Source organism: Peromyscus maniculatus, chromosome 21, assembly GCF_049852395.1.
Source record: "Peromyscus maniculatus bairdii isolate BWxNUB_F1_BW_parent chromosome 21, HU_Pman_BW_mat_3.1, whole genome shotgun sequence".
Taxonomy (NCBI): domain Eukaryota; kingdom Metazoa; phylum Chordata; class Mammalia; order Rodentia; family Cricetidae; genus Peromyscus; species Peromyscus maniculatus.
Window position 1 is genome coordinate 11246353 of NC_134872.1, and position 70132 is coordinate 11316484.

Here is a 70132-nt window from a genome sequence, read left to right on the forward strand (position 1 = left end):
TCTGGCTTACTGTGTTGACTGAGAAACCTATTATTGGGGTACAGAAACCTATCATCTTGGTGCTGAGCCCAGGTAGAACTGAGTCTTCCCCACTAGTCTCCCAGGCACATGAGAGGGCATTCTTCTTTTCATCCCCACCCCCTCCGCCAGACCAAATCGACTCTTGGACTTGGGTAAGTCACCCATTTCCAAGCAAAACGCCTGTAGAGGTCTGGGACCTGAGTCTCTGACCCAGAGGGTTCCTGCCAAGCTGTCGCAGCACCAGGCAACCTGGCCTGTTTCTGGAGCAGAGACAGCCTCTGTCCATGGAGTCCTTTGTACAGGAGACATTCTCCACAAAGGCAGCTCCACACACACCATCCTCAGCCCTAGGCTATAGTACTGGATGCATTTCTTTTTTTGTTTGTTTGTTTTTTCAAGACAGGGTTTCTCTGTGTAGTTTTGGAGCCTGTCCTGGATCTCACTCTGTAGTCCAGGCTGGCCTCGAACTCACAGAGATCCGCCTGCCTCTGCCTCCCGAGTGCTGGGATTAAAGGCATGCACCACCACCGCCCAGCTGAATGCATTTCTATAACCTTCAGTCTCTGGAAAAAGACTTGTAAACGGGTAGCCGCAGGTCCAAGCCTGATTCTCAGTCACCCATGGGGTGTCATTGCCAAATTTATCCAAATTGGGGCTCTCTGACAGCATATGTCCAAAACACCTGATTTCCTTGTGTTCTAGGTCCTGGCCTCAATATGCTCTTGATAACCAGTCAATATGGCCTCCAAAGGGAACTCCTGACTTTAACATCCCTCATGGTTTTGAAATTTTCTGCCGGCGTATGGACAAATGGTCTGAGCTCTTGTACATCCAGGGTTTGGGTGCTCTGCTCTCCGATTCCTCCCTCTGTACCCTAGGCTTTGTTGGCTAGGGTTCTGGCGCTTCCAGGTACCCCCGACTCCCCCACCCGCACCCTCACCCCCATTTATCTGGGGACTGGGACCCTGAACTAGGTCACAGTTCATCTCTGTCCCTCCCCCTCCCTTCTCTGTTAGTCCATCTACCTGCCTCTCACGTCTTGCTCCAAGATGGCCTTTCACTTGGACTCTCCCTGTCCTCCCCCCCCCCCCCATAAACCTCGTGCCCTAACTCTGCTGTCCCTGCTGCAGCTGAGCATACCTCTGGAACGTCCAGCTCAGACTATACATGGGAGACAGGAACTCCGGAAACCAGCCTTTGCTGAAGCAGTTGTTGGAGATCAAAGCACACTTTCCCTCCCCTGATGGCTATGACTCAGGGCAGGCAGGGTTGAGACAACAGTGTACCATCAGTTCCAATATGCCAGGCACTATAAAAGTGTTGCATTGCCAGGCGGTGGTGGCGCACGCCTTTAATCCCAGCACTTGGGAGGCAGAGGCAGGCAGGTCTGTTGTAGGTCTTTCCCACCTAACCTCTTTTGCCTAGCTATTGGCCATTCGGCTCTTTATTAAACCAATCAGGTGCCTTAGGCACCTTAGCTTGCTCAAATATCCTGAAACACAGAGCTCTGAGTTTGAGGCCAGCCTGGTTATAGAGTGAGTTCCAGGACAGCCAGGACTACACAGAGAAACTCTATCCACCCCACCCCACCCCCAAAAAAAAACAAAAAGAAAGAGAGAGAGAGAGAGAGAGAGAGAGAGAGAGAGAGAGAAAGGAAGGAAGGAAGGAAGGAAGGAAGGAAGGAAGGAAGGAAGGAAGGAAGGAAGGAAGGAAGGAAGGAAAAGAAGGTTGCATCCTACAAACAGTAATGCAACTGTAGTGGTATTTGCTCCACCCATGACCTTGGACTATATGTCCTGAAGGTGGCGGTTTCTTCTAGAGAGAAAAGAGAGGTTGCTCAGTGGTTAAGAACACTGACTGATGTTCCAGAGGAACCGAGTTCAATTTCCAGGTCATCTGGAGTCCAGTCACGCCAGGACAATAGATGATAGATAGATAGATAGATAGATAGATAGATAGATAGATAGATAGATAGGAACCACAAGACCCCTCTCCTCTCCTTTTAAGAAGTCATGTAGGAAGGCAAGAAGCACCGCCTCCATATAGACCAAGGCCATGGGCGGAGCAAATACCACTATGGTTGCATTACTGTTTACAGGATACAAGAATTGAACTGTGTGGTCTGTAGCTGAGGGCATCTATGGCCAAGTTATCAGAGTGCAACTGATACCAGCATCTAAGTAGGCTACGGTACGAAACAGCAGCATTGTGACCAATTCACACACACTGAAACCTACTGTTGTGAAAAGTGGACAACCGATAAAAGGAGACACTCCTGCGAGTAGTGTTCAAAGCCTGTTCTCAAGCTATCAAGCTATTGGGGAAATGGAGAGATGGCTCAGCAGTTAACCGAACACACTGTTTTTCCAAAGGACCTGAGTTTGGTTCTCAGCACCCATGTCAGACAGCTCACGATTGCGTGTTACCCCAACTCCAGGAGATCTGGCACCCTCTTCTGGCCCCCAGGAATACTGCAGTCACTCATGCTTATTCACACACAGATAAACACATATACACACTAAACACACACACACACACACACACACACACACACACACACACACACACACACACATTGGCCTAAGGAGGCCCCTTGGGCATTAACGGAACCTTAGCATGACTTTCATTACTTGAGAATAGTAGCTTGCCTAGCATAGGGCATCCCAGCCTGCCTTCATACAGCAGACCCAGACAGCCCATAGTAAGTTGAGGTTGCACACACACACACACACACACACACACACACACACACACACACACTCACACACACACCTGGCCACACCCCTCCAAGGAAACAGCTGAAAGCAAAGAACACTAGCCAGAGAAGATGAAGAACTGGGAAATCAGTAGTAGCATCACTGAATAGTAGGAGGGTCATGGCTGAGGGACTTTACAAGGGAAATCACAGGTCTCTGGGGAAATCATAGGACTCTGGGATCACAGAGAAAGAGAGGAACACAAAGTTGAAGCACTGTGGATCAGTGCAAGTATGCGCCCATCTAACAGGAGCTTCAGAGAAAGGAAACAGAACAAGGAGGCAGGACACAACTGAAGACACGTCTCTAGACTAAAGGAATATGTGCAAATGGAACACGTCCTTGAGTACCAAACAGCCAGAGGAGAAGGCTGACACTGAGGTATGCGGTGTAAGCATGGATTTCAACGGTTCCTTTATGTGAAGAACACCCTGCGGCCTCCTGCTGGACATGGTGGTGCACACCAGTGATCCTAGCACTTGGGTGGAGCCAGGAAGATCATGAGTTTGAAGGTCAGCCTGAACTATAGAGAGTCCGTATCTCAAACTAAATTAAAGAAAAAAATTGTTAGCTGGGTGGTGGTGGCGCACACCTTTAATCCCAGCACTCGGGAGGCAGAGCCAGGCGGATCTCTATGAGTTTGAGGCCAGCCTGGGCTACAGAGTGAGTTCCAGGAAAGGCACCAAAGCTACACAGAGAAATCCTATCTCGAAAAACAAAACAAACAAAAAATTGTTTTTCTTTATAGCCTTGGCTGTCCTGGAGCTTGCTCTGTGGACCAGGCTGGCCTCAAACTCATAGAATTCTGTCTGCCTTTACCTTCTGAGTACTGAGATTTAAGGGGTGTGCCACCACTGCCCAAGTAAATAAAATAAAATTTTAAATTTAAATGAAAAATTTCTTAAAGATACCAGGTAGCTACCAAAAAGGAGACATGAAAGGAAGGAAACTCAGGAAAGGAAAGATGTGGCCTTGTCTTCCCCACAATGATGGACCTGGAACCAAGAACCCAAACCAACCCTTCCTTGCTTAAGTTGCCTTCATCAGGGTACTTTGCCATGGCAACATGAAAGGGAACTCGGACAATCCTGGAGGAACAAGAGCTGTAACTTCGGAAAGAGCTGTGTGCACGCAGTCTTCACAGCCCCAAGACCGGCCCAGGTAGTCCAGCTGCAATTTGGGCAAAGCTTGTGTGTCCTGCTTCCCACTAACCTAAAACAGAAAGATCTGGGCAGAGACACCATGTAGAGATGCTGTGCAATGTTGCACAGATCCTCAATGGTCTTAAAATAGAAACCTGGAGCCAGGTATCAGGGTGAAAGTTGAAAGATCAGAGAAGCAGAGCAGGCCACCTCTTAACTCACCAACTCCTCAGCCTGCAAGCGCCTGAAAGAGCCCAGTTCCTGTCTCCTCCCACCTTATATTCCTTTCCCTGCCCAGCCATATCACTTCCTGTCTCAACCTTCCTAATGCTGGGGTTAAAGGTGTGTGATCCCAAGTGCTGGAGTTAAATGTGTGTGCCACCACTGCCTGGCTGTTTCTCTTTTAGACTGGATTAATCTCCTGTAGCCCAGTGTGGTCTTGAACTCACAGAGATCCAGACAGATCTCTGCCTCTGCCTCACGAGTGCTAGGATTAAAGGCATATGCCACCACTGCCTGACCTCTATGGCTAACTCTGTGGCTCTGTCCTCTGATCTTCAGGCAAGCTTTACTTCTTAGATTACAAGCAATATATCACCACAGTGCAAGAACTCCTCTTAGTGGATGTGTTCTTGTTCACAGCATCCAGAACTCAAGTTTATATGGAAAATCACATGATCCAGTCCAGGAAATAGATCCACGAGAAATAAACCCACAGAAGAGGGTGTGGACTTGACCAGACAGACTGGAAAGTAGCTATGATTAATATGTCCAGGAAGTGAATTTGGAGACAGAAACTTTACACAGAGAAGTGGAACATATTTCAGAATCCAGTTGAAAATCCAAAGCAGATATTAAACTTGAATTCACTGGATGAGCTTAAGAAGAAGTTAAATCCAGTGGAAGGGATAACTAGTGAACAGGAAGATCTGGCAGCAGGAAATCTTCAGACAGCAGCAGGAAGATCGGAACATAGTGAGAGGCCTGTGACGTGAGCCCATGGCACAGGTCTAATTTTGGTGAAATAAGCCCCTGGGGTCGAGGAAATAATGTGCAAGAAGTAGTATTTGGCTGGGTGGTGGCCCACACCTTTAATCCCAGCACTCGGGAGGCAGAGGCAGGTGGATCTCTGAGTTTGAGGCCAGCCTGTTCTGAAGAGCAAGTTCCAGGACAGCCGGGATTACACAGAGAAAGCCTGTCTCAAAAAGCCAAAACAACAACAACAATAACAACAAAAGTAATATTTGAAGGCAAAACACAAGAGGATTTTTCAATACTGACCAAAGACAAACCACGATTGCAGAGAGAGAGCATCCATCCAATAGGAGAGCCTCCTCCCGTCACCCACCCAACAGCTCTTTTTAGAAGAGTAAAGCCAAAGACATTCCAGTTGTCATTTACCTGGCAATGGCCCAACAGCTTAGGTGTCCACTGTTCATAAAGCAAGGCGGGACTGTGCATCCAGAGGAAATAGAGGACTTCCACCCAAGTTTTCAACACAAATGATGGAGCGTAACATCTCAGAGTGCGAAGAAACTGCCCACAGAGAAGCTTCTACCAGTGAAAGCACTGTACACAGTTGGGTGGAGCTGCTTCCGGAAGGTACAAGAATTCACCGTCATGAGTGTATGTTAAAGGAAATTGTGATGACGGGATTTGTTCAGCAGGGGGAGCCTAGGAGTACAGGAAGGAGCCCGCACCAGAGGGTACTTTTGAAGGGACGTGACAATGACATACACAAGAGTGGCCATGTCAGGAGTCCTAAACAAAAGCAGAATTCAAGTCGGCACAAGACCTACCTACCTGAAGCAGGGGGGCGATTGAGGTTCCTGTGGCGTGGGAAGCGGTGAAGGGTAGGGCAGATAAGTTCCTGGTCGTTTTCAGAAATCCAAATACTCAAAGGGCTCAGCGAAAGGGTCATCGAAAGTGATGGCCAAAAGTGTTTGCCCCACAAACTTGACAGCCTGAGACTGATCCCTGGAACCCATGATGAAAGGACAGAACTGACTCCTAAAAGTTGCCTTGTGATCACCATGGCGTATGAACACCTGTACACATCACACACATAACACACACACACACACACACACACACACACACACACACACACACACTCCATTAACAATGTACTGCGGAAAGCACAAATGGAGCTCATGACTGAGAAAATCAGGCAAGACCTGTGTGTTGGGTCGGCTGCAAAAAATCTGGAGTCATCACTCTTACCCAGAAGGGCAAGTTTTTGTGAGGTATTTCCGGGCCTAAATAGATAGCAAGTAAAACTTATGTTTAATGCTTTACATCTGGTGCACACTGTAAAAAAAAAAAAAATGCAGTCACTGAGATTGACATCCCAGATAATCACATGCAGTGGGCAGAAGAATTGGGAGTGGGAGAGGCATGGAGGCAAGCCACAGCCCTGGCCTGGCTCAAGATGTAAACCCAGATCTAGATATTGGACAGGTGCTAACAGAATGATAGGCGTTTAAATACATAAAATATTTGTTATGAATGTGCTTTGCTGTGTCGATATTTAGTTTCAATGAAAAAGAGTTTGGCAAAGAAAAAAAAATGTAGGATCAGCTCAAGAAAATTAGCAACAGCTTTCAAACCACTAGGGATATAACAATGGTACAAACAAACTCAACCCATTTAACTGGTTTGTAGAAATTATGTAAGGGAGTTCCGGAAGTCACAGCATGAGGTGTTTCCACAGCGGTGACATGAACTGCAGCTCCCCAGCCTTCATGTGCTCATGGTGTGAAGTGGTTACTATCCATGCTGTTTACAGACATGGGCAAGATGATGTAAACCCCGGGTGGTCCTACCCAGACCCTACAGAGTGAGAGAACACTGCCCTCCTTCCAAGAGGAAGCCACCAATGACTTGCAGAGCCAGGGCTGTCTATATCACCACAAAGTTGGGATGGGCAGGGTGTCGGCCAGCTGGAACCCAAACACAGGCCGGACGTAAGCAGACCAAAACAAGAAAAGAAAAGGGAAGAGGGGTTTTCTATGAAAGAAAGCTAGAAGACTTGACAAGATAAAGTATTCGCAGATCGTCGCTCAAGGGCAGATGTGGACTGATGCCGGCAATGCAGCCCTGGGAGCTGAGCACGCCATGCAGATACCACCTAGATACCACCTATATGTTGCACCCCTGCATACACCATCATGGGGCACTCACTGGAAAAACTGGACAGGGCAGTGCCAGGGAGGACCATGGCTGGTAGGGAGGCCCTTGGGAAGGGCACAGCCCTCACCCATCATGGCTCTCTGGCCAAAGGGAGCGCCAGCAGACCTAGACTTCAACTATAGGGCAATGTAACCCTCACCACCCAAACCCATGAGCATAGCACAGTATCCTCTACTTTCACGACTTCCGACACACTTAAAAACTCAGGTCAAACTCAGCAGTGTCGTGACATGCAGATCCGACATTCAGGCCGCCTCTACCCAAACTTGGGAGGGCTACTGGTTCTGCTCGGTGCTCCAACCCCAAGTCCGGTTTCATCCAGAAAGAGTGTTTACTGGATTTGTGACGTTCTTTGAGGAAGCGAGGTCTGTGCAGATCTCCTGATGGGTGGATGAAAAGCTTCAGAGCCCCAACTATCCTGTCTTTATCATCAGTGCTCTCTGTTCAGCCCTAACAGCTTGGTGACTATTATGGAAAACTTTTGGAAGTGCTGACTTAGAATTCCTCTGGCTTCTACCAGCCCTAAAGGCTAAGAATGGCATTGATCGTATTTGAGAGGCTGAGGTTACTCAGACAATCCCTTCAATCCATGGTCCTGGGCCATGGTCACACATATTTGACTCAGAATAAACCATCCCTTACTCTGCTGGGAGCATTAACAGATGCACAGCTGTGGCCATCTCTCACCCAGTCAGACGTGGTGCATAAAAAAGCAACCAAGACAAGCCCCACATCAGTGCTGTTTGCTTAAGTCACATTCTCTGGGTCAGATGCCTGGGTCAGGTGGTAACTTTCTGAGGTACTTCAAAGGAAGCAGATGCTGGGACAAGGCCTCAGAGGTCGTCTTTGGGGTGGAGAGTCTCTCAGGGTTGCAGTGTATGGAGCAGGGAGGGGAGGCAGAGAATATAGAGATGCCAAGAACAGCTGAGAACCTGAGCTAGCATGCTCAGAGACCCAATGGCTTCTCCGGAGGAAGCCAGGACAGAGTGCTGGGTGGGTCATACTGGCAAGACTGGTCATTTCCGGTTGTGGGTCTTACCCAGGGTGCACAGTTGGCCGGTGCTAAGCCGCCCATTGCTGATTCTCTCCTCTGGCTGCCCGGCTCCCCGTCTCTGTCCACTTTCATTATGTCCTCTCTAGCTGTGGATGACACTGGTGTCTGTGGAAGACCTTTCCCAGAACACAGAGGTGGAGCAAGATGCTGTGGATATCGCTCTATATAAATAAAACACTGATGGCCAGTGACCAGACAGGAAGTACAGGCGGGACAAGGAGAGAGGAGAATTGGGGAAACAGGAAGAAGGAGGGAGAGACACTGCAGCCACCGCCAGGACAAGCAACATGTTAAGATGCCGGTAAGCCACCAGCCACATGGCAAGGTATAGATTTATAGAAATGGGTTAATTTAAGATATAAGAACAGTTAGCAAGAAGCCTGTCACGGCCATACAGTTTATAAGTATTATAAGCGTCTGAGTGATTATTTTATACGTGGATTGTGGGACTGCGGGGCTTGGTGGAACCTGGAGAGAAGCCCTCCAGCAACAGCAAGAGACGACAGCAGCCCTGGATCCAGGCTGTCTGAGCCTCGGCTGTGGGCCTCCCCTGCCTCCCTGCTTCCACTTGAGCTCCAAAGGTGGGTGACTCAAAGCTAAGGCTGGCTCTCCTACAAAGTGGAAGACTGCAGCTCTTTGAGTACCACTTGTGGGTCTGAGGGGGGTTTAGAGGTGACAGGTGAGGTTCTGATACATAGTCAGCTGACAGCATCATGGCATTGATGCACCCGCCCCCACCCCAGCAGCATGCTCCCCTCTGTCTACAAAGGAAATCGCAGAGTAAACCTTTCTTCAATATTTTTCCACAAGTGAATCTAAAAGCCCAAGTTGAGGATGTCCTTGGACCTAAAACAGTTCCCAAGTAGCTCCCATGGAACACTTAAAGATCCAACCCATCTAGTATCTTTGCCAACTGGACCCCCAGGACTCCCATTGGCTTTCCCACACTCCCCTAGAATTTCCTAGCCTGTCAGCATTTATGGTGGAAACTTGCCCAGAGTAACCTACAAAGGCCTGTGATTCGAGGCCAAGGCTGGGTGAGTGGGCTCCCACCTGCTCAGGACCTGTCCTCACTTCTTGTGGTCTGCAGCCCGGAGCAGGGTGCTGTTTGCAGGTCGACACTTGGGAGTGTCCAAGGTATACCTGTCCCAGGGCCTGTGTCTCCTGGAACCAGCAGTCCAGGCGCAGGCCTCCAGAGGGCAGACTATCACTGCAGCGTGAACCCTGAGCAAACCGACTGTTGACTGCCTTCTTTTGGCCGCAGCTTTCAGGATCATTATGTTCTGGTTCCTGGCCTTTCAGGCCAGTGTCCCTTACCCTAGTGTTAACCTGAAAGCAAGGGAGTCAGTTTCCATCCTCAGCCCCATGTGTCTCTTTTTCCTCCGCTACAATGGACAACAGGTTCAAGCAGCCAGTGTGAGCTCTGGGACTGAGGACCCTGGAAGCCAACAGCCTGTCACGGGCAGACACAGTGACACCCACACATCTTATCTATGCTACATCGCCAGCCCCTCTATTTCAGACTCCCGGGCTGAAGAAGCCAGTGCTACATGCCAGGGGAGGGTGCCCAGGGGCCAGTGTCAGTTGGCAGTCATTCAGAGCAACTTCTTCTGACTTCTTTGTACCAAGACAAAAGCAGAAGACTGAGCATGGTGGGGTGGGACTGGACAGGGTGACAATGAGGACCTTTCTACACTGAGGGCAGGGAGTGCTGGCCACTCCGGGACTGGCCTACTCAGCCCCTGTGGGGCACGGTACCCAGTTCACAGGACAAGCCCAGCAGCTCGACGTAACTGGAAAGCTCACAGCCCCAGCCCACCCTTAAGACAAAACACAGAGGAGAATTCAAAGCCGTATCCAACCATTTTATTGGAAAGTGGTTAAAAAGTAAGGCACTGGGTGTCACGGTCTGGGGCGGAGGTCTGTGGCTGCTCCTCGTGCTGCTCAGAGTTGGGCACAGACCAGGCAGTCCCGTGAGCACTTGCTGCATTTCTACCCCGGAGAATTAAATACTCTGCATTTAGCAGCTGGTCACTCTAACATCAGCTCAGCAACCTAAAAGGTATGATTTACACATGCTACATATTAATACAAAGTTCATCAGGGCCTGTGAGGAGGATTCCTTATCAACAGGCAGTAGGAAGGCAAATCTCAGTGGCTGCTACAATACTTAAGAAATGTTTGACAATGCTTTCAGTGACATCAAATGCCTAACAAGGCAGAAAAACGGTAAGACTCCAGAGTGGTGAAGGTCATTCCCTTCGTTTATAAAAATTGGAGGGGAGAAATGGTAATCCCTGGACAGACTAACAGAGTTGAAAGGGTTCCCGAGCTGCTAGGTGAGGTGTCCAGGCATGAGGGAGCCTGTAGTAAGGCTACCTCATCTGCTGGCGGTATTCCCAGGGGGATTGGCTCTCCTCCTTACCCTGCCATCAAGCTCGTGACACTAAGTGACAAGCTTGGATTTCCGGAATCATGGGGACCCTCGTGTGCCGTGACAAGCTGTGTCAGGCACAGGGAGCCGACCATGGCTGGAAGCAGGGTGGGAAGTGAGGTGGGTGGGTGTGTCTGCTCAGGCAGTTTTCCGGGTAGGCAGTACAGGGTGGGGTCCTCCTAGCTTCCCCGATGGGCTGGCCAGTGGACAAGCTGTTCATCCTTCATGATGCACACAGGACCAACTGGGCAGCCTGACAGGTAGAGGGGAGATGTCCAAGAGCTGCACAAAAGCCCTTCTGAGGACACGTGACCCCAAGCATCACCACAGCTGGAGAAGCCTGAGGCAGAAGACTTAGCAATCACAGGAGAATCAAACTGAATTCACAACTCAGAATTCCCATGAGGGAAAAGATTCTCAGTCTATTAAAGACAATTGAAGAACGCCATCCAAGAAAAGGCCTGGACTTTTCACGAAAGATTTTGGTAAGACTGTTTCCTGAGGGACTAAAGACTTCGGGTGACTTTATACACGCCTGTGTTACTAGATATAGCTGGATACCAGATTGGGGGGACAATGACATGTCATAGAAACAGGCTTGCCGTCACAACACAGCCTTGGGAAAGCAGGGATGGTGGGTCAATTCTTGTCATAACAAAGTAAATATGACTTCATTTGTTACAATGTTACTCTTGCATCAAGGCCACTCAGGGCCAGTCAGCGCCTCAGGCTGCCGGCTTTTGTACTGTGGGGACCGAGTACATTTCCTCCCCCAAAAAAGGTCGTCACCAAGATTAACGTCTCAGGTGATTACATACAGAGATAGAGGGAACAAGAGCAGGATTGTCCTCTCAAGGCCACTCTGGTGCCTGTGCTGAAGCTGGAGGGATGGATGACCCGGGTCATGGGTGGTTGTAGTGGTAAGGTCTCCGTAGGCTATGCTCAGGAGGGCACTCCCAGGAAACTCTGGGACTGCAAGATCTGCTGCAAGTATACGTCAGCTGCTTTAGAACTTCTCATATGGGTTTTGTTCTTTAAACAGACCTGAGGGAGGAAAAAAAAAATTAACTTGCAACTTCACCCACTCAACTGAAACAAAACTCACAAAAGCAATATATGGCCTTGGGTGTTCTGGCTTATACCCATAATCCTAGAACTGGACTGCTGTGAGTTTGAGGCCAGCCTGGGTTACAGAATAAGGAACTGTCTCAAAGAGAAAAATAAACCAAACCAAAAGGCTGGGCTTGCACACCTTTAATCCCAGCACTCAGGACGCAGAGACAGTGAGTTAGAGGCCAGTCTGTTCTACCAGTGGAGAACAGGCCGATCAGAGTTACATAGTGAGACCTTGTCTCAAAAACTCCAAACCAAACAAAGAAAAAGACAAAACAAAACAAAACTGCTCACCACACTCCTGCAAAAACAACCAGCGGCAAAACCAGTATTCTGCCAAGTTTTACATCAAGATTTAACCACAGTTAATTCTAAGCAGGCTCCCACATCTCTTGTGTAGACCAGGCTGGCCTCTAACTCTTAAGACATCCACTTGCTTCTCTTTGCATGCTGGGATGGAGGGGATGTGCTACCATGCCTGGCTCTTCCATTTGTGGATTTTTTTTTTTTTTTTTTTTTTTGGTTTTATTTCAAGACAGGGTTTCTCTGTGTCACTTTGGAGCCTGTCCTGGAACTCGCTCAGGCTAGCCAGGCTGGCTTCGGAACTCACAGAGATCCTCCTGCCTCTGCCTCTCAGGTGCTGGGATTAAAGGCGTGCGCCACCACCGCCCGGCCCTTTTGTGGATTCTTAAACTGCCGGCAGTATCAGGAGACGGTATAAGGACCCAGCTGGAGGGTGTAGGTCCTCAAAGAGTCTTCCTTATTCCGGCTGCTGTCTCCCCAAACTCCTTCACAGCTGTCATGCTCTGCCTCACCACAGGACACAGCAACGGACCCTGGACAGAAACCTGTGACCCTGAGAGCCAAAACACAGCCTTCCTCCCTAAAGATGTTTAACATTTTGTCAACACTGGAAAGCTAACACACACAGTGATATAAGAATGTTCCCAGTGGATAAGATCCTGAAGCATCACAAATATGCTGTCTCCTTATATAAAAAAATGACCTCCAAATTGCATTTCTTTTTCTTTCTTTTTTTTTTTTTTTCCGAGACAGGGTTTCTCTGTGTAGCTTTGTGCCTTTCCTGGAACTCACTCTGTACCCGGGTAGGCCTCGAACTCACAGATATTAGGAGTTGGTGAGATGGGGTTCAGCAGGTAAAATCCTTGCCACCAAGCCTGACGACCCCAGAACCCACATGGCATCCCCTTGACCTCCTCCGTATGTGCACAATAGCACATTTATGCATGCGTGCACACACATATAAATAAATGAAATAATTTTAATGCATATTTTTGGGTAAGACTTTAAAATTTTCTTCACAGATTTCTCCCATTAAGATAATGATTTAAGGGGCTGGAGAGATGGCTCAGTGGTTAAGAGCACTGACTGCTCTTCCAGAGGTCCTGAGTTCGATCCCAGCAACCACATGGCTCACAACCTTCTGTAATAAAATCTGGTGCCCTCTTCTGGCCTGCAGATATACATGCAGACAGAACGCTGTATACATAATAATAAATAAATCTAAAAAAAAAAAAAAAAAAAAAAAAGATAGTGATTTAAGCTGGGCTTTGGTGGCACACACCTTTAATCCCAGCACTCAGGAGGCAGAGGCAGGTGGATCTCTGTGAGTAGACCAGCCTGGTCTACTCAGTGAGATCCAGGATAGCCAGAGCTATGCAGAGAAACCCTGTCTTGAACCCCCCAACCCTGCCAAAAAAATTATATTGGTTCAAGGCCAAAAATGTGGGTTTACAGTTGGAGCCTTCACGCAGCCCAAGGCCCCTTGTCTCAGTGGGTGAGCTGTCCACCCCAGCAGCACCCACCCCGCAGCCGTAAAGTCCAGGCAGAAAGCTCTCGTGCCCTTTCTGAGCTTTAAAACCAGCTCGGAACCAGCTGGGAGCAGCAACTAACCGGGACCACAAGCAGGGTAGTGTGTGATGCTGGAGCCAGGGTTTCTGACTCACTCCGACTGAACCAAACAGGCTTACACTTGGCACCTATGATCAGGCTGGCTCCTTCTCAGTCACTCCCCAGAGTCTCTGCAGCCAGAAAGTGGCGAGGGAGGGATGGCAATGCCTTTCTCTGACCCCATCAGAAGACAGAAAAAGAGACACAGGAGAGAGAGGACCGCAGAGACCGCCCAGACACTCACAGAACCAAATGGACCAACAGCTACGAGCGAGCGACCCTCCTGAAGTTTTTATTCTTTGTGAGTATCAAAGAAAACGTGTGGCTGAGATTGAAAACCTGCAGAGCCTTCCTCCTCTGAGGCACTCAGTACGGTCAGTCTTTGGGGTGCCCTGGGAACTGCACAGCTGCTGTCTCCAGAAGAACTGCAGCTGCCCAGATCCCAACCGGTCAAGAGAGACACTTCTCATTCTTACCGTATTTTTTCCTGATTTCATCGTGTCTTGACTTCATCTCCGCTCGCCTAAAAAAATACAGAAAATGCCAAGTTGCATCAAATTATGACAGACAAGTAAGGTCATCTCAAACTCCCAGGCCTTTCACTTCCTGTAGCCAAGGCTAGGAGCTCCTTCAGCACTTTCTACAAGCTTCCCCAAGAGAAGGTGGGGTGACTGTGGCCACTAGGCCACAGCTACCAACTGACCAGCGGGGTGACTGCAAAGTCTGTCTGCTGAGGCTGCTCTGATGGCCCTTCTAGTCTTTTCCATAAACTAATTCTAACCGGACGTGGTGGACAGACTCACGAGACTGAGACTGACTCAAGGTCAGGCTGGGCTCTGGAGTGAGACCCTTCCCCCCACAAAAGAAGAAACCAAAAAAATGAATTCAAATGTCTAATACTGTGATCTTTTAAAGTTCTTTTGAAGAGAATGCAGATGGGTGAAAGGCTTGCATCAGGTGACCAGGAAAAGGCAACTGCTAACATTTGCTTAGTGGTACCCGATTGAGAGCTGAGAGCATCATCATCACCTGCCTCCAAGCACGAGGCCCCAGCACACATTAGGAGAATTCAGTGCTCCGGGAACTAGTGGGCACCAGCCAGTGTCTCTAACAGCAGTCAGGTTACTTCATCATTGGGGGCTGGGGCTGGAATGGCAGTACCCAAGGCTGGGCCTTGGCCAGTACAGGAGCACTGTAGCACAGGCTTGCCCGCCTCCTCTACCGGTGGAAGAGGCAGGCCAGGTAGCCTGAGGTCTGAGACACACAGCCAGTGACCACCACGAGCCTCTCTTTTAACTACAGCCAGAAAATGTTGGACAACAAACACGTGCTACATTCTTAGAAATGGAGAAAGCATGTGACTCATAACCCTTGCTGTTTCCCATGCATGGCCTCTCTGCTGCAAACTCAGAGGCAAGCTCCTTAGCAACCAGCGCAGCCTCACCTCTCCTCCTGCCGCACCCTCCTCTCCTCCTGTTCTCGGATGGCCCGCTCATCGCTCTTGTCTGGCTTCCGGCTCTTCTTCCGGCGGCAGCAGCAGCAGCAGCACACAGTGATACCCAGGAGCACGGAGCCCCCGAGCACTGACATGGTGATGATCAAGGCCTCGAAGTTCACTGCAAGTCCAGGCACAAAGCTGAAACCTGTGACCTGCCTCCACCCACCCACAGGGTCCCACGGCTCGTCCCAGGAGCAGCCCTAAACACAGGGCCCTGGGCACAGGGCTCCTTTCAACCAGTGTCTACAACCTACAATTTCTGGATTAGCCACAGCAAACCAAGGAGACAAGACAGCCCTTTCCCCCCACTTAAGACGGAAAGAAGGAAAGAGGTCACCTGTGTCTGTTCCCAAGACCTCCTGACTCCTTAGTGCTACCTATAGAAGGGGAAGCGCCCTGACCACCAACACACGTACATCCGAGCATTACAGGTGCCCTGGTATTTGAAAATGGCTGACCAGTGTCACTCAGTGATATGACATGCTGGTACAGCCAACCTTCAGGAAACAGATACAAACTGAAAATACATTTTAAGGTTCTTCTGAACTGGCTCTGCTTCGACTGGGGTAGTAGAAAAGTCTTGACTGGTTTTACTTTTACTTTTCAGTTTTTTGAGACAAGGCTTTTCCGTGTAGTCCTGGCTGTCCTGGAACTCCCTCTGGAGACCAGACAGACCTCGTATTCAGTGATCTGCCTACCTCTGCCTTGAGTGCCGGAATTAAAGGTGGGCACCCAACCCAACGACTCTGACTGCTTTTCATGTAAAGATCTCTAAGAGAAATTCAGAACACACAGCTGTCCAGGTGTCCGCTGCAGGTTCTGCTGGGCCAGGGAGGCATCTGTGCAGCTGGGCAACAGGAGGCCTCCGGGAGGCTGAGGACCAGCTCCTGGGTTCCCCCAGGCAGCCTCAGCGCAGGGGACTGTACTCAGCTCCCAGACTCCTTTTCAGCTTCAGCCTTGAGCTCTAACCCTGTGTCTACCCACCCGTGCCTAGCCTGAAAGTGCAAAAGGCAGCAACTGGTGTGGTTAGAAAGGAGCCTTCAATGGCCGCCATCAGTAGGTGGTAGTTTTGGACTATAGAATTCTGTAAGTCAACCTAAAAAGTGAGAACATCAGGACAGCTGGATCTAACTGAATCTAATCTCCTCCCTCCCACAGCTTCTCTGACAAGCAACTCAAGTCAGTTACAGATGAAGCAGAAATCCTGTCATGATGGAAAAAGTAGTCTGTGAGCACCTGTTAACCCTACAGAGAAACTCAACAACTGCTACCCACGTGCAAACGTGGCCTGAGAGGAATGAGTGACTCCTTGCTCAACGCAAAAGATCAACATGTAAAGACCATTTCTCCGCAAATGAACAACATAACACTTCAAAGTCACTACAATGAAAACCCTGAATAAAAATTATAGCCACTTTCCTACCGGAGGAAAACAATGACTCTGGAATTATTTGTAAGGGCCGACTGTCCATGGTGCAGGCCTCCAATCATGACAAACCCCTGGGACCTATGGTGACACCAGGAACCTAAGTGGGCTAACCTCAAGTGCCACTCTGCTCAGGGGATTAGGAACCCAGTCTGACAAGGCCCTTGATCACAAGAGCAGGCCCAACTGCTTGTATTCCCATGTAGTGGGTGGGTATCAGTCCCTGAGAAGTAACCAACGGTGTGCTCGCTGGGAAGCAGCCACCAGCCCACTCTGCTGGCAGCACGCGGTGAGCATGCGTGCTGGTGAGCACACATGCTGACGAGCACACATGCACCTCCATCTGCCCTGCGCTGGGAACTGCACCGCACAGGACAATTACGAGAGCACCCACCACCTGACACAGCTCAGCATCTTCAGTCATCAGCGCCAGGCCAACAGCTCCCAATCCTCCACACACCACCCAACGAGTCGAAGGTAAAACGCCCTCTCTGCCGAAAGGATCCGGAGCGGGCAGACATCCCCAATGCTTGGAGGGATGCAAACGGATGAGGTGACGTGGCCGTAAGCCGGGCAAAAAACAGTTAAGGCTGGGCCATCTGAGTGCAGAGGTGGAGAAGGCAGCACAAAGCAAGACTCCTTCTGTGACGGCCAGCTCAGGACCTGGGGGGAGGGGACACTTCCAGAAGCTCCAGGATTGTTCTCTGTGTTCTCTGGGAACCCACAGACACACACCGATGGGCGAGGCCTCAGTGGCAATCAGTGCTCCAGAAGCCAACGCCCAGGCCAGGAAAGAGCACTGGCAGGAGACAGTGGTGGGCAGTGCCGAGACCTCAGAGGCTTTCCTGAGTCAGGACAGACAGAGACACACCACACAGGCACAGGGTATCAGCCCTCCTTGCTTTCTGGATCCCCTGGGCTTGCTTTTACAACAGCCAAGTTGTTCTGGGTGGAGGCTGACAGATTCTGAGCCTGAGGTCGTCTTTAAATAGATAGAGCTAAACAAGATGTAAGGGACAGTGGATCCATGATGCAAACACACGAGGAACCATCAACAACCCCCTTATCCCCAGTGCTCTGAGAAACATCAGCTCCTTCACCAGGCTGGAGGAGGCCTGCGCAGCCCCAAACCTACCACCACAAAAGGTAAACAGCTCATACAGGAAAATGAGTTCCGGGGAGCAAAATACTTAAAGGGAAAGCCGAACCACATAGGGCTAATTTCCCTCAAGGGAGAAAACGGCCACCACAGACACACACAGACAGGTATCTGGGCTAACAGGGTCCTTGGTCGAGGATGACTGGCTGGAGGGAATCCACGCAGGCTCGCAGGTAGCACACCATACACAGGAACATTAAAAACAGGCTTTTACCCGAGCCCTTTCCCCACCCCCACGAAGTGGGCTGTGCAGTGCTGTGGTTAGTGACTCTCTCCGCGGGTGCCCTCCAGGTCCCTGGCTGCTTGCCAAACAGCAGACCATCACAGGACACCCTGCTTCTTCCCTTGGGAGTCACAGTACAGCAACATTCCTGGTAGCTTCCTAGTAACTTTTCCGCTGACTGAGCACAAGTCCCAGATTCACCAAAACCCACTGCTTTTTCGAGAAGTAAATGAAAACAACTTACCCCAGCACACGCCCCAGCGAGCAGAACTCAATTTACAAAGAGAAGCAGGGGGCAAGATTTTCCTCACTGGGTAGTCCAAGCATGCCTTGTTCTCGTTACACCACAGACACTGAAAGAGACCAGCATCAGGAGACCTTCAGCAGACCAGGGCAGGACCACCTCCCCGCCTTCAATGCCACCCACGCCACCATCTCCCTCAGACGGATGGATCTAAGCTATGCATCCTCCAAATCCTCCTACTCATCCTTGTTATCCTTTGGTCAATGTCCAACACGGTGGCTGGCATCCCTGTCCACCCCACAGAGCCACATAGACCTCAAAGCCGCCCGGCTCTTGGGGACTTTGAAGCCTGCTTATTTTCTCTAGAGCCCTCTTCCTCAAGCCTGAGAATGGTTCCCTCACATTCTCAAGGAGGCCTGCCCTGAAAACAACCACACCCAAGCCCCCATTCCGGGAAAAACAACGCGGCTTGCTTTCCTCCCACAGCACGTCTCCTCACACTGTGCAGTGCATTTTCCACACTGGGCAGGAAGTCGGGTAACTGTGGCCTTCACTGAGCACCGGAGACACGGGACAGGGAAACCTGAGCATTCAGCAGGCAGGTGCTCCTGAGGTATTTTGCTGAGCAGATGAGGGGACTCGGGGGAGTCAGTACTGTAGGAGGTCCTGTGCCTCCATCTTTATTTTGCACTGAGTCTGGTTTTGAAGGATGACGCAACCAAGGATGAGAGCAGGAGACCCTCCAGGGGGCTCTTGTCTAAGCCCCTGCCGGAGCCAACCAAGAGGACATCTTTCTGATCACACCTCTTCCGAGTGAGCATCTCACTGGATCTTCAACAAGATTAAAGGCCAGGTTTGAGTCTCAATTTGGAGTAGGCTACTGTACAATGTCCACTGTGTATTCACAGCGGTTCCTGGCACCGTGTGGCTAACAGCAGCAGAGTCCTGCCCAGCCTGCTACTGAGAACATCTTCCACCCCAGGGGTCCTGTCCTGCATTATCTCTGGCCACTCTTCCACTTTAAAAAAGGGCTCAAGTCACAAGGTCTAACCTTCCGAGCTCCAGTGAGAACACAGCACTCGTAATGTGTGCTGTTCTAGTCTTTTTAACTAAGTAAGGGGCCCATGAACAACTCTGCAGCATTAAGGAACAGCACATTAAGGAACCCACTGGTCCTCTGAAGGCCTACAGGGGTCTATGTCTTCCCAGAACCCTGTCTCCAAGCAGGCTGGTTGGGCCTGGGCTGGCCCTCTCCACCTTACCTTACTGAAGCCTTGCCGTCCGGGTTCAGAGCAGGGTCAGGCCTCAGGCTCTACCTGACCTGACCAACCCACTGTGACCTGGGCAGGTCCCTCTCTGGACTCTGTCCTCACCACACACAACCCAGGGTAATGAGGCTCTAAGGCTAGTACAACAAAAGCTGCCTTTTTTTTTTTTTTTTTTTTTTTTTTTTTTATGGCTGATATAACCTCCTAGAGGAAAAACTAGAACCTAGAAAGAGTCAAGAAATCACTCCTCCCTGGGGTAGTAGATTTGGAACTACCAATGTGAGTACTGAGGTAGGAGCAGCTGCTCATTTTTAGTCAGCAGCTCCTACTGCCCACCAGAGTCTCCCCAAGTGACAAGACATGTCTCAGATCTGCACTGCTGTCACTTTAAAAAGCTCTTTTTTTTTCCCATAATACTTTTATTGGTTATTTGGGTACTGCTGCTTTTATGACTCTCCTATTGTCTTGTGGAGGAAGCCAAGAGGAAGCACCACCCTGACCTGTACTGTCCTTAACCCACTGTCAGGGAGGGACACACAACTGCACAGCCCCAGGGTGCCATGAAGCCCCCTGGAGTCCCCGGAGGAAGCCGCTGAAGACTGTTTTCTGATCAGCTGCTGCTCCACTTCCGTTCCTCCCTGAAGGTTTCCAAGATAAGCTTCACAGCACTGGGCTACACATGCCCAAGCAGACTCCTCAGCCTCAAGGAGCAGCACCCAGGCCCGCCAAAGAGCAGGCCACCACACTGGAGAAGCTGAGCATCCTCACAGGATACCTAGAGATCTCTGCTGTGAAGCTATTTTCCCACTGCTGGTCCGCTTCTCCCAGGAGGGCAGATGAATGTCTGATCCATCAACACCCAGGATGAGCCATCAGAAGGCACCCTCATGAGTCCTAGGCCCACTTCCCAGAGTGGAAGATTAGGGAACTTTGCTCCAGAATAGCAGCCACCTTGACTCGAGGGCACACGGGAATTAAAGAACAGGACAAAGAGTAAACATGCTGGCTGGGTCTTCCCAGGGGACCACATGGCCCAGAGCTCTCTCACGGACCATAGGAGGTGACCCCACAGCAGTACACACATGAAGGAAGAATGCTGGCATGCTTGAGTGTGCCTTCAAGCCCTGTCCTTGCCTGTCAAGTACCTGTCATTGTATGTATAAGTTGTTATCCCAGCCCCCAGCTGGTCTTGAAGGTTGGATGGCCCTCTAGGGAAGACCTAGTCAGAGGCAAGCAGTCCTAGTCACCTAATATGTCCCAGCCGACATATTAGATGTTACCCAACTGTCCCAAGCAGCTCAAGAAGGATATATCCTCCACACTGCCTACCCAAGTCATGGATACTGGCTGTGCTAGATGGAGCCTGCACCTGTCACGAGAAGGCTTCAGATGCCTGAGAGAAGCTGGAATAGTATTTAACGACCGTCATGTAAAGCACCTAACAATTCCCAAATGACAGAGTGCTTCAAACACATACGCCGCCTTGGACTTGAGGGCATGGGTCTGAACCACATTACTTACCGAGACATTCCTGAGGCACTCTTCACAGGATCTGTTTGTGTACAGAGAACAACCTGCCAGGAGAGACAAAGGTATCACTGAAGGGTAGAGAAGACATTGGTGCTGTGAACCTCTGCCAGGGATGATCAAGACTCTGCTGGCACTGGCCTGCTTCAAGGCACTCAACTTATTCCTGCTGCAAGCAAGACACCAGGGGAGCCATTCACTCCACAGCCCTACCTGCAGGGAACCTTCTGGGAAGGAAGATTCCAAACACAACAAGCCGTGTTTTATAGTTCTCCTCTACAGGTGAACCATAAAACTGTGCAACCACTAACCTGCCCAGACCTACTGCCATCGGCATGCTCTTGTGAGCAGGAGACCACAGCCATAAGGGGACATGCCAGAGCCAAAGCCAAGCTTGCAAACTTCCCTCTAGAGCTCAAGATCCCCGGGGCAAGCTTCCCCAGACCCAAGAAGACAGGTGGTGTCAGCCTGCTCTAATTACGCAGAGCACCTGGGACACCTGCCAGCACCCACAGCACTGTTTTCAGGAAAGGGTCAAAGTCTATACAGCTATCAGCCTTGACCTCAAACAAATCAAATGGACAGAAGGAGCATATAAATCAAGTATTTCTTCTCATGCTATCCAACTTGGGCCCACTACTTCTCCCCACCATCCCTTAAAACAAGCACACTTTGAAAAAGAGCACTGCACTCAGCCAGGCGGCGGCGGGGAGGTGCACGCCTTTAATCCCAGCACTCAGGAGGCAGAGCCAGGCGGATCTCTGTGAGTTCAAGGCCAGCCTGGTCTACAGAGTGAGAGCCAGGACAGGCACTGAAGCTACACAGAGAAACCCTGTCTGGGGGGAGGGGGAGAGATGCAAATTAAAGGAGGTTGCCAGGGAAATGCTAATTAAAACTGCAAGGAAATGCATGCATAAGAAAGGCTGAATTTATAGTGATGACCAGGGACACACAGCAACAAGAATGCACATTTGGAGCTGGCTCAGCCATCTTTAGAAATGGCCACTCCTACGGCTAGCAAGCGAATTAGAGGTGGTATCTTATTCAAGACATCAGAAGACACACCCACAGAAAGTCCTGTGCAGGCAAGCTCACCGCAACTCTATCCACAATGACCCAACTGGAAACAGCCCAGAGGTTCACTTCTAGAAGGATGGACAGATAGGCTGGAGTATCTATACCGGGGAGCAACTTCAAGGCACAAAGAAAAGGAAAATAAATGAAAGTGAGCAACACCATGTAGGCTAAAAGAAGCTTTATATACCAAAGATCACCTTTCCAAGCCAAGCAGTTCTACACAATAGGCACTCACCCACCGAGAGTGAGAACAAGTACTTCCGGGGCCACACTAGAGGGGAGATGCTTGGCTCACCGGCTTGCTGGGTGCAGTCTGCATCTACGGTAGCCGTGTTACATGAGGAAACTTATGCAGAGGTACATTTAAGCTTTCTTATTTCACAGAAGGAAAAACTTATCTCAAAAGAAAAACTGGTGTGGAGCATACATGTAAAGCCTAGCACTTGAAGGTTGAGGCCTGGGGTTCCAGAGTTCCAGGTTAGCCTGGGTTACACAGAGATCCTGCCTCAAAAAGACGGAGGGCTGGAGAGATGGCTCAGAGGTTAAGAGCATTGGCTGCTCTTCCAGAGGTCCTGAGTTCAATTCCCAGCAACCACATGGTGGCTCACAACCATCTGTAATGAGATTTGGCACCCTCTTCTGGCTTGCAGGGATATGTGCAGACAGAACACTCTATACATAATAAATAAATAGATCTTTAAAAAAAAAAAAAAAGACGGAAGGAAACCAAGCCAATACTTGGGCTCTGGTGGTCTGCCATTGACCTGGAGGTACACTCAAGAAAGGCTGCACCTAGGTGGGTAACAGCACAGGTCTATCAGCAAAACACAGTGACAAAACTAAGACATAAGCACACACAGCAGGGCCGCTCCTGGGCTCCTACTCTGCTCCTTGCCTCCCCCCTCGGGACCGACCTGAGGGGACAGCCAGGCCCTACTACACACTTGGTCCCAGCTCTGTCTATCCACAAAGACTAGAAAAGGCAAGACGGAGGGGGGGGGGGCGCGGCGCGTGGTGGCAAACGCCTTTAGTCTCAGCACTCAGGAGGCAGAGGCAGGCAGATCTCTATGAGTTCGAGGCCAGCCTGCTCTACATAGTGAGTTCCAAAGGCAGCTAGAGCTACATACTTGAGACTGTCTTGAAGGAAAAAAGAAAAACCAAACTCAGGTCCTCTACAGACTGGTTTTCTGAAGACAAAGATGGACCGAGGAGCTTAGAGGAGACTGAGGAGATTATAAATGTAAATTGAAACAACTTAAAATGACTCCAGGTTTCAGAGGTCGAGAACAGAGAAGGACCTCGCTAGGCAAATTGGTAAATCTGTGTGTGGAATGTGTAGTAAACCAAGCAGCTGAGTTCCATTTTAACACCCCAGCTTGGTAACTATGTTCTACCTGAGCAGAGAACATCCTCGCTCTTAGGAGGGATTGCTTCTGAAGAATGCAGGGGTACAAGCCACCTCAACAATTTACTCCCATGATTTGGTCAGATTAGTAACAAGCTGTATGATTATAATTTGCAATAAACATGTTTAAATTACCAGATAATTTATGGTAAGACACTAGCAAGCACAGAGAGGGAGGGAGTGGGGGAGTAAGCATGCAGTCACGCAGGATAGCTGTACCATCCATGAGCTCACTGTACCGCCCACCCCTCAGCTCTCCCACACTCGGGTGCACTGAGATCTTTCTCGTTTTGGTGACAGCTGAGGGTGTGTCAAACACACCCACTCTCCAGCTCTTTTTCAAAGTCATCCACAAGAAAGGATGGCCTTGCTTCCTACCAGCCAACGCTGAGGCCCCAGTAATGACGAGGTCCGGATCTCTGTCACGGGGTATTTTGGTAACTACACTCTCAAGAACTGAAAGAACTGAGCTCCAAGAAACACATCATAAGTTCTGGCCACCCTGGGCCTCTCCGTTACTAGGAAATCTAAATCCCCAAGGGCCAGCCCTCCTCCTCCTCCACCACAGGCCGTCTGCAGGGTGGATCTTGAATACCAGAAAGCATGAATGGCAGGCACCCTGGCTGAAGTAACTCCCAGACTCATGTGGCAAGGCGGAAACACTGACAACTTGCTGCCCCACAGCTCCCATTTCTGGGAGGCCACACGGCATCTCTTACCCCACCACAGGACACGGTGGCGATAAGAGCAGTGTCCTTGCGGTTCCTCAGTGCTGACTGTGAACATCCTGACTCGGAGGCATTATGAATTGAGAGTTCAGTTTTAGGTGCTATTTACTTATTTTTCAAGAACTTTCAGACTCGTTGACTTTAATAATTAAATGGAAAGATAATAAAGAGTGACTCATTCCCGAGTGGGTCCCTGACGTTTCAGGTGAGTCAACGAAGGCATTCAGGACAAAAGGACACACCTACATTCAGGAAGGGGGTGACTAAAAGCAAAGGAAACAAAATATTTATCATAAATCTATGCTACAGAAAGCCTCAGGCTGCCATCTTCTGTGGCCCCGAGAAGAATAAACTTGGAAGGGCTTGGTGCCCACTCTGGTGACGGAACTCAGAGAGCACCTCTGTCATGTCAGGGGAGTTACACTTAGACAAAGTAGTCCTGGCCACCTCACTGTTGTTCAAGGAGAAAAGAGAGGAGGAGGGGCAGGGCACCCCAGAAGGCATGTATACATTAGCATAAAGTACAGTTCACAAAGGCAGTGTCCTCAGGGAGAGAGGGAGGGGGGGCAGCAGGTTCCTCTGCAGACGGAGTTGGAAGGACGTACCACCAGGGGACCTGCACCGGCCACCACCGTGCCTGGGTGCCTGGGTATTCCCGTGGAGGATGACAACCGCAGTCCTTTTAGGGAGTGCTTGTTCCAAGACGGAGCTCTGAGAGTGACCCCACACACCATTGGTGAGGGTCCAAAAGCCCTATCCAAGTGTCCTCACCATTACGAATTTCACTCTAAGGATCTTTAATCCACTACAGGTTTCGATGTCAACCCACCAATGAAGCACACAAAAATACTAAAAAGGTGAGTGTGGCCAGGCATGGTGGTCCACACCTTTAATCACAACACTAGTAGGCAAATACCTGTGAGTTCAAGACCAGCCTGGTCTACATAGTGAGACCCTGTCTCAAACAATGCCGGTGCTAGCTCCCACCTTTAATCTCAGCACTTGGGAGGCAGAGGCAGGCGGACCTTTGTGAGTTCGGGGCCAGCCTGGTCTACAGAGAGAGTTCCAGGACAGCCTGGTCTGTTGTCAGAGAAATCCTGTCTCCAAAACAAAAACAAACAAACCAACAAAACAAACAAACAAAAACAAAAAACAAACCCCCAAACAACAACAATCAAACGATGAGTTTGGGCTTACTGTGATGTATTCTTTAAATTTCTGCAGTATCCTTGTAAAGACAAATTGTTTTAAACGTTAGTCATCTTCCTATAGAATGTCAAGTAGGCCAGGCGGTGGTGGCACACACCTTTAATCCCAGCACTCGGGAGGCAGAGCCAGGCAGATCTCTGTGAGTTCAAGGCCAGCCTGGTCTACAGAGCTAGATCCAGGACAGGAACCAAAACTACTGCATGGAGAAACCCTGTCTCGGAAACAACAAAAAGATGTCAAGTAGCAGAAATCTCACACCTAGAGCATGTTCTGTGGCAAGAGGTGGAGGATGTGGGTGCTCCCCTCACTAGAGCATTCTACCAGTGCAGCAGACACCCCTGAGGTTAGGGGTCCTGTGCCTCCACAGGCTCTCTCTCTCCAGCATTCTGCCTTGCTGTAAAATCCTCACTGGGGAATCTAGCCCCAAGTCCCCAGAATGGCGAGGGTCAGCTCCTTTAGTCACACTTTGCAAGATAGCTGCAGTCACAGACCCTAGGCAGAGCTGAGAGCAGATAAGAAACTTAAACAGAGCTGCGACAACACGAAACAAGGTCACAAAGAGAAAACATACCGTGCCAGGCTAGAATGTAAAGACACCTTGAGGAAGCCTGAGCTAACATGGTTGAGAAAAATACTCTCCCTCTGGCTGGGGCCCCATCAACACTCGCTGCAAAGGTCAGGAAGCTGACCGAGCCAACTCTCTCAGCTTCAGACCTTGACACAACTTGCCAGCTCCCCGATTTCCCCCAAGAAACAGTGCTGGGCTAGAGTCAGGCTACAGTCAGGGCCTCAGCACCTGATACAGGCAGGAACGCAGATGCCCGCCGAGTTGGAAGCCCCATCAGCCGGCTGCTAAGCAGGTGCCGAAGCATCGGTTCCAACTCGGCCTTTCTTTTGTGCCTTAGGGCACGACGTAGCTCCAGTAGTGGCTGCGGCGCCCCGCAGCTCCAAGGGAGGGCGTGAGCACAGAGGACGCAAAGCCCCAGGGCTGGGTTCCGCCCTGGATCCGACCCAGCCGCCCTCCTGCCCGACCCCCAGGCTCCCTGGGCACCCCCCGGGCCTTACCCACTCCTGTAGGCTCCTGCGCAGAGGCTACGGGCAGAAGCAGCAGCAGCGCGGCGCCGAGGAGCATCACCCAGCGCGGCGTCAGCCCGAGAGCAGCAGACGCCATGGTGCGTCGGTGGCGTCCGCGGCCAGCACCTCGGAAGACTCAACTTGGACGCTGACCGAGCTTGATTGCACAGCTACGGCGGAGGCACGGTAGACGAGCCCAAGGGGCGGGGCCTACGAGTGCGCAGCCGCAGGCTCCGGCTCGCTCCGCCCCCTCGCCCTACGCCCGCCTCCTGGCGCCGCGGAGGCTTAGTACGCCTGCGCACTGTCGGAAGTGCCGCGAGGGAGGTATAACGGGAGCGTCGGGCCAGCACGCGTGCTCAATAGACTCCAAGACCGGGCTCTTCTTTGCTAGTTAGGGCGCTTGCGCAGCAAAGGAGCTGTTGGACTCTGATGCAGGTTTTGAGGCTCAGATGCTCTGCTCCACACAGGTCCATTGGGGACAGTAAAAGACCTGGGGCGCCAGCTGGGACCGCCGAGGTGCTCTGAGGATGCCCGCAAAGCGGCGTGGACCGAGCCGGTGTCCTCAAGTGCAGCCAAGTTCCTTTGACTAGGGCCGCTGGCAGCAGCGATCGTAGGTTGCTCCTGCTCTGCAGCCACCTACCCTCGGCAACCTGCCCCGCCCTCAAGTAGGGCCTCTAACAGTCCTGTGGGTTCTCTCCCAGAGCCGCGTATGTGTCCACAGGGCAGGTTTTGAGGGTTGGTTCACTTATTAGGTACGTTAAAACGGCATCCAAGCTGTCTCGAACTTGTTGTGAAAAGGTCTTTTAAATCCCGGAGAGAGTGCTGAGGATGTACCTTACTTAGATGGTAGGATTGCTTGCCTAGCAACCGGTGCACAAGGCCCGGAGTTCCATCATCAGAACTTCACAAGCCAGTCGTGATGGCGCACATCTGTCACCCAGCACTTGGGAGGTGGAGTCGAGAAAGTCAGAAGTTCAAGGTCTTCCTCAGCCAATGAGACCCTGCCTCAAAGAACAAAACAAGCCTGGTTCACAGTGATTGAAGACCGCTAACTTGGAGACAACTGAGTAGGAGGGACCTCGGGTGAGGGACACCAAAGATCAGTGTAGGACAGTGGCTCCCAAGTTTGTTGACTCATCAAAGTCCCGAACAGTTGTAGGGGTAAGCAAAATAGGATACACGCTTGTGTCTGCTAGTTTCACATCAACTTGACACAAGCTCGAGTCGTCTGAGAGGAGGGAGCCTCCACTGAGAAAATGCCTAGCTAAGAGTGGGCTGTAGGAGGCGGGACTGTAGGGCATTTTCTTAATTAGTGATTGATGGAGGAGAGCGCAGCTTGTGTGTGTGTGTGTGTGTGTGTGTGTGTGTGTGTGTGTGTGTGTGTGTGTGTGTGTCGCCATCCTTGGGCAGGTGGTCCCAGGTTCTAATAATAAAGCAAGCTAGGCAAGCCATGAGGAGGAAGCCGGTAAGCAGGACCCTTCCTCCATCAGCTCCTGCTTCCAGGTTCCTGCCTTGCATGAGTTCCTGTCCTGACTGCTTTCGATGATGAACTGTTCAATGGAACTGTGAATGAAATAAACCCTTTCCTCCCCCAGTTGCTTATGTTCAGGGTTTTTCATCACAGCAATAGAACAGTAACTAAGAAAAGTGTATTAAGAAATATTAAGGAAGCCGGGCGGTGGTGGCGCACGTCTTTAATCCCAGCACTCGGGAGGCAGAGGCAGGCGAATCTCTGTGAGTTCGAGGCCAGCCTGGTCTCCAAAGCGAGTTCCAGGAAAGGCGCAAAGCTACACAGAGAAACCCTGTCTCGAAAAACCAAAAAAAAAAAAAAAATTAAATAAATAAATAAATAAAATAAAATATTAAGGAAACAGGAGAGAAGTTTCCGAAAGTGGGAGGGGCTCTCCAGAGATAAAAAGCAACAGAGCTTGACAGACAGATGCTCCATCCCCTAAGAAGTAGCAGTCACCTCCAGGTAGCCAGCTTGTCCCCTTGTAGTGATGTTTTAATTGTGCTGAAATGTGATTTTATTTGTATGTTAATAAATAAAGTTTGCCTGGAGATCAGAGGTCATTAGCGAGCCAGGAACAGAATTCAGGCGGTGGTAACCCACGCCCTTAAACCGATCACATGGCAGGCAGAGTCTATGTGTGGTCAAGGACACAGCCAAGCGTGGTGACCCTTGAGTCCTTAATCCCAGTGTCAACCACAGAGACCAGGAGGTCTGTATAGACAGGCAGTGACAAGGAAGTCATGTGGCTGGGCTTAGAGCCAATGAGAAGGCAGAATGGGAAATCAATAAAACTCAAGACACACAGGAAGAAGGTCTCTCTGAGGGGAAGGATGCAGCGAGTGGTAAGACAAGGTGGTCGTGGCTTTTTCGCTAGTGCTCAGATCTCTTGGGCTTTTAACTCTGTATTTGGCTCTGTGTTTCTTATTTAATAAGACCGGTTAGAATTTCATCTACATCCCCTCAAGCAATCAGGGCTTCTTAGACATCACCTTGAAGGACCAGAACTGAGACAATGAACCACCAGACCACAGTGTGACCAAGATTGCTTAATTACGCGACTCCCTTGCCCTGCTCCAGTCCCCCCTCTAGTAAACCAAAGCTAATGTCAGGGCCTCAAAGGTGGACTTGGGGACCTGAGCCCCTTTATGCTGGCACCTTCCTTTTCCCAGCACTGGTCTCATCAACTGGAGTAATGGGATGAAAGGGCTGCTCTTCCAGAAGTCCTGAGTTCAATTCCCAGCAACCACATGGTGGCTCCCAACCATTGATAATATGATATGATGCTCTCTTCTGGCATGCGGGTATACATGCAGAGCACTCATGCATAAACTATAAATAAATAATTTAAAAGATTCTAAGAAAGAAATAAGTTGTTTAACCACTTTATGATAGCAGCTCCAGGAGTAGCTGGTGATTGGCGCTTCTCCCTGACCCCCCTGGCTCTACTCAGATGATGTAACAAGAATGTATGTGTCTGTAGGCTCCATGTTCAAGGCAGTGGCATGTCACCAGCACTGAGATTGGGCAAGGAGTTAGACGTGGGGTAACCAAGTGTGCTGGTTAGTTTTGTCAACCGGACCCAAACTAGAGTCAGACAGGAGGAGGAGGAGGAGGGTCAAGTAAGGAATTACCTCCATCGGACTGGTCTGTGAGTATGGAGTATGCGGAACATTTTATTGTTTAGTGATCAGTATGGGAGGGCCATCCCTGGGCCGACGGGTGCTGGGTTAGATAAGAAAGCAAGCCTGTAAGCAGTGTTTCTCTGAGATTCTGCCTCAGTTCCTGCCTTGAGCTCCTATCCTGGCTTCCCTAAAGGATGGATTGTGATGTGGAAGTGTAAGCCAAGTTAACCCTTTCCTTCCCTAGTTGGTTTGGCCAGTGTTTTATCATAGCAATAGAGAAGCTAACGTCTACACCAAGGAAACCGCAGCTGTCTTTAAATGCACTGTTATAGTCAAGCACTTTTCTTTCTACTGTATCAAAAACTCAGGCTCAGGCTGGTGAGATGGCTCAGCGGTTAAAGAGCACTGGCTGCTCTTCCAGTGGTCCTGAGTTCAATCCCAGCAACCACATGGTGGCCCACAACCATCTATAATAGACTCCGATGCCGTCTCCTGGCGTGCACATGTACATGCAGACAGAGCACTCATGCATACAAATAAATAAATGAATAAATAGAATTAAAAACAAACTCTCAGGCTCTAGTGGGGTCATCTTGTCATAACCCTGTGGAAGGTCTGCATCCTCAGGCGGGGTGGCTTGTTACAGTGGCATTGACATTGTACTTTTCATCACTTTCCCCCACCTTGTGGGTTTTTTAACAGAAGGATCATGGGGAAAATACCCTAAAAGGAAGATCTGATCTGCCTTCATTTGAGAGGGAAAACAGCATCATCCACCCTAGGACTATGCTACCACCCTCATGAATATACAGAAACCTTCTGCAGAGTGACAAACCCAAGGTCCTTCACTGCTGCCATTTCTCAGGTTAGCCAGCTCTGGCCGTCTTTGAAGTATACTATTCAGTTATTTGGCTAAAGACATCTGACTTTCCATGGTCTCATCTGCCTTTGTGGATGAATTATTTCTTCACTGGACCAAGAACCTCCTGGACCTCTGGGTCTAATAATAGCCCTATCAGAGTAGTAATGGAAAACCAGACCAAAGGAGTATGGATTGCCAGTGGTCACAAGTCCAAGAGGGTCCACAGGGGACCGGTGTGAACTAAAATTTCTAGAAAAGAAACATAGCTATGCTGAAGGTTCTGCAAGGTTACTTGATTGATTGGAATTCACAGTCTTGGAGAGATGGAATGTTGCAGACCCAGAGCCAAATTTTCTTTGGCCTTTCTTTTAGTTCCTTAATAGCCAATCATTGCCCACCTCTGTCTAATATCTTTCTTTCTTTTCTTTTGTTTTTTTGAGATAGGGTTTCTCTGTGTAGCCCTGGATGTCCTGGAACTCACTTTGTAGGCCAGGCTGGCCTCAGACTCACAGCGATCCTCCCGCCTCTGCCTCCCAAGTGCTGGGATTAAAGGTGTGAGCCATCACTGCTTGGCTCTGACCTAATACCTTTTTTACTATCATGTGCAATCTCTGGAATGCATTCTTAGCAGACCACTATCTTCCACCAAACCCAAATCTAAGAGTGCCATAGATAGCATCTGAGACCTATAGCAGAGACCCCCTGCTTTGTCATAACCTATCTGATATTTCCTCTAATATTATATATTTGAAAAGTGCCTTGATTTGTGACTTTGTTTTGTTCTATAACTATGAGAACTTTACTGAACTCTTTGCACATATGGAGCATGTTATTCGGACAACCCAAGTCTATGTTCCTAAGCTATGGTCACTCGCGTTGGGCTCAAGAAGAAACTGCCTCATTCCCTTTGAGGTCTGCATTTTGAGTCACCATGAAGCCATGAGGAGTTCAGTTCCCGGCCCCTCCCATTCCCACTGCCATGACCTCTACCAAAGTTTCAAAGCCCCAGTAAGCTTCTGTGGCCACAGCAAACACCAGAACAGGATCAGGTGCTCTGGGTTAGATGATTAGAGCCTCGGGTCAGTGTCCCAAACCCGAGCTCACTCAGTGCCTGGCACAGCATTCACAAGAAGTCTGTGCTTGACACATCTGCTCAAGGACAAGGTCACTGGTGTCTTCTTGGCTTGCTAGGGAACCTTTTAACAAAGCGGGTCTCACTTCCATCTGGTGCAGCATAAAATCCTTCAGTTGTATGCATCTGCAGGTGGGGCATCTACATGTTCCCGGGCAAGCAGCCCTCAGGGGATCTTTGTGCACACAGATGCTTGAAAACTCACTTGCAGAAACGGTAGTCGTGAGCTGGTATAAAATGCCTAGAGCAAGCATGCTCTTGTCCTCCCACCAAAGCACACAGCACTAATTCAACATTTTGTTTTAATTTAAATTGTGTGTGTGTGTGTGTGTGTGTGTGTGTGTGTGTGATTTTTAGAGAGAATTTTTCTATGTAGCCTGGCTATCCTAAAATTCACTCTGAAAATCAGGCTAGCCTCAAACTGATCTGCCTGCCTCTGCCTCCTGAGTGCTAGTATTAAAGACGTGCACCACCATGCCCAGCTTAAAATAATTGTTTTTTAAGAAGCCCAGCCTGAGGGCTAGGGAAATGGCTGAATGGGTGAGACTGCTTGCTCTGCAAGCATGAAGATCTGAGTTCAAATCCCCAGACCCATGCTTACCAAGCCAGTTGTGCAAAGTGCCAGCACTTGGGGGAGGGTGGGCAGAAACACAAAACGCACACACACAGACACACACACACACACACACACTACAGCCCATATCCCTGCTTTAGCCACATGGCCGTCAAGAGAGAGAAGGGCACCTGATAACGACCACACATCTGACGTACCTACCTCTTCAGTTGCTCAAGAGCTTCCATCTCAGGAATGACTCACACAGCACGTGGTCCAGAAGGCACAAGCCAGGAAGGGTGGTTGAGAGAAACAATGGCCGGGCGGTGGTGGCGCACGCCTTTAATCCCAGCACTCGGGAGGCAGAGGCAGGCGGATCTTTGTGAGTTCGAGGCCAGCCTGGGCTACCAAGTGAGTTCCAGGAAAGGCGCAAAGCTACACAAAGAAACCCTGTCTCGGAAAAAAAAAAAAAAAAAAAAAAAAAAAAGAAAAGAGAGAAACAATGATCCTGGGAGTCACAGGCACTTGCTTTCCCAAGGAGGTGGTTAAAGAATTCAGCAGACACAGAATGGCATCAGTCCGAGCAGCTGTGTGCGTTGCACCCAAGAGTCACAGAAAAGCCGCTCACAACCCAGACCAGCCCCACGGCGTGGTGCCACAGCCCAGTAGTTATGGGAGTTCCAAAGCCACACATCACAATTTCTGATACCTGAGTCACGTGCTGGGGATTTTCAGTTTTGTTTGGTAGTATCTGTGTGACCGGTTTTTTTCATCAATGTGAGGGCATTCCTTAGTTAGCCACAGAATTCCATCCAGACAGTGTGAAAAGTGTGGAAACTTCTTCCTGGGTCACAGCACATTTTGTCTCCAGGTGCTTCACAGGGAGAGGGCAAATCTGCATGCTTGGGAGGTTGGGACTTTGAACTCCTGGAGGGGAGATGGCAAAGGGGTGGGACCTGGGGTCTGTGGGAGATAGAGGTCAGCAGAGCTCTGGGCCAAGGGAGAGGCAGTGCCTGGGGACAAAGCCCGTTTTCCATGGTTGGATTAAGCAAGGATGAAGAACCTGTTACTCTGGAATGCGGGAAGGCCCTGATGGGACTGTAAGAGGTTGTGTGCTCCACTGGTTTGGGACCTGGTTCGTGCTATGTGGGGCCTTTCAGGCTCCAGAATTCAGAAAAGCAATCTTCCAGCCCAGATGAGCAGCCAATCTCTCCCAGTCCTTCAGTGATCCCCACACCCAAGTATTTTTAAATATTGACTTTGACTTTATTTTTTATATGTATGTGGGCTTTGTGAATGTGTGCAGAGTGTGGGGATGATGGCAGGGGGCAGATTCCTTCCCGACTGCAGCTGGAGTGTTGTGAGCCTCCTGATGTGAGTGCTGGTCCTCTGGAAGAGCAACAGGTACCCTCAGCCACTGAACCATCTGTCTGGCCCTCTGTACCTCTATTTTCAACAAGATGGAAGATGTCACTTGTTCAAGGTAACATAGTAAAGACACAGTGCTGGACATGGACCCAGGGCTATTCTTGGAGTTTCACTTCTGTTAGGTCCAGAGTGGCCCCCACAAAGTGGCAGGTGCTGATGACAATGTCCTAAACAGAAGGACTTTGGCTGGGTAAACAGAAGCCTAGATGTGGGTGTCTGTTTACCAGGTACCTCCTTTAATCCAACCCCTCCAACCCAAAGATTAACTAAATTGGGCAAGTTCATCTAGTTCCTGATGATCAGTTCTACAGCCTGTATCAGCTCGAGAATCCCTACCCTGTGGACATATAAAATATGCTCGCTTTTCTGCCGGCTTGCTTTTCTCTGCCCTGTTGCGGGATATTTGAGGGCACTGTGAAACTTGGACACTGTGTTAATAAATTTAACCTTGGATGGGGTGGGGCCGTAGAAAGGACGGAGGAGCCAAGAATATGGATAGAGAGACACACAGGAAGGAGTAAGGAGGGACTTACAGATTTGTGGTCTTTTTGGTTTGGGATGAGTGGAGAGAGGCTCCTCTTGCCAAGTCTCTGGCCAAAAAAAGAAGGCCACCTGATTGCCTCTCAGTTTCTCTGATCTAGCAGGTTTTCACCCCAGCATCTGACTCCCAGTTCTTTATTGGTAAATAGAACAATAGAGACTTAGTTAAAAACCTACATTTTGTGGCTATGGGCCAAGCCAGTGCCCGTGGGACTGGAAATCTGGCCAGGCCATGGTCTGAGCAGCCGAGTGCTGACTGTGGGCCAGTCAAAGGTAGTTAAAATATCATTAGATTCAGGTGTGGCCACTAAGCCAACAAAAAAACAACACTGCCCCTTCCTCCAAGATACCCTTGGCGATTTGGTCCCCAATAAACCTTTCTTTCTACCCATGGAGTGGTCTGGTTTGGTGGTTCCACTGCACCCTTGCTTGTAACCTCCTCCCCATGACTTAGCCTACTGCCATTATGCCGTGTTCATGCTGGGAGCCTAACCCAGTCCTCTGCAAGAGCAACAGGCATTCTTCACTGCTGAGCCATCTCTCCAGACCCTATTCAATTTCCTTTTAATGTTTCACATAAATAAGATAAAGCCAGATTCTTTTCCTGAATGTGGAAGGACATGGCTTCATGAATGAGGGTAAAAATTAATCTTCAGTGACTATTTCAAATACACTTATTTATACATAAAGCATATCTCAATCTGTTCCTTTTGCTCTAACAAAATACCTGAGGCTGGGCAATTTATTTGTGATACAAACCCATTGCTCACAATTCTAGAGGTTGGAAATCGAGGCACCAGCAGATTTGATGACTGCTGAGGATTAGCTCTGCTTGCAAGACAGCTCCTTGTCTCTCATAAGTTCCCTCATGTCTAATTCCCTGCTGAGGTCCTCCTCCCTCTCGAAGGCCCTACAGATAGTCTTTGGAATAAGTTCCAACACATGAAGTAGGGAGAGACATCAACATTCACACAGAACCATAGGGTGAGTCTCAGGCAAGAAGTGATGCTCAAAGGTGGCCAGAATGGTGGGGTCCTCCGGGTAGAATGGAGGAGGCAAAGACTGGCCAACCACCCAGGCACACTCACAACATGGTGGAAAGCAAGGCATCAAGCCCCAAAGAGGAGGATGGCTGAGGTTGAACTCACGAAGGAGTGGTCATTGCCCAGGAAATGTTCCAAGGCCTCTTGGAGCAAATGTCCAGGCTGACTGCTACTGCCAGGGAAGTTCCCATGGGACTGGCAGGGGATGTCCTCTGGCCATGGCAGCAAACGGGACAGTAGATAACAGAAAGCACCACCAGCAGGTGGCGCTAGAACAAGGGGTCCAGCAGCTGTGCCTTGATGCTGGCTCTATTAATCTGCAACTCAGGCTTCTCCAGGCTGAATTGGAGGAATCTCCTCGAGGCCAGAGGAGGTCCACTGTGTCATCCATTCTGCCTGAAATGCAGCATTTGCTTTTTGACTGAATGGGATGTTTCATCAACAGTTTCTGGACTTGGAACAATTATATTCTTGTGAAAAGATAAGGGCAAAGTATTGTTTGAAAATATATTTCGCTGGGTTGGAGGGATGACTCAGCCATTAAAGACTAGGCTCACAACCAAAAATATAAGAAAATACATACATGTCTGACACTCAGTCCTGCACACTTCACTCATGTGTGAATAAGCAGAATTGAACAAGAGTGAGTACCTCTGTCTAAAGATGAGAACCCTTGAGGGGTTCTCTGGCCACATCTTGCCCTTCCTAGTCTAAGACTTGGGCACACAACCACAAGGTCCCAACATTTACATGGCTGAGCGATATGCTTTGGATATGAAGTGTCCCTCTACTACAAAAGCTCCTGTGTCGGGGTCTTGGTGCTTAGCTAGTGGCACTATTTTGGAAGGTTCTGAGAACTTTAGAAGGTAGAGCTTTAGCTGGAAGAAATAGGTCCTTGGTAGTCGGTCCTTGGGGTAGCTAGTCACTGGCCACGTCCTGTCTTTCTGCTTCCTGGTTGCCTTGTGAGCAGTGTGGACAGCATACTCCCATGACAGGATGCTCTGCTGAGCAGGTGGGGCTAAGCAAGGGAACCACCTGAGACCACAAGGCAAAACGAATATTTCCAGAAAGACTACCTAGTATGCTCCCTCATCACTCTCAGAGACCCAGGAACACGATAATCACTGAAGACAACATGGCTTCATTCACTCATTTAGAACATGAGTCAGCAGTGGTTTCCAGACTGCCCCCCAAAACAGCTCACGGGAAAGGAACTTCTTAGCCAACCCCTGGTTTGTGTTCTGGCCACCCTGCTATCCTCCTGTACCGAACTTGACAGAAGTTGGGAGCCAGAGAGGGGAGGGTGCAGCCACACAGGATTTAGCACTGGGTCTCCATATATACAGGTTCGCAGGCATGGAAGAAGAGACTAGATCTCCCACTCCAAGGCCCAGAGCCCACCCGAACCCTCAGGATGTGAATGAACAGTTGGCAGGTGGGACAAAACACCCTGGAGCTCAGCCACCTTGCCCCGAGGACCCCACAAAGCCCACCTTCTGTGGACAGCATAGATGGAAGCTTTATTATTTTTACATACATGATTACAATATAATACGTGGGATATAGTTTTATGCCCATATATAATACAATGGATGGGATGTTAATAATATAATAAATGGGGTGTAGGCCACGCAGTGGTGGCAGCGTATGCCTTTAATCCCAGCACTTGGGAGGCAGAGGCAAGCAGATCTTTATGAGTTTGAGGCCAGTTTGGTCTACAGAGCGAGTTCCAGGACAGGCTCCAAAACTACACAGAGAAACCCTGTCTCAAAAAACAAAAAACAACAACAACAAAAATGGGATGTAGTTTTGTACCCTGGCAAGTTTAAATATAAATAAGTCGGTGCCACCTTTACTGAGACTGCTGTCTTCCTTTATAAGAAAATGTGTGCGGAACCTTGGGACATTCTTAAGGCTCTGTGACAAGATGGGGCGGGTCAGAAGATGAGTCCGTGGGAAACCTGGCCGCCTTGACATAAAGGCAGGAAGAAACAGAGTGGGCCCTTGGCAGCACTGTGGTGAGCTGTAAGCCACATCATGGTTGCAGAGGGGAGGAGGCGAGGTCTCGGGGTCTCATCTGGTTGATCCTGAGAGCTGTGCCCTAGCTTTCAGCAAACTTTGGGTTCATGACAGTTGTGGTAGCACTCTTGAAGAGGGGGTTGTCCTAGGGAGGAACCAAACATGCTCTTGTCAGTTCGGGGAGTGGGTCAGGACTCTTAGGAAGCTGCCAGATCAGTAAAGGTCACTCTGAGGAACCCACCAAGACAGGAAGCCTCCCCAGGCCCTGAGGCTCGAGCTAAGCCTGGACACCACAGCACACTCCGGGAGCTTGCAGGCTGAGCTGCTGGGGTAAGGGATGTGTCCTTACTCCAGGACAGTCACAGTCCTGTTGTGAGAAGTAACAGGGTTGGGGAAGACACTCCGTGTGGGTCTCCCAAGCATGGCTGGGATAGAGAGTGTACCAGTTGCTCCCCATGAGAGGCCAGGGAGGAAAGGAAGCATGCATGTACTGTGTGGGTCCCCAAGAGAGGCCACTCACATTATTCCACTGAGACTTGAGCTTCTCCTTCTCAAAGCGTCTGTACTCCCTGAGGTCAGTCAGGTGGGTCAGGGCCTTCCAGATGACCAGGAGGAGGACACCGATCAGCACAACACTTACCACTGTGCCCCCTACGATAGCAGCCACGTTGGGGCCTTCCACACACTCTGAGGAGGAAACACACAACCACACGTCAGCCCCTCCCTACAGTGGCCAATGTTCCCTAGCTACACCTGCCACAGGAAGCCGGCTCACTCTTTGTCACGTCTCATGAGTAGATGATGGAATCTAGCCTCATCCCTACCAGAACTGAGACCAGGCCCTGGGCTTCCAAATGACACATAAAGGCCACTTTGGCCTGGCCCTTGTTCACAGAGAAGGGGAGGCCAGGTCAGTGGCCAACCTGAGGTAAGCCTGGATGAAATGTCAGCATCCCTGGTCACCACCTGCTGGTGTATTCAGACTAGGGTTGTGTTTGAGCCATCCCTGGTTATCTCATTGTGCAGTATGGGAGTGGGATCAGGTAGTAAGGTCTGAGTTGCCATGTCCAGGCGAAGGGATTCTATGGTGACCAGTGCCAGGAACCAGAGGCCTGTGTTCGGCAGCTGAGGTAGCCATGTGATGAACAGGACAGTGTCCCAAGGTCCAGTGCTGAGCTGGCCTCTCCCGGGTGTGGGCCCTGGGATGCAGTAGGCCACACAGCAGACCCTGGCTGTGGGGCAGAGGTACGATCAGTATGGACCTCTCTCTGCTGGGTCCCCAACAGCATGGTCATAGACTCTCGCCTAACATCGTGGCCGTTTCAGGGAGGCCAATTGTCTTCACATAGGTTAAATAACGTAGCCAAGGCTGCACAAACCCAGACACAATCCCAAACACACCCATCACAGTAACCTGGAGGAGCTCTTGCTCCGGCAGGCTGGAGCCAGCAGCCCCCAACCAGGAGGAGAGGTGCTGAGCTCCAGGTACTTTATGGAGTCTGCTTCCTACCTGCCTTTTATGGGGTCCTGACTTGAAGAGGGGGCTTGGACTCAGGGGCTCCAGAGCTCAGTCCTGTATGAGCGTGGTTTGCTCCCGGCCTGAGCTTCCGATGGTCACCTGAGTAGCCTCCTCAGCAGTCCCCTCAGCTCTCCGGATCTGTGTGAGGTGGGTAGCTGAAATCCCAAGGCTCCTTGTCTAAGCCTATAAGGTACCCTGTCATATCTTTTTGTCCAAATCCATCATGCCCACCATTTTCCCTCATTGTTATTTAACATACTTCCAAGTTGTTCAACCTCCGACTTCCTACTTCCTCTATTGGGTATCCCAGGACCCCAGGACCTATTTCTCTCAGTTCTGCTCTTCTGCATTTCTTTCAAAGAGAGACTCTCTCAATACTACAGCCCACCCTGCCCACTTATCTCCACTCTGTTAGGTCCAAGCAGCATTTTTCCTTTGTTAGTGTCCATTGCAGCCCAGATACAATGCAACTACTTGGTCAATGACAGGACCGCAGCCATCTTTTTTTTTTTGGTTATTGAGACAGGGTTTCTCTGTGTAGCTTTAGAGCCTGACCTGGATCTCACTTTGTAGACCAGGCTGGACTCGAACTCACAGAGATTTGCCTGGCTCTGCCTCCCGAGTGCTAGGATTAAAGGTGTGCGCCACCACTGCCCGGCGACAGCAGCCATCTTATACAATAACAAGACCATATCTGCCCTGTCCTTTGATAAAACTGTTTTTGCCTGGTTCCTGACAAGATCGCGTTCACTAGTTCCTAAAGGGACTGGGTTTACCTGGCCCCTCCTAAGACCCTGTCCACCTTGTTCCCAGGCAAGACTGTGACCACTTGGTTCCTGACAGGACAGTGTCCACACTATCCAACAACAGGGCAATGCCCACCTTACACACCCGCCAAGAGAGCTGTTAGCTGGACTTTTAAAAACACAGTTTGGGGGCCAGTGAAATGGATCAGCTGGCAAAGGTGTTTGCTGTGCAGACTTGGTGACCTGAGTTGGATTCTGTGATTAAAACGAGTGAACAAACGCCTGAGGGCTGTCCTCTGATCTGCACACACGCACTCATGTATGTGCACATTAATAATAATAAAGAACTAGCAATTACAGGAAAACACCATAGCTGAGTATGACCGCTTTCTTTCTGGAAACTTCTCATGGTTTCTGGGATGTTCAGGAACAGGCCTGGATGCCTCCAGGACTCCACGAGGCATCATGGGGTGCTGACTGCTCCAACCACAGACACTCTGCTTCCCCTTATCCCATGGTCTCATCTTCCTCTCTAGGTGAACCTCTCACGGACAGCTGCAGCCTCACACTGTGTTGGGTATATCTGGAGTCTAGCCAGGTGCCCCCCCTTCCCTTAAATGTGAACCTAGAGACCAGGTCAGCATCTTCGAAGTTCACAGGTGTTACTGGGCCTGGCAAAGACCAGAGACAAGTGGAGGAACAGTAGACAGTGCTTGGGGGTGGAATCACCCCCACTTCCCTGAAGCTTTCCATGGGGGCTTCTGAGGAAGCAGCAGACACCGTCCTCCAGGATCCCCCATCAAATGGGAGAGGCTCTGGCTGGACAGTGTGGCACCACAATGGCATCATACCCAATACGGAGTTACCGTCAGGAAATGCCATCTACTGTTCATCTCCTCATGCAGGGCCAGGTAAGGAGAGCAGAGTGAAAGAGAGAGCCATGGGACAGGGAAAGCGGATGGCTGCCAGCCTGTCTTGCAATGCTGCCCCGCCCAGGTATCCTGGATGGCTCTCGTCCTGCTGATGGGTCTGTCTTGCCCCACAGAAGAGAGATGTTCTCCTCTGCAGTCCTCTGCTGAAAAGGTCTGCAAAGACCTCATGGTCAAAGTGCTTGTCACCATGTTCAACCCATGCCAGATCGTGTTACGTCCCAGGCACCCCTCAGCCTCACCTCGGCTGTCCTCCACATACATGTAGTAAGAGTCTCTCCCGTCCTTCTGCTGCAGGGTGTAGGTCATCCAGCAGCCCTCTGAGTCCCGCTCCTTGCAGGGTGTTTTCTTCAAAGGGGTGAGCTGCAGCGTCACATTGACGCACGCCACACTACAGTTCTTCTCAAAAAGGCCCTTACTGAATTTCAGGCACTCGGCACAGTGGCTGCAGAGGAATGGGGGTGGAGCGGGTGTGAAGGAGCGGGTGTGAGGGCAGGAGGTGTGAACTGGCATGATGATGTACAAGGGCGCACAGGTCTGTCAGGGTGCACAGGTGTGAAGAGCTGCGTGGTTGTGGAAGGGTGCGCTAGTGTGTCACGGTTTGTGGATGTGAAAATACACGGGTGTGTCAGGATGTCCAGGTGTGGGGGGGGTACACTGGTATGTGAGAAAGCATGGCTGGACCAGGCTGTAGAGCTATATGCAAGGTGGCATGAATGATTCAGGAAATGCAGGTGTGTCTGGTGCATGGTATGAAAGGAGGATGGGCATCTGCATACCAGGTAGTCCCAGGTATCGGGTCTGGGGAGCTCCCAGGACTATGTGCAATGATGTGAGTGATGGCGGATGCAAATTGTGCTCCTAAGAGGCTCTGGAAGGCAGATCAGTGTTAATGGAAACCGAGTTCAAGGGCTGAAGGGTCATAGGTCCAGACCCTCTGTGAAGCCAGGACCCCTGCAGGCATGCAAGGAGGCAGATGGTGGCAGGGACATAGTTCTCATCCTGCTGAGAACTATGGTGCAGTTGTGTCCCTGGGGGCTCCCGGGTTGTCCAGCAGTGAGACCAGTATGGGCAGTGGGAACACTCACATGTGCTGGGTGCAGGGCACGGGGCAGCCAGGACAGTCCTCACACAGCGGTGGCTGGTAGCCTGCGTCACACTTGCATCTGTTGCAGTGACAGCGGCCCCGGCCGCTGCACTCCACCAGCCGGGTATTCAGACAGCCCACGGTGGACCTCAGGCACTGGCAGGCGGAGCCCTCGTAGTCAGGCTTGCAATTGCATTGGCCACAGTCGCAGGAGCCCCTCACTGGAAAACAACCAAGATCACCGGAGCTCACTTCCCTGCAGGTGGCTAGGGACAGGGAGCAATCCTCCGGCCATCCTGTGCCCTAGCCTGATATTGCCTTGCAAGGAGGACTGTTCTTATAGCCTCCTCTCCTTCTACTGATCCTTCCTCATACGGCTTCAGAACACCAGGGAAAGACAGCTGGGCAAAAAACACGGGGACCAGGAATGCCTTCCTGCCCTGCACCTCTGGCAACACGGCTACCATTTAGCCAGATGGAACCCCCACGTGGTATCTGAAAAGCTCTTGGATCAGGACAGGACGGTCACCTCCATTGCCTTCCCAGGACAAGGCTGACCCTCACGCTGAAACAGATTGGGCAGGGAAGCCTTGCTAGTCTGCCCATCTGTCTGTCCCCAATGCCCCACTTAATATCTCCTGGTACAAACAGACAAGAAGGCTCCCGGGCTACCCATGGCCCCTGACACTTACTTGGACCACCGCAGACTTGGCCATTGTATCTTTCACAGTTGAAATTATCACACTCGCAGTACTGCCCAAAGATCACTTTGTTGGGGCTGTCGCTGGTGTGGCACACACACTGCCCACAGATGCAGTCCCCCAGCCCTGAACACACGATGGAGCTGTTGTCCTTCCGGCAGCGCCCTTCCAGTTCCTGGCTGCTCCGGCCCTGCGTCTGGCACTCACAGTTCTTCCCGATGTAGCCAGGGTCACACCTGGTGTGATGGGGGAGGGGTTTGTGTGCTTAGGTCCTCCCTTGGGATGGAGACACCTCCTGTCCTTCCTGGCCCAGAACTCATCCAAACACCTGTGATGTATGGCACACCACACCTGCTTCCAAAGGTCTCCTGAGCACATGCCATGTCCCAGTCAAGGATGTCCCTGGGAGCATACAGGTGTCTGTCCTATAAGCATGGCACCAGTGGTGGTCTGAAAGGAAATGGCCCCCAAAGGGAGTGGCACCATTAGGAGGTGTGGCCTTGTGGGAGGAGGTGTGGCCTTGTGGGAGGAGGTGTGGCCTTGTGGGAGGAGGTGTGGCCTTGTGGGAGGAGGCGTGGCCTTGTTGGAGGAAGTGTGTCACTGTGGGGGTGGGCTTTGAGCTCTCATATATGCTCAAGCCACACCCAGTGAGACATACCCCTTCCTGTTGCCTGCGGGTCAAGATGTAGAACTCTCAGCTCCTTCTCCAGCGCCATGTCTGCCTGCATGCCACCATATCCTACCACAATGATAACAGACCAAACCTCGGAAACCATAAGCCACCCTGATTAAATGTGTTCCTTTATAAGAGTCGCCGTGGTCATGGTGTCTCCTCACAGCAACAGAAAGTCTAACTAGGAGAACACCTATGGCAGGCTCATCTGGGAGTTTCCTGAGAGTTGTGTTTATGGACAGTCCTAAGAAGCCAGTATCTGACCTTGCCGACCTAGACCTGGAAGGAGGTCTGGTGGGGATACGGCAGCACGGATGGCCTCATCACGGAACAGAAGGATGTGGGGACGCGATCCATAGCTTAGTGAGACAAGAATGTCAGTAGCCAACCCTGACACATCCTGCAGGAGGAAGCTGCCGAATTCACTGACGGGTGGTCCAATCCTCCAGCCAAGTTAGCTCAGCTTTGTAGCGAGGCCACCTAGGACACACTGAGGACCAGAGCAAGGTACCACTGGCCAGGGGGCAGCTACCAAAACCACCACTGTTTATAGAGTGTCTGGGAGGAGGAATACAGCCAGTGTGATCTGAGGTGTGGGATAGAGCACCCCAAAGAGCAGAAACTGGGGAAGCAGTTGAGAGAGGATGTCTGGCATCCAGGCTACCAACTACAGCCTCTCTGCTGGGCATACTGCATCCTTCCTTCTCCTCGGAATATCCCAGCCCAATTGCATCCTGAACTGAGGCCTGTGCATGTATGTTCACAGGGTGGCTTTAAGGTCCAGGCTGCCAGGAGTGGTACTCTAGCAGCATGCTGCCAGCCTGATTGCTTAGAGTCTCTGAGGCCAGAGAACTAGGATATGGGAGTACTTGCAGCTCATCTACCTCCCGGATGAGCTGGCCATACCCACCTGCAGACACCTATTCACGGGCTGGCATGCTGTGGGATGGCCACGCCCACCTCATCTACAGACACCTTCCCCATGGACTGATGTGCCATGAGCTACCTGCACCCTCCTCACCTGCAGATGCCACACTCCATGGCACCCTTTCCTCTACAGAGACCCTGCTCCTGACTCTGGTCCCGGCACCGGCATTCGCACTGGGGAAGGACCCGCACAGTCACTGTATCAGTGAAGCCCAGGGAACGGATGACAAAGGACTGCTCCTGGATGCATTCTGAAGCTGTGACCTTTACTTGGAAGGTGACCTATAAGAGAATGGTGGGGTTCAGTTTAGGACTGTGGGTGGCCAGGGTAATAGCCCTGCTCTTGTCCCCTTGCTGAACCACTCAGGTATCCCAACCAGATACTTGTCCAGATGTGCATGTCCACCACCCAGAGGGTGCTACCATTCCATGCCCATCAGTCTACCCAGGGCCACTCTAGAGATTTGCAGGTGTTCATTGCGTTGATAGGTGTGAACCTGCAACTGAGACCACATCTGGCACCCTCCCTGTACCCTTTCCCTTTTCCCCGATGTCTCATCTGGCCTCTTCACAGATGTTTAAAGGGAAAAAATGTCTCATCTGGCTGCTGGTCACTAGTGGGTTTTTCCCTGGCTTATCCCTGTGATCTTCCTTTTTCTCCTAGCTGTGACTGGGAGTGGGTCACCAAGATCTCCCCAGGTCCCTCCAACATGCTGATGTGGGAACCCCAGGTCTCTCAGCAGGCCAGGCTCACCGGGATGCCGATCTGCACACCATCACAGTCCCCTCGAGATTTGCCGATACTTGATGCTCCGCTACTGCAGAAGGAGTCGTAGGTGACTTTCAGGGTTTCGGGGAGAGTGCTGTGGTCCAGAAAGACCCTAGAGGAGAGTTTCTGTGGGTAGAGAGCAGCCATGTTCAGGGGTGACAGGTCCGGCCATCCCTGCCCACTTCTGGCCATCTCACATCTCATACCCCTCTTGCACACCAGTCGATGACACAGACATCAGCCGGAGCTCAGTGATTGTTACAGAATGGGACAGCAGGCTGACACCACAGGCGTGCTCTGAGGCTACTGACAAGTGACCAGCCTAGACTCAGGCCATGAGCCCTGTGAGGACTATCTCCTCACTGTTGAACCCCGGGATTAGCAGAGGAGGAACGGTAGATTGCTGAAGTGATGTGAGAGATGAGACAGATGGAAGAAGGCAACAGGTGGCATCCAGTGAGTGGACAATGATGGCGTCACCCGAGTCACCACTGTAAAGACAGAACTAGGCATGACTGGGCAGTGGTCAGGCATGGAGCCTGCTTGGGACACCTAGGGCTCACAAGGCTAGAGAAGGAAACAGGATTTTCCACCCTGGCCCCAGGCTTTCACTCTGGTCGGCAACAGTGGTGTGGAAGGGTCTTGCACACAGTGTGTGCTGCCAGCCTTCAAGACATTCAGCAACCGGGATGCAGGCCAGAACGTTTGGGACACCCGTCACTGGGAGTAGATATATATTATTGGTTGGAGTCTGGATGGTGTCTGAGCCCTGAGCAGTGGGTGTTTGGTGCACATTGGTGTTCACCAGGACACTGAGCCTCTGAGGGAAGCAAATCTGGTGTACTTGGACAGAATGCCCATCATGAAGGAGGATGATGGCTAAGGGGTCTTGGAGGGTTCACCCAGTGGGGGCTGGCATACAAGAGGCGCTCTACCTTAAGGGACTCTTCACAAGGCCCAAGGCCACTGTGATGATTTCTGGGGTCTCCCCATCATGAGAAGCATCATTCTGCCTTTGCCAGCCATCCATTCCCCACTATTCCATGTTGGCCATCAGGGAAGAGCCTCAGTAATAAGGGCCTGCCATTGGTGTTTCAGGGTCTGGTACAGATCAGTCACGCCACAAAGGACACAAAGACGTGGGAAGGGCCTGGCACATCTCTCCTTACCCTCCCTTCTTTCTCCCTGCCATGCCTGTCCAGAAGCTATGAGGATCCCAGCAGAAACCCCAACCTGACAAGGTGTTCTACCCTCCCACTCATCTGCTGATCCAGGGGGGCTCTGCCAGCCCACCCAGCTCTGCTCGAGACTCACGTAGTAGGCGTTCTTGATGAGCTGCACCACGTTGCTGGAGTCATCGGACAGTTCCCCCACGGCTGACTTGGGGATGATCTCTGTGAGTTTCTGTTGATGAGAAGATCAAGCTGGCATGTGATGCTACAGGCCCCTCCACAGCCACGAGGCTTGTGACGGATGGCCAGGGCCTCCCATTCTCATGGGATGGCTCACATGACATTGTTCAATAAGTCAATGATACGCTGCTGAATGCCAGTAACAGATCCTTGGAGCAAATCCTGAAGAGCCGGGCCTGGTGCGGCAGCCCGCGGTCACAATCTCTCATCCTAGCTGAAGAGCAGCAAGCCCTTAGGAACTGGGTCTGGTGTCCCAGGCCTCTTATCCCAGATGTTTGGGAGTCTGAGGCAGGCGGGTGACCAGTTCAGGGCCTGCCTGGGCTACTCAGCCAGACTGTTTCAGAGGGAAAAGTGGAAAGAGGACTGAGGGTGTGGGCCAGTGGCAGAGAGCACTTGCCTAGCATAGATTCAGTCTCAAATTCTGGTTAAGAAAGGGAGGAAAGCCAGACCGTGGCAGCGGTGTGCGCCTTTAATCCTAGCACTCAGGAGACAGAGGCAGGAGGACCTCTGTAAATTCAAGGCTAGCCTGGTCTATGGAGTGAGTTCCAGAATAGCCAGGGCTACACAGAGAAACCCTGTCTCAGAGAGAGAGAGAGAGAGAGAGAGAGAGAAGGGCAACAAGGAAGGAGGGAAGGAGGGAAGGAGGGAGGGAGGGAGGGAGGGAGGGAGGGAGACCAGCTCTAAAGCCCTGAGTGGAGGTTACACTCCTGGGTGTGAATGTCCCCAGCGAACATTTCAATCTGATAGCATCTCCGAGTTGGGAACACATGCCTGGCTCACCATGGCACGGTATTCCTACCACATCAGCATGATACACAGATAACAGTGAAATGTGGTAAAATCACAGGAAGCGGTAAGCCTTGACCATTTCAATGGGTTTCAGAGTTCTAATTTAATAGCGACTGTTATATAACTCTGTGACGGCAGGCAGAGGAGGTGGGTCAGACAGAGCCTTCGCATGACAGACATCCTGCATTTTCCTCACCTCTTCCCTAGTGTTACTCAGGACCATGTCAGATTTCATGAACAGACACTGGTCATTCGCCTCCTACACCCCACCCCACCCCACCCCACATAACTGATGACGAAGCCACTCAGGCTCAGCACCCTTCCTTGAGTCTCTCATAGCCCAGTCACCAGCCGCCCCTGGGCTCTGCCACCCACTTCATTTGCCCTGGCACAAGGACCAGCCTCTGCCAGGAGAGCTGTGCTCTTGTATGTCCAGGCTGTGGAGCCCACTCTCTACTTGATCTGAAAGGAGGAGGGTCTGGTGTGTATGTCCTCACATATTCCCTGTGTTCTTGACCATCTCCCAAGGAACAGGGGATCGGGAGGGCCTGTGAGCCCTGCTGTGGTTACTCCCCATTGCCAACTGGATTAAACCTGGAGCCAACTAAGACACGCCTCTAGACAAGCCTGCGAGAATGTTTCCAGGCAGGATTAATTGAAGGAGGGCCCGCATGCAGAGTGGGCAGCACCCTCGGCCTGCAGCTGCGTTGCCTGCTTGCCTTTGCTTCTGGCTAGCGAGTGCATCTGCTCTGTTACATCGTTGTCGTCCTTCACCGACATCACAGCCCAGCTCCTTCTTCCATTGTGGACCAAAGAGCAGCAACTTTCCAGGAATCCTTCAGTACCAGGCTGGGGCTGCTGGGGCATCCAGTTCTGTTGACTGGGCAACCACCACGCTCTCAACCTTTTGAGAATGCAGCCAGCTCTTGTGGCACTATGCAGTTTTGATGGGTTGCAAGGCATTCTAAGGGATCACCATGTACAATATGTATTCATTCAGTTCAGTTCCTCCAGAAGGCCCCGCCTAATTCAGCCATCAGAGCATAGCCGTGCTGGGCTCGGGACTCAAGTCTCCTGTCGGCAGATTTCTCCCCTCATCACCCTGCTGTCTTCTGCAATGCAACTCATGTCACTCATAGTAAGAGTTGGGACCTGCTACAGCTCTGTGAGGAGAGGACAGTCCATAGCCCAATAACAGACAAGGTCATGGGGGTGGGAAGGTGTGAATGTTCTGACCATAAAATAGCCTCCTGTTTGCAGTGTTCACTCTGGCTGTCATTCCTGTGTTGAGATAAACCATGGACGCTCACATCACCCACCCAGAGGATCCCCAGCCTGTCCCTCCTTCTCCCTAATGTCCCTTTTAGCTGCTGAGCACTTTTTGGAGCCTGGGAACCTGGCAGTAGGACTGTTCCTGTGGCCGATAGCCCAGCAATGGTGACTTGTCTAAGACCTTCAATGAGACCCGATTCCCAGTCCTCATTCAGCAGCACACATTCCACAACGTCACCTCCCCAGGCGCTGTGTGCTTTTCCCGCAGTCTGCACACTCTTGCTCAGCCCAAACCTGTTCCCTGACAGTTTGAAGTCGCATGGCTGCACAGAGCTGTGATACATGGAAGGTCAGCCTGGGTCCACACGTGCTGGTGTCTCTGAGGACAGAGTGGTGGCAGGGACTGCTGAGGAGTTGTGGTCACTCTCAGATGAGGTGGCAGGTACTCTCTGAAGTCACTGGGTAGCTGAGCTCAGCGTCCCCGAAGTGGCCCTCCCAGGGGGGCCCTGCTGCCTCTCACCGAGGAGGAAGCTGGGCCCCTTCTTTAGACATGTCTAGGGTGGCTGAGATCTAAGGTTCTCTGACCCTGAAGAGTAAGTCATCAGACTTTACAAACTGATTACAGCCATCAACTTCCATGTCTCAGGTCACCTGACCTCATTCTGGCCCGGGCCCTGTTCTGACCAGCTCCTGAGGGCACAGATTCTTCTAGGGGAAGAGGAGTGGTACTCTTGCTTTTAGTCGATCCCTGGTGCCTCACTGCCCAGTAGAGGTCAGTCCACAGGCTGGGCTGCCTACAACCTGCACACTCCAAAGGAAGGTGGCCCTGCGAAGTAACTCCTGGCAGGCAGGAAGGGGGAGGGGAGATCCTCAGGCCAGGAAGGATCCACTCATTCTCAGGAGGAGCTGGAGGTCCTGGTCTGCGGAGAGATTGGCACTGGAAGGGGAGGGGCCCCGAAGCATGAGCCCCATCTCTCTCCTAGACTTTGCCCTTTCCCCTTCTTTTTTTTTTTTTGTTTTGTTTTGTTTTGTTTTTCGAGACAGGGTTTCTCTGTGTAGCTTTGCGCCTTTCCTGGAACTCACTCGGTAGCCCAGGCTGGCCTCGAACTCACAGAGATCCGCCTGCCTCTGCCTCCCGAGTGCTGGGATTAAAGGCGTGCGCCACCACTGCCCGGCTGCCCTTTCCCCTTCTTATCTCTACTGACTTTACCCCGACACTGTGGCAAATTGACTAGGAGTCTAGTAGCTTTTCTTCATTCTGTAGGCCTGTCCAGCAAGTCACTAAGCCAGGGAGAAGGTTTGGAAGCCTGACAACACCTGAGAATCTTGCCTGTGTGAACACATCCTTGAAGGATTTTACCTCACCTCCTCAGCTACCTTTTCTTCTCTCTCTCTCTCTCTCTCTCTCTCTCTCTCTCTCTCTCTCTCTCTCTCTCTCTCTTTTGAGACAGGGTTTCTAGACCAGTCTGGCCTCGAACTCGCAGAGATCCACCTGCCTCTGCCTCCCGAGCGCTGGGATTAAAGGCGTGTGCCACCACTGCTCAGCTGCCTTTTCAAAGCAGGACACACACACACACACACACACACACACACACACGGACATAACAACTGCAGCAGAAACACAGGATGAGCCTCAAGTAGCATTTTGAGGGGCGACAGGGAAACAGCCCGACCATCAGAAATACTGTCTAGCTCAGCAGCCGCTTCCTGCTCTAACACCCCTGGATCCAATTACTTCCGCTTCCGATGGACGGAAGTGGCATTGCTGCTGTATGAACTGAAGGTCCAAGGGTCTCCTGATGACAAGAGTGGGACTTGGCCTTCCCCTAGAGGCCACCAGAGAGGGCTCTCTGGATGCAAAGCCTTGGAGTCATCAGGCCTGACTCGACAAGGAGCAAGGGTGGCTGCTTCCTCCCCAGGAGGATGGACAACTGTTTTCAAAGCCAATGCCAAACCCGACATCCTGTTTGCTTTGGTTTGGGCTTCTGCTTGTTGAGGTGTTTTGGGGAGGCTTGTCGCTAACCAACACGTGAAGGAAGGAGGTGTCCCCCGTGGGCAGAACGGAGGTCTCCTCGGGTGATAGCAACATGTGAATTTGGCTCCGTCGGAATGCTCATGACTCAAAGGGGCTTCTTCTTGAGTTAAAGAAGGGAGAGGGGAGAAGAGAGAGAAGCAGTTCCAGACTGCTCTGTTTCTGAGGAAACAAAATTTTGAGCAAGCAGCACTGTGAATTTCAAGACGTGGACACTGGGTAGCCCAGTGGCAGCCTCAACTTCCTCCACCAGGATGCTCACACCCAGAAAACTGTGGCCAGTGGCCAGGCTGGCCACCCACAGGCCAGCCTGAAAAGCAGAACTGAGGCAATATTGGGCAGGGCCTGGCTTGTCACATCTGAGGGGGCCTGTCGCTCCCATTGCACAAGGCTCTGCTTACCTCATAGGTTTTCACCATCTTCTTCGTCACCGCAAAGATAGGCTGGATGTTGCTCTCGGCGAGCTTGTGGGCCAGCTGGCCCACTGATGGGTAGTCCTGGAGAAAGGGGACATCTTCTTAGACAAGCCTTCCGGGACACCTTGGGGAAGCAAGCGTCCATGCTGACCAGGCATGGACACTTGCTCAGGGCGGGCCTCACTTGGCATAGGTTTACACGCATGTGACGAGATTGACAGGAAATATGTGAGATACGTGAAGAGAACACTGACCATCGTGATGGTTCTCTTGGCCAATGCCAGGTAAAGAAAGCTACTGTGAGTTACCACTCTGGGTGCTAAGCCAGCCAGAGTGCAAGCAGCAGCCCGAGGAGCTGGTGTATAGGCCCCAAGAAAGTGTCTGCGGCTCCACTAGGGCTAGATTTTAGACTCCACCTCTCCCCACCATGATGTTATAGCAAATGGGCGTGGCAGTCCACATTTGGGGGGGAGGTGACGAATGGACATGAGATACCCCTGCTCCTGCTCGGGGTCAGGACCCTCAGATTCTGTCGGCCAACAACTCCAAATCAGTGGTTTTCAGGTGGTCCCCCCAGTATGGGGATCAAAAACCCTTCGTGGTTCCTTTGGAAAGGTAATGAGTGTCCAAAGATGGGACCTGGAGCTCTGACAGGATCATTACAGGCAGAGCAGGCATGCATAGAGGCAGTGAGATGGATTAGGTGGGTAGGTAGGGCTATGTCAGGGCCTCTGACATGGGGACCAGGGCCAGGACTGCCTTGCAGGCAGAGGTGGGTGTCAGGAATTTTATGTTATTACCAGGGACTCCGGGAACTCCTCTGCAATTTGCTATTGTGTTAAGAGGAATCTGGGTTCTGTTGGGGTGACCTAGGCATGTGACCCTGCTCTCATCCTGTCCTCTTGCCATTCCTGAGTGGCCTTTAACCAGTCTTGGTATGGGGATGTGCCGAGGCAGGCAGAGAGTACTCACAAACTCATTGCTCCTCTTGTACAAGTTATCTTCGAGGTGGCAGTGGCCATCATTGGGCGTCAGGATGGCACCAAGCTTTCCATCACCAGCAAAGTGGAAGCCATCATCTGTGGCAAACACCAGCAGCCTCGTGACATTGCGCCAGCCAATTTCCTCCTGGGAAGAACGCAGCCAGAGGTTACCTGCCTTGGTTTCCCTGCTGAGCCTGAGAGAGAGACAGAGAGACAGAGAGCCCACCCAGTGCCCAGGAAGTGCCTAAGCCAGCAGCTCCCAGCATGCCCTGCAGGAGTGGGAGGTGAGAACTGAAACACATCTGAATCTAAAGAGATAAATCTGCAATCTTCTTCAGACCTGGAACTAGATTCCAATGGCAATTGTGAAGGAGGAAAAGTATGCAGCAGTGTCCACTAAAATGCAGACACCTCCCAACCACTAAAGAGGGGACCAGGGGACGTCCATAGGGGAGGTAAGTGCCCGGGACAATTGAAGGAGCACACACTTGCGGCATCCAGGTTTTGTACCATGGTCCAACACACGTGTAGAATGTGGGTGCCCACGCTGTGAGCCCAACAAAGCTGAGGAACTGAGAGCCAGACTCAGGTGGGACTGGCTTGCTGCAGTGATGACCTTATAAACGCAATCTGGAACTGACAGGCAGGGATGTGGATGAGGAGACATAAGAGCTAAGGACAGTCCTCACACTGAGGACCTGCTGCCGGGCAGCCTGGCTCACAGGAGAGCTATGAGGGTTTTCACCTAATGCTGAGATGAGTTTTTCAGTGGTGTTACTGCCCTTCCTTCGCTCTCTGATCTGGGAGGCTGGGAGGGGCCTGGGCCGTGGAGGCTGCTCTTCCAAGACCCAGGGTGATAGCATGGCACCAGATGGGGTGAGTCCCTGAACAGGCCCACCAACCAGAGCAAGTGGCCCCACAGCACGGTGGAGCTCCTGAGTTTGAGGAAATTGGGAGAGCTGAAGAGGGACAGTGGCCTCACCGGGCATGCAGCAACTTGCATTATGGCATCCAGCCCTCCCTCAGGGGCATCCAGGTTTCCGGAAATCAGTTGTTTGCCGACCTCTGTCTGAAACTGGTTGGAGTTGTCGGTTAGCTTGAGCACGTGCCGGAAGGCGAACGGGGGCTGGCAGGCCTTCTCCTTGTTGGGACATGGGTTCTTCAGCTTCTCAGGATGTGTGTTGACAAAAGGCAGCACGGTCTTGTCCACGAAGGATCCAAAGCCTGAGGGATACATGGCATGAGGCAGGGGGACAGGGGACAGAGGCAGAAAGCAGGACTCCATGAAGGACAATGCACCTCACAGAGGGGTAAGGGCGAAGCCTCATTTTCCCAAATAAGGAAGAAAGCAAGATGATGGTTGTGAGAGCATGTGATACAAGCATGTGTGTAGTCATGTGTAGGTGAGAGTATATATGAGATCATGAGTGTGTGTGACAGAGAATGTATAGGTATTCGGTCATGTACATGTGTGATCATAAGTGTTTGCATGTGAGTTTGTATGTATATGTATGTGTATGTATGTATGTATGTATATATATATATATATATATATATGTGGTCTTGTGTATTCAGGCATATAGGTACACATGTGTGACGAGGCATGGACACAAACATGCAAGTGTGTTTGTGTATGAGATCCTGGACATGTGTGAGCATGAGTGTATGAGTACACAAAACTAGATGAGCTTGCATCCTGTGTTCAAGTGTGCATGTGGGCATCCTCCCACAGAGACAATGAGGCAAAGTGCTGTTCAGGCATGAGTAGGGTGCCTTGTTCCCTTGTCCCATGTGCTTAGCGAACATGCTGGTGCTGGTCACTGCTGCAACCTTCACCCTGTGACCCTGGCCCTGCGGTTTGCTCCCACAACTGTATTAATGGTATTTGGTTACACTTTTTAGTAATTAGCACTGCAGGATTGTTGTCTTTTTTTTTTTTTTTTTTTTTTTTTTTTTTTTTTTTTTTTTTTTTTTTTTTTTTTTTTGGTTTTTCGAGACAGGGTTTCTCTGCGTAGCTTTGCGCCTTTCCTGGAGCTCACTTGGTAGCCCAGGCTGGCCTCGAACTCACAGAGATCCGCCTGGCTCTGCCTCCCGAGTGCTGGGATTAAAGGCGTGCGCCACCACCGCCCGGCCAGGATTGTTGTCTTTTAAACAAAATATAAAGAAGAGGGAGAGAAAGGTTGGAGGAGTCCACAGGTCTTAGCAGCCCGTGGCCAGGTGTGGCCCATGGTAGCGATGCAGGGCTGACTCTGGCCCCATAAACACTGCACATGTGGCTCCTCCAGCCTCTGCTTCTGAGGGGGTGCGTGGATGGAGGTGTGTGGTGACAGGGGGTTCCCAAGGTTGACATGCACGAATGCACTGCGGGCCTCACCGATGCGGCCGGACTCAGTGATCTCATTGAGGGCCCGCAGCAGGTCAGCGCCCAGCTTCTTGACATTGTTGAGATCGTCCAGCATGGAGTAGGACAGGTCCATGAGGTAGTACAGATCAATGGGATAGCCCTTGGCCCGCCGGAAAGTCACGTTGAATGCAGCGGCCTGCCCTGTCAGAGGAGAACAGGGGACACTTTGAGCCTGCCTGCAGTCTGTCAGCCCTCACCCAGCCCCCAAATTCCTAGTGCCTCCCCTGTTTCCTATGACCTGGCAGGACACAGGACAGGCAGGTTTGGATTCAGGTAAGTGGCTCACTCCAAGTATAAGAATGCTGCGCCGGGCGTTGGTGGCGGCGGCCTTTAATCCCAGCACTCGGGAGGCAGAGCCAGGTGAATTTCTGTGAGTTCGAGGCCAGCCTGGGCTACCAAGTGAGTTCCAGGAAAGGCACAAAGCTACACAGAGAAACCCTGTCTCAAAAAAAAAAAAAAAAAAAAAAGAATGCCGCATGGTGGGGAGTGTGTGTGCCATGCAAATTCGTGAGTTGGAAGCCCAACCATCCAGACTGTGGTGGCTAGAAGTAAGTGCCAGAAGGGTGGAACCCAACCAGCCCAAGGGATTAACATTTTCACAGAGGGCCCAGAGAACCACCCCGGTCTTCCCACTAGGAGGGACCGTACCTGTGCCAACTTGGGCTACCTGGCTCAGGTAAGCCAGCATGCCAGAACTGCCCTCCAGGGGTCAACAGGACCGGGTCAGGGGCAGAGGTCCCGAAGCAGAAGGGCTTGTGTCAGCTCACAGGACATGAAGGGACAAGCTCTGTCCTCTGCTGTCCCCAGGACAAGCTCTCAGATGCCACCCCTCTGCCTCCCTCCGTTCATGCTGTCCTTCCTTCTCTGTCCTGACAACCTGCCCCTCACACACCAACTAGACCCTGGCGCTGCTGAGTCTGGGCACAAAGGAAAACCACCTGGGAAGAGTCCCACTGAGGGACTGTGTCGATGAGATTGGCCCACGGGCATATCTGTGGGGAATTGTGTTGGACTGACTACATTGATGTGAGAAGACCCAGCCTGAGAGTGGGCGGCAAAATTCCCCGCATCGGGGCCCTGGTCTGGTTAAAAGTAGAGGAAGTGAGCCAAGCACTAAGCATTCAGTCACTTCTCTCCGCTTTTTGGCTGTGGATGCGATGTGAGCAGCTGCTTCAAGTTCCTGCCGCCTAGACTTCCCTGAAATGATAAACCGTAACCTGGAATTGTGAGCTGAAAACAACCCTTTTTCCCACTAAGCTGCTTTGAGTCAGGGTATTTAATCACAGCCACAGAAAGGAAACCAGTATGATCCTCCAGGGTCCCGCTCTGCCCACTCAGCTGCTTGCAGGGTTAGCGGCTGGTCCCCCTTCTAACTGTGGCTACAGCTACACGGAGCCTGCCCACAGTGTGTCTGTTGTCCCACACACGCTCACCTCACTGCATCCGACCCAGTGGAGCATGCCTGGGACAAGCCTGGTTTAAAGAGTTACGCAGGACTGGGCTACGGGGCTTGCCAGGGTGCTCACGCTGCCACGAGTGCCTGAGTCTTCTGAGAGTGGAAATGAACGGTGATTTCTAAACAGTTTGCTTCCCCTTTTCAACAAGGCACAGAACGCACTGCTAAGAGAGTCCCAGACAGCCAGTGCAGACAGTGGGGTTGACGGAATCCACCCAGGGCAGAGCTCAGACTTGGAAGTAACTTTTGAAAAAGTTACAGTTATCTGTTTGGTTTTTGTTTGTTTTTGTTTTGTTTTGCTTTTGTTTTCTGAGACAGGGTTTCTCCATGTAGTTTTGGTGCCTGTCCTGGATCTCCTGTTGTAGACCAGGCTGGCCTCGAATTCACAGAAATCCACCTACCTGGCTCTGCCTCCCGAGTGCTGGGACTAAGGGCGTGCGCCACTGCCACCCACACAGTTACGTGTTTGTTTATGGGAGGGTGGCTTGTACACACCATATCATGCACGTTGGAGGTCAGATAACTACTTTGTAGCCGCTGGTTTTCTCTGTTCACCCTTCGGGTCCTAGGGAATTGAACTCGGGTCACCAGGCTCGGTGGCAAGCAGTTTCACCCACCCAGCCCTTTCACTAGTCCCCGGAGCTCAGACTTGGGTGATGAGAAGTTCATCACCCGGCCCAGTTCACTATCCAACCCAGAGACACACGCCCTCTGTCAGCCCTGATCGGCAGCCCAGGGTGAGTTTCTAGGCGCATTGCGTACCCGGCCCATTCCAGCCAGCGAGTCCAGACCTACCTGGTCGCAAGTAAAGCGTCACTTTCTGCGGAGATAGCTGCTTCCGGTCCCCTGGCTGGTCATACTGAGGTTCAGCAAGGCTACTGGGTTCCATTATGTCATCGGCCGGACAGCCCTTCAGCAGCAGTTGTGCCCGCGTGTCGCAGCGCAAGGAGTCAGGCTCCCCTCGCTCGGTGAAGTTCTAGCGGAGGGGTCGGGCAGAAAGGCACGGCACTGAGACAGTGGGATCCAGCCCTGTTTCCTCCTTACCTGCCCTTGAAGCTTCAGTTAGAGACCCCTGTGGGATGGGGCAGTCATCTAGGACAAACCAGACTCCCAGACAGCCTAGGTCTCCCTGACAGCTCCAAGTCTCCCTGAGAGCCCCGGGTCACTAGGAGCATAGACTATGGACTTTCCTCTATCTTTTGAGCATTAACTCCATCAGCAAAGATGTGGGGTTCTCTACCCCCAGCCCAAATGCTGATCAGCAGCCTCAAGCTCAAATACTGGCCAGAACCCCTCCAGCCCTACTTCCCCAGGACCTTTGCCCAGGGAGCTGCTGACTCCCAAGGGAATGTAGGTGGTCTCTTTGAACCACAGCCCTTGCTAAGACTCAGCGCAGAACTCAGGGTCAAGCTTCTCCCTGTTCGTAGGGAAATGAGTTGGTGAGGGGAGTGGAAAGCCTGGGGCCCCTTCATCCTGACCAATGTGTCCCTTCAGAAGCCCCCTGGATTTGACATGGAAGTATTTGGTTGTTCTTGGTCCCGAACTGGAGCCTGTTGCGTCCAAAGTAGGTCTGGCTCAGCTGCAAAGTACCAAAAAGCGCAGGGACTGTCTGTTTACCCACAGACAGTAAAGTCAGAAGAACAGCTCAGAAATGCAGTAGACACCACCTCCCGAGGGCCTCTGCTCTGTCTTGTTTTCAGAGCCGCATCTTAAGTCCTCAAAAAACACAGACCGGCCGGGCGGTGGTGGCACACGCCTTTAATCCCAGCACTCGGGAGGCAGAGCCAGGCGGATCTCTGTGAGTTCGAGGCCAGCCTGGACTACCAAGTGAGTTCCAGGAAAAGGTGCAAAGCTACACAGAGAAACCCTGTCTCAAAAAAACAAACAAACAAAACAAACAAACAAACAAACAAAAAACCACACCACAGACCATCAGCAGGACTATAGAGAAGAGAAGCCAATGTTTAATCATGTAGGACAAGCGGCCTGACGATTCATTTCAGATGCGTAAAATGGTTCAACATGGAGAAAAGAAAGCCAGTCCCAACGAGAATGGCTTGTCCAGGGATGGTACCACAGCCCTCAGTCACAGGATAGTGGCTATAACACCAAGCCTCTCTGTTCTGGAGCTTTGCCTATGACAGATTGCTGGAGACAGAAGTCAAAAACCTTGTGGGATGGAGGAGGTGCAGGAAGTTGCAGGGAATGCTGGGAGCCACTTCTCATGAAGGCCCAGGAGTCTTGGGCCAGGGGAGGGGAGGCCTGCTGGGGATGCTGTGAATGTGTTGCTCTGATTGATGGATAAATAAAACGTTGATTGGCCAGTAGCCAGGCAGGAAGTGTAGTGTAGGCGGGATAAGGAGAGAGGGGAATTCTGGGAGGTGGAAGGCTGAGTCAGGAGACGCTGCCAGCTGCCTCTGCCATGAGTAGCAAGAACGTAAGACACCAAGCCACGTGGCAAGGTATAGATTTATAGAAATGGGTTAATTTAAGATATCTAGATAGCAAGAAGCCTGAGCCAGTTTAAATAATATAAACGGCTGTGTGTTTATTTGGGTCTGAGTGGCTGCGGATCTGAGCAGGACTGGAGAAAACTCCAGCTACAGGAGGCCAGAGAAGAGTTAGCACAGCAGCTCAGTCCAGAGTATGAAAGGTCTCAGACCAAGACAAAAATGACAAAAGAGAAAAAGTCACATGAATGACACCCAGAGAAGCTTAGAGGGGCCCAGTGGCCTGACACGGACAAGTTGAACATCAAACTGGGAAAATAATAGTCATAAACTACGAACAGAATAAAGACCTGCAGCTCCATCAGTGGGTCGGGGCTGGGGAGAGAGAGAAGAGAGAACCGTTTTTACAGCCACTACAGTGGTGACGGAGCTTGCCTGAGTCTCCAGTGGACAGACTGCAAGGTCACCGACTTAGCTGAGTGGGGACAGAATCCTAGCAACCTGATAGTACCTCGCAGATGAGCCTGTCATTCACTGTGAGGGGACACAGGAGGTGAGGAGGAACCTGGCAGGTGCCACCTCAGCAAACATCATTAGTGCAGGGACGAAGGCCACACTTGTGAGGGCACCACGTGTGCCTCATGCAGGGCACAAAGGATGAATCACTGTCTGGTGTCCCCCGGTGTACGCTGGAGTTGAATCAGAGGACATGCCTGGCTGGAAGCGCCAAGGGACATTCTACACTGGTGGCTCCACTCATCCTTAAATAACAAGGATGTGAAGATGGAGAAAGCTGGGAATGTTCTGGATATAAGGGAAGCAAAATGACACCCTGTGTGTCCTCAGATTACAACAGCCAGGGAAAATGTGAAAATCTGGCAAGATTTGCCCGCGGTCTGCCCATAGGGTTGACAGTAAATCTCCCGAGTTTGACAACAGGATCAAATATGGACGTGCACACGTGACGGTTAGTGTTGATTATCCACCTGACAGGATCTGGAATCTCCCAACAGGCAAGGCTCCAGGCAGACTGTGAGGGGCTGTGTTGACTAGGTTCTTTGATGTGGGAAGACCTGCCCAGTGTGGGTGGCACTATTTTCATTTGCCTGTCCATTTATATGTGTATTATTCTTTGAGAAATGTTTATCTGCTCATTTTAAATAGGCTCATTCGTTTTTTAATACTCAATTATTGTTAAGCATACATTATACATTTGCACATTATGAATATAATAGGTTTGGGTCCTGGACCGAAGAGAAATGAGGAAGGGGGTTGAACATGGACATTCACCACTCTGCTTCCTGACTGGATGTGATATGACTAGCTGCCCCACACCCACACCGCCATGACTTCCCCACCATGGCAGACTGTAATCTTTACCTGTGAGCTAAAACAAAGCCTTCCTTTCTGAAGTGGCTTTTGTCAGGGTGGTTTTTTTTTTGTTTTTTTTTTTTTTTTTTTACAACAGAAGAGTAACTAAGACAGTCCATTTTTGTAAAAACACTCAGTGGTTTGGATACAGGAGTCACCTCATTCTTAAAGACCTATGAAGGAAGAAGGGGCTGCCTCTGTAGCTTCCACCAGACAGGATCAGGCAACTGAGGAGAAAGAGTGATGTGTGCATTTCCCTGTGGGGTCAGCAGCTTAGGGACCCTGGGAGAAGGGTATGATAAAGGTTTAGTCCCATGGGAGGAGCTCTCTATAGGAGGGGGCCAGCTGGACTGAGGGACTGTCATTCAAGGATGAGAAATATCCGCCATGCCTGACTGTGGGCCTTCACCTCCTCCTGCTCTTGATTCATATTGTGAAGCTGGACTGTCCCGCCCTATGTACCTGGGGTCAGCTTGGGTTACCATGGTACATTCATCTCCCTTCTAGAGGATTCTCTATGAATCCTCTAGATGAGTCATTTCTGCTATGTCCTAAGGAGATCATTCTAGTGCCTTTGGCTTCAGAGAAGTAGAGATCCCTACCCAGGAAGATAGAAAAGGCAGCTTAGACTCTGTCAGGTGACCCACGCAGCTCTTACCAGCTTCTGGCACCACGCGCAGCCAGGCCCCGACTGGATACAGTCCCGGCAATTGCTCACTTTGTACTTGGTGCACTCCTGGGACGTGGCTGGGGAGACAGACAGGCTGGATGAGGGCCCGGCACCCATGCTGGCTGCCCTCAAGAGTAAGTGGGGGTGGGCAAAGGCAGACGAGGCTCTGGGGAGGGTGCAGGCTAGTGTCTACAGCCTTATGTGGTCTGGGAAGGGCTCTGAGTCACCCCAGTGGGATTCAGGGCAGTACTCTGGAGGACCCAAACCGTCCATGCCTGAGACTTACTCCTAGAGGACGGTCCTTCCTCAGCCACCTGGAAATTTATGCCCAAGGGGACATGAGGTGGGCCTGCTGTGTGGGAAGGTCATGTGCAGGGACAACTCCACAGAACTCACCGGATCCCAGGAAGAGCAGCCCAGCTAGAGCAAGCAGCAGTGAGTGTGGGCCCAGCATGTCCTGTGGAGAGAAAGGATAGGTGACTTCAGGCTGATCACCCGAGGACCTCCTTCTTACTGGTCTCCTGTTCTGCTGCCACAGGGTATGGGAACCAGGCAGGGTCAGCACAGCTGTCACTCAAAGTCCACAGGGGAAGAGGCCACTCAGCCACCGCTGGGAAGGATGTGGGGGCCTGAATATTGGCTCAGGTGGCCAGGTACCTGGAAGAGCAGCCAGGCAGCCAGCCTCTGTGGGGATACCACAGGCATGCGTGCACATGTGTGTGCACATATGTACCTGCGCGCGCGCGCACGCACACACACACACACACACACACACACACACACATGCAGGGGGGAGGGAGGGAGGGAGGAGGAGGAGAAGAAGAGAGAGATGCATGCCACACAGGCAGCCCCATCCCCACCCCACAAGTGCAGTGTCTCACACTGCCCAGGGCAGGGCTGTAACACCTGTGTACCCCAAGTGAGCTTGGACCACAGACCTGGTTGACCCAGAGAGCAGAGCTGGGCCCAGGTAGAGCCATGAACTTGGAGTGCTTGTGGGGCAGGACTGAACTGGCTCACAGGGAGAGACTGCCTGTCTCTGGTTGTCTCAGGCAGTCCTTGGAGCCTTGACTCTATTCTTGCTCTGGAGGAGATGGAGCTGGGGACCCTGTTGGAATCTCTGTCCCGGGCAGGAGAGAATAGGCTTCACAGAGCTCATTCACAGACTGGACTACCCTACTGCTGGCCACCTGCTGCCATGTTTCCAGAACCATGGCACCCTGTCCTGCCTATAATCAATGACACTGATGGCCTTGAAATACTAAGGGAGCTAGCTGGGGACTTGGCATGCTGAGAGCCTGGGATATGACTTCCTTCCTTACAGCTGGGCACTGGCAGGACTGTCCTTATCCTAGAACCTAACTGCCACCCTCCTTCCCCTAGAAGTACCCAGAGAAGTCAGGACTCAGCCTGTGGGACCTGTGATGCTCTGAGTACGGTGGCCCCTGGGTCTGACTTCCTAAGACATGAGAATCTGTGGCAGGCAGGCTGGAAGAGATACATGCACCAGGGCCCATGTTGTCAGAAACAAAAATCAACATGTCTCCCTAAGCTATGACCAGCTCCTCTACAGGGCAAGGCTAAAGCCACTGAGGCGCCCCAGTGAGGGTGGGGGCAGGGTTGCCAGGTCACTGCTTTGAAGATGGCTCTTAGTGCCTCGTATGGCCTCAGAGTACTGGGCACACCGGCTTGTGGACCTTGATATCACCATCGTTCCCTGAAGCCCGGCATCCATGCTGAGATCTGTGGTAGTTATGAAACCCTCAGGCCACTCCATTTGGGGGCCCTGTGGGTACAGGCCCCGTGTGGCCCCATTTCTGACCCTTCTAAAAGTGACCTGTGACCTCAGAAAGATTATCTTCAGGGCCCAGAGTTGTTAAATGAAGCCTGCCCTTCCCCGCTTAAGGAAAAGCAAGACTTACGCCCTGGCTTTCTGGGTTTAGCAAGGCAGGGAAGGGACTCCAAGCTCCACGGGATCCATCTCAGCTCTGAATGTTTCTGTGTCTCCTGGTCCCGGGGCACCCAGCTCAAGCCGAGGCAGCTGTATTTATTCTTGCTTCTGCACCCTCAACCCCGAGTTCCTTGAACGTTGCTAGGGGAGACACACATGTGTCCACCAACTCCCTTGGCTAACCTGGGGCCTGGCATGTGTCCCTGAGATCTGCATACAGGCACTGCAATCTGGTCAGCCTCAGGAAAGCCCCCTTTCTGAGGCCAGGGCTGCTGTGGGTGGAGAGCGGGGAGAGTCCTTCCAGGGCACAGGCATGGTACTTTGGGGAGAGGCCCCCACAGATATCACCCCCAGACAGCCACGGCAGTCTGTATTCAAACTTAGTTCTCCAAATGGGGGGAAACGGAAGCTCAAAGCCGGAGCAGGATACAGGGCTGAGCGTCTCATTATACCTATGTGCATGCATGTGCACGCACACGTAATCTCTCTCTCTCTCTCTCTCTCTCTCTCTCTCTCTCTCTCTCTCTCTCTCTCTCACACACACACACACACACACACACACACACACACACACACACACACACACACACACAGTGTTCAACTTGGATACAGGACCAACCCACAGACCACACTGCCCTGCCCTGACCTTGGACACAGGAAGTGGGTGGTGGCCAGGGCAGCCACCTCCTGTTTTTGTTCCGGGTGCAGAACTGAGAGCTGTTGAGAGGAGCCATCTGATGCCCCACAGAGAACTCCAGACAGCGACAGTGGTGTGAGCTTGGAAGGTAGCTGAATGAAGGCCAAGCTCTGGGAGGTGAGCAGAGCCTGGGACTGGGCTCCTGCCCTCCTCTGTGTGGGTATCAGCACAGGGTATCAGCTAGCCCTGCCTGGCTAGCTCACTGGTCTTTAGTGAGACCAGCATCTTAGAAACCTGAAAGAGCAAGGCCTGTCTAGTTCTTTCTGCCTCCGTTTCCTTTGTAGAACTGGGGCAGATCACGGGTGTTGAGGGCTAGGCCTGTCCAAGGCTTTCCCTGAAGCCCTGATGTACGGAGAAGGAACACAGCTCCCTGTTAAAACCTAGACTATGTAGCAAGGCTGGTAACGGCCTGGGGCCAGGGCCTGGAGGGAGCTGCGCCTTCATCCCAAGAACTCAACTGTCCCACCTCCTAAGGGTCTGTGGTTATTATTCCCAAGGCCGCCTGTGTGCTCAGTCTCGGACATCCTGGAAATAGTCCATGTTCCCCTTGGGTGGCTTGCTTGATTAGCTTCTTATGACTTAGTCCCATTATATGGTAGTTTGTTTTATTGGCTGACACTGTCCCTCTTCGCCCCTAAAAACTGTATATAAGATGCTGCACTTCTTAATAAACTTACTTGGCATAAGTCATCAGCTTGTGCAAGACCTCCTGATCCCAGCTTTCCTCCCTTCCTTATTTTCTCATCCCCTAGGCCTCCCTTCTCAGGACCCTGTCACTAAAGAGCAATAGGCTGGCCCAGGTCATGTGGGGCCTGCCCTGGGATAGACAGGTTTGAACGTTGATTCTCGGTGTGTGGTACTTTTAGTGCCTAGCATGGCTGGTCCCTCCACTCAGTCTGGCAGCCAGCAAATGGGGAGGCCCCGGTCACCGTAGCTGCCAGCCCCCTGGCACTGTACCACCAATCCAGGCAGGACAAGCGTAAGAGTGACTGGAGGTGGAAGACCTCCCCATGGTTAGCTAACAGCCCTGCGGAGGTCTCTTCTAGCACCCGAGCTTCATTGGAGCATCTTAGATCTTCCGGCAGGTACCCTCACCAAGTCATGAGGTGCAACCTTATGCAGAGGCTCCTGAGGAAGCCCTACCCCATTTATCTGTGAGAACTCTGTGAGAACATCAGAGCCACCCTCGATCTCCACCCTCTGCTAGGCAAGTGCTAGCCCAGCCCAGGAAGTGGTGAAGACCGGCAGGCCCCTCACACTGTGAGGCCTGGGTTGTCCTTCCCTGAAGATCCCCTTGGGGACGATGGGATCACAGGAAGGAGTGAATAAAGCCTTTGCTATATGGTGTTTGCACCTGGGTCCTGGGATAGGAAGGTATCCCCATGAAGAATGAAATGTAGCAAAAGAGGAACAAGAAACAAAAGGCAAGTTGGGCAGGGTGTGGTGACCTGTAACTGTAATCCTAGCACTTGGGAGGAGAAGGGGAGAGGACCAGGAGTTCAAAGTCATCCTCAGCTATATAGTGAGTTTAAGGACAACTGGAGGTGCATGAAACCCTTTCCAAAGAGAGAGAGAGAGAGAGAGAGAGAGAGAGAGAGAGAGAGAGAGAGAGAGAGAGAGAGTGGGAGGTGATGTAAGAGAGTCAGTGGGGGTAGGGGGTGAGTCTTACGAGAGGTTAGTGGTAGGTGGCTTCCTGTCTTGAGTCAGAGCACATGAGGCACCTGACTGAGAGCAATGTGAGGAATCAAGCAGCCCAAGACTGGCAGAGCCCCCAGGGTAGTTTGGAGGGAGAGTAGATGGAGTCCCAGGACTGCCCCTGTCCGAGGAAAACAAAAATAAAGGCGTGTGATGATCAGAGATGATCACAGCCCAGCCTTGAACCTTGTCATCAAAAAGCCCAGTGTCAAGATGGAGTCACTTCTGCCTTTACGTGCTCCCAAAAGAAGCAGGGGTAGATGGGCTCAAGGTACTGGAACAGGGTTCTGGGATCCTGGAGCTCCGGGCAGAGGACAAGGGATGAGTGGAAACAGAGGGAGCAGCTGGCTTGAGGACAGTGGTCCAGGACTCAGAGTTCTGGGCGAACGCAGGGAACAAGGAGTGTTCTTGATCTCTTTTTGTTCCTGTGATAAAACACTTTGACCACAGGCAAATTAGGGGAGGAAAGGGTTTTTCTCAGCTTTTAAGTCACGGTCGCCAATGAGGGAAGTCAGGGCAGGAACTCAAGCAGGAACTTGAAGCAGAAACGATTGGAGGAACCATCTAATGGCTCGCCCTCCCACAGGCTTCCACTTGGCTAGCTTTCTACACAGCCCAGGATCACCTGCACAGAGAATGGTGCTGCCCACGGTGGTCTGGGCCCTCCTACATCGATTAATCATCAAGACATTTCTCCACAAACATACCCACAGGACAGTCTGATTTAGGAAGTTCCTCAATTGACTTAATGCTGTGTAAAAGTGACAAAGCTAATTAGGACAGAGGACCCACAGGAACAGATGGAGTAGCCGGGTTCCAGAATACTGCATCCGGCCAGGGTCCTAGAGCTCCGGGCAGCCTTGGAACCAAAGGCCAAAAGGGCAGAGGGAGTATCGATTGTGGAGGATACTGATCCTACGGACTCTCAGAAAACCCCCAGAACCTGCAAAGGAAATTTCGTAAGTGACTGAGAGACACGGTCACATGATGTTTACGACTGATGGAGTCCAGAGATACCGAGAGCTGCAGACTGACCAGCTAGGATGGAATCAGACTCACTTCTAAAGCCATTTAAGAACACTACAATAAGCTGGGCGTAGTGGAACAAGCTTTTAATCCCAGCACTTAGGGGACAGAAGTAGGTGGATCTCTGCAAGTTCCAGACCACCCTGATCTACATACTGAGTTCCAGGACAGCCAGAGCTACATAGTGAGACCCTATCTCAAATAAATAAATAATATAAATAAGTAAATAATATGAATGAATGAATAAATAAATAGATAGATAGATAAATAGATAAATAAATAACACTTCAATAAAAGTTCCCAAGTCAGAGGGAAATTCCAAGCATCCTTACAGGCATGTTAGTACAGGAGAAGCCTCCTGCTGTAAAGTTTCCTCTTTAACAGAATCTGAGAAGTTAATGATAAAAGGTGAGCATCTTTGAGGAGCATGGACCACGAACAGGTCATGAACAGGCAGAACACAGACACCGAGGGGCATGGGATACCCATCCAAGCATGGGCATTTCTGGAGTCGCTTTCCGATGGAAGATGGCTTTACCATTTTAACACTCATGTCTCCTGCCCTGTGGAATCTGACTCAGCAGCATCAGCATCTGGACAGCTGCTGGGGCAACTCATTCTCATAGTGAAAGTGAACAGACAGGAAAAAGGGAAAGCCGTGGACCAAAATGTCCTGTGGGTAGCATCACACCCCTGTCTTCAGATTCCTCCATATTCTGTCTATATTTTCCAACCTTATATAGTAATTGTGCACAGTGACATCCTAAAAGCTTTGGCAGACGCACTATGTGAAATTGCTTCTCAAGGTCCCAAAAGCTATCGGTCTTTCTGCCTCTACTGGCAACCTTCCCGAGGAGAGTTCTATTGTGACAGTGGGAAGATGAAAACCACGACCTCACACTGGTGTGGGAACCTGCTCATCAATCCTTCCTTTTCCATTGCCTCACTCACTCATTTACTCAGTCACTCATCCGGCAAGTAAGATTTGCTGTTCTCTTCTGGGACATGAGCTGGGGCATCTGGGCTGTTCTTGGACATTCTCGGACGTCGTCTTCCCTGTATCTTACAGTACCTGCCCTGCCCCACAACCCCCGCCTAGTGTCTGAATGTTCCAGAGCTCCCACCACTCCAAACGGCGCCACAGGACACAGTTGATGCCTTTCCCTGGGGTTGAGTCTGAGCATCCTTAGACCCTGAAGGTCAGAGAGACCCACTGCTCAGACAAGAGGTCTCTATTTCCAGAAGCTTCCAAAGTAGCAGCTTTGGGGGGCCTCAAGGTCCCTGCATTTCTCACTGGCCGGATTTGAGCATCACAGAGACCTGGCATGCCCATGTCCACACCTCTTGCCCACAGGCCATGACCTGTTGCGATGAATCACGGGTAGGGACAGGGCTATGGAAGGCCCACTGGGGTCAGGGCCAGCTCCTGGAAGTGGACAGTTGTCCTCTAGAAACAGTAATGGGTATCACATCACTCACAGTATCCCCACTGGCAGGTGGGTTAGCCTTTGTCTCTGTTAGCCTATGCCTGGCCGCGGTCTGTGGGTTTGCCCTGAGAGTCTCACACACCTAGGGCACACAGCCAGGCACAGCTGCAGGTAGAGGACATATCAGCCCCACCCTAGAGCATCCTAGACATAGGCCTAACTGCACAGGGCCACAGACAGGCCACTCCATTTCCTCCCTTCTTGATGAAAGCAAAGGATCCTGCAAGGGTGACCCTCAAGTGTCTATGTGGCTGAGCCACAACACTGGTTCCAACATGGGGCTGGTGTTGCTGGGAAGGTGTAGTGGGTAGCTGTTCCAGCTTTGACCTTGAAACACTGCCCCTAGGGTGATGGCAGGTAACTGCTACACCTGCCTATGACCTGCCCCTGGGGTGTGGCCAAGAGGGAGCCCCCCAAGACTCGAGGTGCATTTGTGCTTGGTCTCTTCTGGATACCTCGTGGTCCTGGAATCTGGATGGGAGGCCAAGCCTGAGTTCTCCACTGGATGGTACCTCATCTCTCCTGGATCCTATAACCAATCTCTATTGGCTGTAAATTATCCCAGAAATAAATCTCTCTTGATTACCAGATAAATTACGTGGAATTGCCTCATTAAATACAGCAATAGGAACGAATTTTCCGAGATTAACCTCTATGTCAATACACTCAGCTAAGTAGATTTTCCTCCTCAGGGCAGCAGGCTTCATCCTGTCAGCTGAAGGGCCTGCATCACGTTGGTTCATTTCTGTGGAGAACCCTGAGTCCTCTAGACCCTGAATTAAAGCCCAGCTTTCAGGGAGCTCCTGGGGTGATGCTGTACAACAGCATTGTGACCAGGCAATGGTGGCGCACACCTTTAATCCCAGCACTTAGGAGGCAGAGGCAGGTGGATCTCTGTGAGCTCGAGGCCAGCCTGGTTTACAAAGTGGGTTCCAGGACAGCCAGGATTGTTACACAGAGAAACCCTGTCTCAGGAAACAAAACAAAACAAAACAACAAACAAAAAACAGCATTGTGAGGCTGAGCTGTGGCTTCCTACTTGGCTGGATCCTGAAGCAGCCAGAGTGCTTCTCTACCTCTCTTTTCCCCATCATCACCAAGTGGTGGTGGGTCCCAACCTATACAGACCATCTCAGGACTGGCTGCCCTCGGTGTCGGTGTCGGTGTTCACAGGGATCCAGGGGAGACCCAGCAGAGGCCTCTTGGCTCCTTACTCCAGTCCTTGCTACCTTGATGCCAGGAGGGAGAGGAGCCCAGATGCCCTTTTCCAGGGAGGGAGGAGGCTGTCAGTGCTCACACCCAGCATGATCCAGGACCTGCATATCACCTCTTAGGGGCCAACTCTTTACCCAGGAACCACTTGCTGGATGATGATGGGGGTCCTGACCCCAGCTTCGTGTAAGGACTCTGTGCCACCAGCCTGCTCTGCTCTAGGGGAAGGTCCTGAAGAAAGGACTGGAAGGCTTTGCCTGCTCGGAGCTCAGAGTGACTTTGCCTTTATCTGTTGCTCATCCAAGGTTTCAAGCAAATCGTGTCAGGCCAGCTATGTGCGAGATCCACATGCAGAGGCAAGGCCTGAACTCCAGCCGCCAGCAGAGATACCTGCTTCATAGAGACAGCAGGGCTCAGCAGCCATCCAGCCACTTGGCACACCTGGGCCACCTGTCTTAGCTTGGCTGCCGGCTCCCCATGTTGAAGTGTCACAGAGAGCCCTCCACAGGGCCTGGAGTTCACTCAGGCACATGGGATCTGGGAACTAGCTCTCCCATTTGAGGTCCTGTTGATGCAAAAGAGAGTGGAGCCTGGACACAGCCAGCACTGGGCTGCCTGGCCGAGGGCATCTCCTGAACATCACCCAAGGGTGCCCAGCATCCAGGCAGAGGGCATCCTGAACTGGGGTGTTCTCAGAGGCTTGAGCTGTCACCTCTGGGTGACTGAGTACCCCTGGGAGCCTCGGCTGACAGAGCTTCAGGCATGACTGAGACTCATGGCCCAAGGGGGAGGGGTGCGAAGGTAGGGGCCGGCCCAGGACCTGCTCCTCCCCACAGAGCCACCCCCCACCCACACAATTAGCCCCTCCCTACAGCCCTGCCGCCTACAGAGAGCCACCTGTGCCTGAGTGACAAAGTTGGAGCTAGTGGGAGCCCCAGTTGTCCCCACCACTCCGTCCGTCCTCAGGGGAGTGAATTTTGAGTCATTGTTGATCGCGGACAGTTGGAGTTTGCAGAGCCGGGCAGCCAGCTCTCTCTCACTTCACAGAGCCCAGCAGCCTGCTCAGCCCACGCTCTTTCTACACAGAGAGCTTAGTGATTCCTCCCAAGCCCTATGTGAAAGATAGCCCTTATGTTTGTAGAACTTCCTGCAAAGGACGATTTTATGGCTCCTCCACCCCCACGGTCCCAGAGTGACTACAATTCACCCCAGCAAAACGCACACCTTTGGCAAGACTACCCACCAATTTCAACACAGAAAAACAGAACGATTGGAGAAGGGTGGAGATAGGAAATGTGGGCCCTTCCAGCCCCATCTAACCCTCGTTTTAGTGTTCATGTTACTCCTGCTTTGGGAGAGGTCCCTGGGCCTGACTCATGCTTATAGCAGATATCAATCATCACTTAACTGCTCATTCACTGCTGGGTATAGAAAAGGGTATCTGCCACCTGAGATCTAACTTCATGGAATCCACCTCACAGAGCCAGCCAGGCCCTCAGCAGCTATAACAGCCCCCTCCCCCATGTCCCCTCCCTTCCCCCACCCCCACCCCGTCTCCCAGAGACCAGTCTCCTAGGGCTGGGCCCCACAGGCATCCATCCTGCCCCTGACTGACATGTGGCCCTGTGGTCCCTAGCCCCAGGCCTGGTCACTACTGTGTGTGGGATTGTTGGGCAGAGGACTTCCTCATTGGTTAGTATGCTGTGGGCTAGGCTGGGCGTGTATAGCCCAGTTCCCAGAGACTGGCAGGGCAGCCTGAGAAGTCCTTTCCTAAAACACAAAGATCTCAAGTCCCTCCATTGTAAGGCAGACGGCACAGCAGCCATCTCCTTCCTTTCTCCTGCTTGTTGCCTTCAATCTGACAATCCTCCTCCACGACCACAGGCACCTACTTCCATCTCTGGTGGGTGGGTGACAGACAGCACATGTCCCCTTACTCCCCACAGCATGCATCCCTCCTGACACTGCTGCCCTTCCTCGGCCCCAGGCATCCAGGCACCATCACAGAGAGCGGATCAACACCGTCCTCTGCCTGCTGACCCACACCCAGTTACAGAAGTTACCAGGACGTCTGTGACTCCGCCCGAGGGTGGCACCAAACCTCCCTTCAATGGACATCAGTCAGGAGGGTCTGGATACCCAGACGCCACACGTGAAAGGTCTCGAGACCCTTTCCTGCTAGATAGCCCAAGCGAGGGACCCGGAAAGGTTCTAAGGCTGGGGAAACAAAGAGAAATTCCACAGCAAGAGCCCAGCTCCGAGGGGTTGCCTGTAAAAGCTGCCTG

At 51.5% G+C, this 70132-nt stretch overlaps 2 protein-coding genes and 2 long non-coding RNA genes across 4 annotated transcripts in view; 2 read left to right on the forward strand and 2 right to left on the reverse strand.

Annotated features, from left to right (window-relative positions):
- Window positions 1-10009: 10009 nt before the first annotated feature.
- Window positions 10010-27400, reverse strand: Pttg1ip (PTTG1 interacting protein). The gene is made up of 6 exons (XM_006989396.4): window positions 26453-27400; window positions 20963-21015; window positions 18174-18282; window positions 15068-15239; window positions 14100-14146; window positions 10010-11643 (listed from the first exon to the last, which is right to left on the reverse strand). Exons 1-6 carry the CDS (start codon window positions 26556-26558, stop codon window positions 11606-11608), a joined length of 525 nt encoding a protein of 174 aa, XP_006989458.3. The 5' UTR covers window positions 26559-27400; the 3' UTR covers window positions 10010-11605.
- Window positions 27401-27407: 7 nt separating this feature from the next.
- Window positions 27408-28055, forward strand: LOC143270043 (uncharacterized). Its single transcript, XR_013046903.1, has 2 exons — window positions 27408-27544; window positions 27952-28055. It is a non-coding gene; the product is annotated as an uncharacterized LOC143270043 (long non-coding RNA).
- An 8593-nt stretch (window positions 28056-36648) lies between these two features.
- Itgb2 (integrin subunit beta 2) overlaps window positions 36649-70132 on the reverse strand; it is a 33691-nt gene continuing 207 nt past the window's right edge. Inside the window, exons 2-16 of the mRNA XM_006989395.4 lie at window positions 60176-60236; window positions 59768-59856; window positions 56084-56264; window positions 53803-53973; window positions 52411-52652; window positions 51418-51573; window positions 50431-50526; window positions 45839-45928; window positions 44510-44650; window positions 43850-44037; window positions 42147-42391; window positions 41456-41675; window positions 40610-40812; window positions 37694-37860; window positions 36649-37318 (exon numbers count right to left, since the gene is read on the reverse strand). Coding sequence (XP_006989457.3) covers window positions 37256-37318; window positions 37694-37860; window positions 40610-40812; window positions 41456-41675; window positions 42147-42391; window positions 43850-44037; window positions 44510-44650; window positions 45839-45928; window positions 50431-50526; window positions 51418-51573; window positions 52411-52652; window positions 53803-53973; window positions 56084-56264; window positions 59768-59856; window positions 60176-60233 — 2310 coding nt within the window. The 5' untranslated portion in view covers window positions 60234-60236 and the 3' untranslated portion in view covers window positions 36649-37255. The remainder of the gene's footprint in view (window positions 37319-37693; window positions 37861-40609; window positions 40813-41455; window positions 41676-42146; window positions 42392-43849; window positions 44038-44509; window positions 44651-45838; window positions 45929-50430; window positions 50527-51417; window positions 51574-52410; window positions 52653-53802; window positions 53974-56083; window positions 56265-59767; window positions 59857-60175; window positions 60237-70132) is intronic.
- On the forward strand, window positions 43906-45920 carry LOC121824694 (uncharacterized). The gene is made up of 3 exons (XR_013046902.1): window positions 43906-44032; window positions 44420-44591; window positions 45727-45920. It is a non-coding gene; the product is annotated as an uncharacterized LOC121824694 (long non-coding RNA).

Excerpts from the sequence above, each read along its gene's own strand:
- Pttg1ip (XM_006989396.4), bottom strand. The coding sequence starts at position 26,558 with ATGGCGTCTGCTGCTCTCGGGCTGACGCCGCGCTGGGTGATGCTCCTC. Across the intron at positions 21,016-26,452 it reads GCAGGAGCCTACAGGAGTGG|GTTGTTCTCTGTACACAAAC; the intron begins GTAAGGCCCGGG and ends CTCTCCTGGCAG. Across the intron at positions 11,644-14,099 it reads TGAAATCAGGAAAAAATACG|GTCTGTTTAAAGAACAAAAC; the intron begins GTAAGAATGAGA and ends TTCCTCCCTCAG.